At 33.6% G+C, this 72,089-nt stretch overlaps 4 protein-coding genes and 1 long non-coding RNA gene across 5 annotated transcripts; 2 read left to right on the top strand and 3 right to left on the bottom strand.

Annotated features, from left to right (window-relative positions):
• Positions 1–14,461: 14,461 nt before the first annotated feature.
• LOC105333695 (CD63 antigen) lies at positions 14,462–17,174 on the bottom strand. Its single transcript, XM_034459059.2, has 7 exons — positions 17,044–17,174; positions 16,574–16,780; positions 15,910–15,984; positions 15,624–15,737; positions 15,323–15,523; positions 15,121–15,204; positions 14,462–14,783 (listed from the first exon to the last, which is right to left on the bottom strand). The coding sequence occupies exons 1-7, from the start codon at positions 17,107–17,109 to the stop codon at positions 14,700–14,702; spliced, it is 831 nt and encodes a 276-aa protein (XP_034314950.1). The 5' UTR covers positions 17,110–17,174; the 3' UTR covers positions 14,462–14,699.
• Positions 17,175–41,366: 24,192 nt separating this feature from the next.
• Positions 41,367–43,556, bottom strand: LOC105327877 (uncharacterized). The gene has a single exon (XM_011428552.4). It carries the CDS (start codon positions 43,088–43,090, stop codon positions 41,930–41,932), a length of 1,161 nt encoding a protein of 386 aa, XP_011426854.2. The 5' UTR covers positions 43,091–43,556; the 3' UTR covers positions 41,367–41,929.
• A 574-nt stretch (positions 43,557–44,130) lies between these two features.
• Positions 44,131–46,018, top strand: LOC136270352 (uncharacterized). The gene is made up of 3 exons (XR_010708103.1): positions 44,131–44,285; positions 44,440–44,521; positions 44,680–46,018. It is a non-coding gene; the product is annotated as an uncharacterized lncRNA (long non-coding RNA).
• Positions 46,019–60,843: 14,825 nt separating this feature from the next.
• On the top strand, positions 60,844–65,174 carry LOC105327874 (kappa-type opioid receptor). The gene is made up of 2 exons (XM_066067682.1): positions 60,844–61,402; positions 64,204–65,174. Exons 1-2 carry the CDS (start codon positions 61,387–61,389, stop codon positions 65,172–65,174), a joined length of 987 nt encoding a protein of 328 aa, XP_065923754.1. The 5' UTR covers positions 60,844–61,386.
• Positions 65,175–66,301, bottom strand: LOC136270324 (alpha-1A adrenergic receptor-like). The gene has a single exon (XM_066067681.1). The coding sequence runs from the start codon at positions 66,222–66,224 to the stop codon at positions 65,175–65,177; it is 1,050 nt and encodes a 349-aa protein (XP_065923753.1). The 5' UTR covers positions 66,225–66,301.
• Positions 66,302–72,089: the final 5,788 nt, after the last annotated feature.

Genomic DNA, 72,089 nt, shown 5'->3' with positions numbered 1-72,089 from the left:
ACCACTTTTGGGTGGTCATCGAAAGACACCGATATTTCTCTCTTCGGCCTAGGTCTGCCTTCTTTGGAGAATGGTTTATCCGGTAGGTCAGAGTATGTATCCGTTCGGGTCAGCATCCAACTCGCCTCTGTTTGGGTGTCATATGGCGGGAAAATGCGTTATCGTCGTCTGATTCTCGGAAAGAAAGTCGAGAAGAACTGCTGTACTTGGAAAGGTGGCTTTTACTTGTTGCATTTTCCAGTGGATATTTATCCAAGTTGTAAGGTGGTTGAATCTGTTTCAGTTTTTGTAGCACCAGCACTAAGGAATTTCTTTCAACGATACAAGTCATAATGTTGAAGAGCATTTTGATCGACTTCAACCATTTCAGGTAACTTTGTCATGTAAGTCTTATCGTTGTAAGTTACGATCTCAGTCTGCTCTCGTCTTATACTATATGGCATCTTTGGAAATTTCGTTTTCTCCTTTTCTCTCATCTAGTTATTAAGGTCTTCCGTTTCCAAAGGAAGACCTAATTGTTTTTGCTTTGTTTCTTTTCCTCTATTATTAAGGTCTTCCGTTGAAAACGGAAGACCTTATTTCTTTTTCCCTATTATTATTAATTTTTTTTTCTGTCACGTTTTCTCAAAAATGCTTCATCCGATTTTGATGAAACTTTCAGATCTTATTCATGACAAAACTTGTAAAAAAAATTACACGAGATTTTTTTGGTCGTCACTTCCGGAACCGAGATATTAGAGATTTAATATTTTGCTTGTTCACGATTTTTCTCAAACATTTTTCAAGATAGGACTTTCAAATTTCAAAAAAGGTAGAGAGTAAACGGCTGCAGTTCACTTCGCATATCAAAACGTCCGCCGTCACTTCCGGTCGTCACCGGAAGTAAATGAAAAAGCTTAATTTTTCAATTTTTTTGGATTTGAATTTTTTTTAGTTTTTTATTCTATAGAAACGCTTTCAAAATTTCTGAATATGAAATTTGTTTTAAAATCGAGCCACGCATTCTTGAGATTTTGGGCTCCAAAATCCTGAAGCGAGAGTCCACGTAGCACAGTCGTTAGAGTGGTGGACTTGTGCCCAGGCGATCTGGGTTTAGTCCCCAAGTGCCGAATGTTTTTTCTCTCTTAATTGTGTTTTGATTAACGATTTTATCTTTAAAATGATGTATTTGAACGTTCCACTGTTTTATTTTTATCATAAATAAAAATAATAGCGGTTTTTTTCAGTACAAATATAGAACTCTTTTCTGTCAGCAGCTCGCTAAATTTAGACGCTTGTCGCATTGCTGGCATCAAAAACATGCCACCGATGACCCCTGCAGTTCGACCGCATTAGAGTTCGCTGGGTCGCTTTGCCGACATTAAAGAAATGCCGCCTTCTCAATGATTGTATGCACACAACATTGAATGACCCACGTTTCAAGTATTGTACATGACTTTAAAAGGAGGACTATTTAGTATATATTCGCATATACAAATATATGAATGCATGTATACATGCGTTTATTGACATATGTTCCTTATATATTGATTTCCTGATCACTATAAAATCTCTCTTATATTATAGATATATTATTATAGACGGTGTACCTTTCCTTTCTTTGTGTATGTCTATATACAATACAAATCTGTTGTCTGTCTGGGATTAAGAAAAACCTCCAAAGTTTACGCTCGGAACTACCGTATACCAACGATTAAGGCGTGTAAACTAACCACGTGTGTATATGCAAACACCGATCCGGGAAATACTCTGTTAAAATTTTTTTTCACTTTTGATAAATACGGCAGGGTGCATTTGGATTATAATCATTTAAAATCTTTCTTATGTTTATATATATTTACAAAGGTCTACATACATATAGTGTTCGCCCAAAAGCGAAATAAATTTTATCTATTGATAAAGCATCGAGGTCAAAAATTCAGAAATTTCCTATTTTAATAACCGATTGCTTAACACAGGTCATTTAGACATAACACTGGGATAGCGAGTGGATTTGGAAAAAGGAGGATAATGAACCATACTACAATTGTAAGATGTATGTTATTTTATTTGCCGACCTAGCAGAATTTTTTATCACACAGTGTTAGTCGGCAATGATAAACGTGAGACAAAAAGAATAATAATCGATATGCAAAAGAAGCAGATAAAACGATAATCAATTTCTTTATCAAATTGATTTCTGATTTATTCATCTCTCATGCTTTGCCTTGCGTATAATCTCTTCCGAATTGGGATCTTCTCATATTTGCTGATTATATAATTATTGATGACAGAATCGCTCGCTTTGCTGATACAAAATAAAATGTGTTTCGTTCAAGTAGCTTATTTATCAAGTTGAGAACGCTGAGGTGAATTGAAAATACACTTCCTATAACTACAAGTACAGTTTCAATCTAATGTTTTCTCAGATGTCCGCGTCAATTTGTTCCCGTCCATATCAAGTATTTTGACTATATCAAGTTAAATTGACGTACGCTGTATATTTCTAATTTTGCCAGTTAATGTTCCGCGGTCTTATGTATTTTAATCAGAAGTTTGCATCGAAATTCACTTAAATCTATATCTATTCAAATTCTTAGAGAGGTTAAATAGAATTTGAAGAAATGTCTAAAAATGATAGAAAAGGACAAGTATTCAAATAGCATTTGGTGTATTTAAACTGAAGACCTCTTGTTGCCCGCAACGAGCGTCTAGTTCCCTATTATTATTATTATTAGTTTTTTTTTCTGTCACGTTTTGTCAAAAATGCGTCAGCCGAATTTCATGAAACTTTCAGATCTTTTTCATGACAAAATTTGTAAGAAAATTACACGAGATTTTTTGGTCGTCACTTCCTGTACCGAGTTATTAAAGAGTTGATGTTTTTGCTTGTTCACAATTTTTCTGAAAAAGTATTCAAGATAGGACTTTCAAATTTTCAGAGAAGGTAAAAAATGAACGGCCGCAGTGCCTTTTGCATATCCGAACGTCCGCCGTTACTTCCGGTCGTCACCGGAAGTAAATGAAAAACCTTAATTTTTCAATTCTTTCGATTTGAATTTTTTTTATATTTTCATTCGATAGAAACGCTTTCAAAATTTTGTGAAATTTGTTTTAAAATCGATCCACGCATTCTTGAGATTTTGGACTCCAAAGTCCTGAAGCGAGGGTCCGCGTAGCTCAGTCGTTAGAGTGGTGGATTCGTGACGGTGGCTATAAATAGCCACGGTCTATTGCTACGGTCCTGACCTGAAGATTATTTCTCACGGGCACCCTAGTGGATAAGGAACGATAACTCTGTTAGGTATGCAGTGTTACACGCAAGATGTTTTATAACATCTATGTGTCGATTTACGTATGATAACTAATTTTAATCTTATCAGATATTTTAAGCATTATAGCTGCTAATCATTTTTTACATATATTTAAATAATTTATGAAATTGTGTTTTATTTTAAATGAGCCGTTACCCTGTCAGCTTACGCGGTATTAAAAAATACTACTCCCGAAAACCAAGTGTTTATAAAGTTATACAGTTATTATCTACCTCTAATACTAAAGAACCGTGTAATTTAGGTAAATATTTATATTATGCAAACAAGCAACGAACTCTTCATGTGAATTATCCAAATTGATTATGTACACTTTGTTTTTCTTACTGTTTATTTAATATGTATATGTTCATATGTATAACCTATGAGACATTTGTCTCTCGGAATAAAGAACTTGAACTTGAACTTTAATCGATAATTTATGCACTAACTGCCAGTTGTGACGTTAAATTCTGTATCAGGATTCAGGACTGCATAAACTATATCACTGGGATAATTGGCTAAGAGATCTAACAATAATTCCTTCTTGTTTTTTTTATGATGTAAACAATTGTCAGAAACACTATTTAAACAGGTTTGCCATTTCAGCAAGTATGCTTCATCGATAAATTCATTCATTTTCAACGCACTAATTTTAGTTGAGGCAGAATATTTATTTTGTTGTAGCTTATTCTAAAGAATTCACAACAGATACTGACATTGAATGACATTGAATATAAGATAAATTACATTTTGTTTAACTTCAACCGATCAATGGCACACTTTCTTCTACATGTGTGCATGTGTTTTTTAACATACAAAAAACTTGAATTTTACGATATGAATGTGTTTAATTTTGGACTATCTTGTGATTTACCTAATTTTGTAACCCACTCAGTCTGTAGGAACATTAATTTTATTACATACACCTCAATATTCATCAGACAATATTTACTACTGATGTTGACGCTTTACTTGCTGCTGACTTTCTCTCAAATACGCTAATCGATCGACCTCGGATTGTAAAATTCACGTGCAAATCAAGTCGCCATTTTACATGTACACGTATACATGTATAAACATTCAACATTTTACGATGTTTCAAAGATTTTCAGTTCAGATTTTTTGTAAGCAAATCATAGGCGTCGGAACCGGGGGGGCTAGGGGGGGGGGGGGCTTAGCCCCCCCACTTTTTTTGGAAAGTTATACCTAACCATTAGAAACATAGGATAATAGAGGGTTCAGGAAAGGTTATTGTTCCTTAATTTACCTTGAAAGATTGAGAAGTTGGATTTAGAAGGCTACCAGTCCCCCCCCCCCCCCACGGATTAGGAATTTCATGATTTTGGAAGAAAAAAAATGTTTGGGTAAGTAATTTTTTTTTTTGGAAGTATAGGTATCCCCCCCCACGGATTAGGATTTCCATGATTTTAGGAATTACTTTTTTCTCAATATTTTTGAGGATTAGTCTAGCCCCCCCACTTTCAATTTGCTTCCGACGCCAGTGCAAATAAGGGATTAAAGACATGCTGTAAAACGTCTTATGGATTTCTCGGCGTGTCAGCTCGTGTATCTCTAATTTGCAGCAAACGCTAGCCTTTTTTGTGAGAAAAAACAATCGGTTCAACTCATGCAATATTCCATATACATTTATGGTACATTGAAAACGGTAAATAATGTAAGATATATTAATTTTGTTCACTTAATAATTTCTGACGAATTTTTCACACTAAACTGAAATAACGCAATTTGATGAGCGAAGTACAATCTATGACTTTAATCCATATGCGCGTGTCTCTGCTATTAAAGAACATTTTCTTTGGTTTTTGGGGATTTGTTTCCATTTACAAATAGGCGGGCCTATATAAATGCGCCAGTTTGTTGGAATCGAAAAATATGGAGGGTAATCGTGTTCAAAAATCCAAACATGTAAACTTGTATATCCGAATTTGCAATCGTGTTGATGTGTGAGCCTGAGTATGAATGAGTGTAATTTTGATCGTATAACCTAAAAAACTCAGGGATAAACACTTTAGAGTTGACCCCACAGGCCGTCAATCTAATTTTTCCTACAGATGCTTAATTGCAGCTGTAAAATGCTGTTTGTTATTTACATTTAACATGCTACTATAATACACACTTTCCATCTGTAATCCCTGCATTTGTATTTCCGTTTTCTGAAATATCACGGCTGACATGTTACAAATTGACAAATGTAAAGCCTACAAGTTTGTCGAATTTTGACATGACCATATATGGAAACAGTGACGTCACTGTTAGAAAAAGGCTAACTGCAGGTAAAGGCATGCCGTAATCGCCGGAATAGGGACGGAGTAAATTAAAAAAAATATTAGGTAGGCATATAATCATATTATCTCTGAATAACAACATTTCTTAGAAAGTATTATTTTTCGGAAAATTAAATTATGAGATTGGTGTACATTTTATCAAGAGAATGTGTAAAAGATGCGAGTGAAGAATTTGATCGGCTTCAGATATCTTCTTAGAACTGAAAAAAAAAATACATTTAATGACTTTGTTTGAATACACATGTATAAAGATATATATACGCATTTTTATTAGAGTACATGAAACAAATTGTTAAAGTATAGGCCTCGGCTGAATTAAGAAAATATCTCCAAAAGCATCCTTATCGCAACCATAAAGTGGGGATAAGATATTTTTTCATAAATCATCAAAAATCAAAACCCTAGTAATTTGCATGCCTCTGATATATGTATAATTGATTTGCAAAAGAACAACTTCCTATCTTGAAAACTGTTCGAGGAGTTATCCGTACAATAACGGTACCCTTTTGGCAGCCACTCGCCCGCCCGCCATTTTTATTTTATCAATAATCGGAAACCCGGTTAAAAATTCTCTCTCAAAATTCTTAGAATTCAGAAGCAATGGAGTTACACGGGACCTCACGGCGCCGGCGGTCTTCGAACCCCATGCCGCTCAGAATAATATTTACCCCTTTAGAAAATTTCTTGATCCGTCTCATTTCTAGAAAAGAGTACGCATTAATTTATATTCTAATTCAAATTACATAACAATTTTTTTTGAAGAAATAAGATATTAGGCATTTCCTTTTATAATACCATGAGAATTATATTACGGAAATTAGCGCATTCGTCACATCAGCAACGGTTTTTTTTATACATGAACCTCTTCCTGTTTGGTCCAGTTTCAATCACACTTCAATTTAAAAGAAAAAAAATACCGGTATTTTCGACGGAAAAGGTGTCGTTCATTATAAGCTTATTGCAACAGTTTAGCTGAATATTATGTTTATTTTTCGTCCGTTCCGGCGATTACGGCATGCCTTTTCCCGCAGCAAGGCAGTTGCCATATAAGGTCATGTCAAAATTCGACAAACTTGTAGACTTTACATTTGTCTATTTGAATAATGTTAGATGTGCTGTTGCCGAGCCTGAAGTTACAAATGCAGAAACTACGGATTGAAAGTGTGCAAAGTTGAAGGTTTAATTAACTAATGTAAACAATAAAGTTGCAAAATGTGCATCATGCGAAGGAACTGAGTCAAATCTTACACGTGTTTTACCCGAGTTTTATAGGTTACACGATCAGAATTACACATATTCATACTCAGGCTCACACATCGACACGATTGCATATTCGAATTTACAAGTTTACATGTCTGGATTTTTGAACACGATTACCCTCCATAGTAATACACACCAGTTAGAAAGTGTCATCACTCAACGAAATGCTACATCGGCCGTAGCGTATGCATCCATGCTATATTTTGCGATAAATAATGAAACATGAAGGTAAAAAATGTACTTCATAAATGACTGTAGTATTCTGCTGAGCTACAGAACTATAGCTTTCCGGAAATATTGCCGGTGTAATGAAGAATAATGACCCCCGTAGAATAATGACCGGGGGCCATTTTTCGACGTAGAATAATAACCCCCCGGTCATTATTCTACGCAGAAAAATGACCCTTTTGCCTGAAGAATAAGTGTCTTTTTCATAAAAATGAGCACACTCTACGTGAAGAAAAATGACCCCTGTAGAATGATGACCCCCTTGTAGATTAAAGTTTTTCAGTGTATTTTTTTATTATTTGTGTATTGCATCGGGGAATGGTTGTCATCCTAAAGGTATGGTGTTCCGATAGGGCCACTTCGACCATAGGGCGCAGATGCGAAGTTGCAAAGGCGATAGTGCGAAGGCGAAGGAGCAAAAGTGCGAAGATGCGACGACGAAGCGCGAAGGTGTGATGCCTAAAGTGCGAAGGTGCGAAGGCGAAGGAGCGATACTACTATCGCTCCTTCCCATTTTCGCACTCTGGCCTTCGCATCTTCGCACTTTTGCCTTCGCCTTTTTTGATTGCATTCAGTAAGTCTCGGTCGATTACAATGTACATAGAATTTAATGCAGGCACCGTACTCGCCAAGGTTTTCCGATTAATCCAGGCTATTATTGGTACGCATGCGCTAGGCCATCGCGCTAACTATAAATGTTTATAAATATTTCAATGTGTACTTGTGACATATATGTTTACCAGTGCTGGCTATGCCTAATCCACACAAAATTTAATGTCCGCCATAATGTGTTCATATGCACTTCCAGACTCCTGTCACTTACCAGCAGTCTGTTTACCGTAGACCAAACACAGTAACATTCTAATTTCATAATGCGACACTCCTTGCTCATGCATGGATCTAGAGGGGGAGAGGGGGTCCGTCCCCCGGAAAATTCAATATTAATGATTTCACGCAGTAAAATGGGAGAGGGGGTCCGGACCCTATCCCTTGGATAATTTAATTTTATTAATTTTATAAAAATAACATTTCCAAAATATGCCTCGGAACCCTTTAAACGATAGAGAGCTCCGCAATTATAAAACATAGGTAATCACAGATTACAAAGCTCACCGAGACAAGGCATCACCTTTACGAGGCATCACCTTTATGAGACCACCTTTATCATATTATATGAAAAACATTCTTTATGATCTTGGATATTCATGGATATTGTTTTGACACAATATCGTATATCATCTGTTAAAAAATTGCATGATAATCATATGTTCATATATTAATCAATAAAATAATATAAAATTAAAATTGCATCCTCTCATACTTACAATATATATCATATAATGCCATAAAATACCGTAAAAAATTGTAAGATATGATATTGTAACGTATGATATGACATTGTATTGTGTTATACAATATCGTATTTGATCAAATAATACAATATCATAAAACATAATACAATATAGTATTTTATGAAACAATATTATATTGCAATAATACATCATAACATTGAAACATATGATATTATATTGTATAATATAGTATGATATTGTATTATATGATACAATATAATTTTATACAACATTGTATCATATCAAATGATACAATATCATGGGATAAAGTATTATATAAATAGTGCCTGTTTGGGAGGGTAACAGTTGAAATTGACACCCCGAGAAAACCATTGTCAACCGACGCGAAGCGGAGGTTGACAATGGTTTTCGAGGGGTGTCAATTTCAACTGTTATCCTCCCAAACGGGCACTATTTATTTTGTTATACTGAATGTCTTTTTAAAAAATTTTAAGAAAATTTTACTGCTTTTATATAGGAATAACGTGAATTCTACAGCGAACCGTACGCGCATAATTTTCGCGCATGTAACATTTTTTAATGTTACCCGTTGCCAAGTGCGTTGCTAACGCTGAGGGTACTAGTAAATATTATTAACTGCGTCTTAACCAATCAGATGTCAGTATTTAACATGAAAGTATAACAAAATATATTATATGATACAATTATATTATACATATTGTATCATATGATACAATAATATATATTACAACATCATACAATACAATTTCATGTGATATTATAATATATCATATAAACCAATATCATATTATACAATATCGTATGATACGATATTTTATAATATTACAATATCATATATACAATTTCATGTGATATAATTCTATATTACAGAAACCAATATCATATTTTGTTTTCCCTCAGACTGAAATGTCACATTTTCATTGGATTAAACATGGCACGTGATTGTCTCATATATCTCTATGTAGGTTCTGTGAGGATTAATATTAGGCAATATGGCCGTCATTGGCCGCCGACTCACCTACTCATCTCGATATTTCATATTATATAACACAGAAATCGTGTTCAGTAAGTCATTAAAATATTTAGAGTAGAGGCCCTTTGGAATTATTCATAAATTAGAGTAGTTGCCCTTTGAATATTGACGTCACATTGTTGTGTCTGGAGCAGAACAAAATGGCAGCGTCTAAATTTGCTCAAATCTCTGCAGAGGTTTAAAATTAAATAGCAACAAAACATTGTGAGTAATATGGGTGAAGCAAAGATTTTTTTAAGCGTATTTGAAAGGTGGTATTGATAATTTTGAAGAGTTTAAATGAGTTTAATTGGACGAGATGTAAGGCATCTTGTACATGGCTTTGCGTAGATCACCGCTATTTGTGAATGAATATGTCCCTTGATAGTCCTCGGAAAAACATAACACTTATAAGGTAAGTTACTGATTCACTGCGGAAATATATTGGGTTGATCAATCTCATAGACGGCTCGGTTTCGCCTCGCCGTCTATGAAATTGATCAACCCAATATATTTCCGTAGTGAGACAGTAACTAACCTAATAAGTAATAATAGAATACCGTATTATATTAATATTATATCATGAGATGCAATATTATATATTGCAATATCATATGTAATAGTATCATGTGATTGAATAATTAATTAATAATTCAATATAATATTACACAATATTGTATCACAATATACAATACTATACATAACAATATCATGATACAATATCATATCATAAAATATAAAAAAAATTGATACAATATTTTATTGTATCATATAACGTTTTACAATATAACAAATGGTATTATATTGTATCCTATTTAACAATAGTGTTTCATATCATACAATAATATATCAAACGAATCATGTTATATCATTTAACAACAACCACATCTAGCTATCAAGCAGGTTTGAGTGAGGTAGGAGATTTCTTTAGCATCCTTGATAATGGAGATCAGGCTCTGCATCTGAAGCAACCTCTGCGTTTCATTTATAATAAAGTTAAATCAACTATGCAAGCTATAATCTATAAAACATGTGACCTGTTCCAAAAAAATAAACCTAATTAAGCATCATAAACCTAAGGCTCAGATTCAGCATTCAAGCCTGTCAGGTGCATCAGTATCATAAGACGCACCATCCATGCAAGTATGGTGAAGTTAGGACCAGTAATAACAAAGATATCATCATCAGAGGGCACCAGCAATTAAAACCTCTACCTCCTCTAGCACCCCATACCTATGGCTCTGATTCAGCATCCATGCCTGTCAGGTGCATCTGTATCATAAGACACACCATCCATACAGGTTAGGCGAAGTTAGGACCTGCAATAACTAAGATATATTCTTTAGCATCCTTGATAATGGAGATCAAGCTCTGCATCTGAAGCTACCTCTGCGATTCATTCATATTACAGTTTAATCAACTATGCAAGTTTAAAATAGTACTATTATCTATTAAACATGTTACCTGTTCCAAAAAACTAAACATTATCCAGCATCCGAAACCTATGGCTCCGACTCAGCATTTTAAGACTGTCAGGTGCATCAGTAGCATAAGACGCACCATCCATGAAAGTCTGGTGAAGTTAGGACAAGTAATAACTAAGATATCATCATCAGAGGGCACCTGTTTCAAAAACTTTTACCAGCTCTTAAAACCTTAACCTCCTCCAGCATCCGAAACCTGTGCCTCAGATTCAGCAATCAAGCCTGTCAGGTGCATCAGTATCATAAGACGCACCATCCATACAAGTTTAATGATGTTAGGACCAGTAGTAACTAAGATATAATCATCAGAGGCCACCTGCACAAAAACAAAACCTTAACCTCCTCCAGCATCTGAAAGTTAAGAACCAGATTCAGTAGGTCCAAATGCATCATCCATGCAAGTTTGGTGAAGATAGAACAAGTAATAGCTTAGATACAGGACCTGCAACAGAAACTTTAACCAGCTCCTGACGCCGGAGGTATAGCATAAGCTCCCCTTGACTTCATCTCGGTGAGCTAAAAAGGCAAAAGCGCGAAGTTTCGAAGGCGAGAGTGCGAAGTTGCAAAGGCGAAGAAGCGATAGTAGTATCACTTCTTCGCCTTCGCAACTTAGCACTTTCGTCTTCGCATCTTCGCGCTCCGCCGTCGCATCTTCTATATTTTTCATATTGTTCATGAATTATATTTGCATTGGGGATTTCCGCAATACAAACTGCTGGGTATGCAAGTTCATCACCCAGAATTAATGATGAAATCAAAATTATGAAAAGTTTACTCCACTGTTAGGCATTATAACCAAGCTGAAGTTAGTAGGCACTGACAGCAGCCATTACGCCAGAAGAGGTCAACGGCCAATAAGGAAAATCGTCAAAGTACTGAGAGTACTCGTATAGAAAATATATTTTACTTTATCCTCGGCATACTTTAGTTTAGTTAATATCAAGATGATTAATGCTTCAATAGCTTGTATGAGCATTGGTAACTTTGGATACAATAAAGATCGTGTGATCAAAATATAGCGGGATATAAACCCCTAACATGGGCCCTAACTCTTATCAACGCTTTTAGAAACAATCTTTTCTTATATAATCGATCAGTGTTTATTATCTATTTCTCTCTCTCTCTCTCTCTCTCTCTCTCTCTCTCTCTCTCTCTCTCTCATGGACTCTCTAGTGCTAAAATTTGAGGCCCCGAGTCTAGTGTATAGCTAGACAAACAATCAAAGTGCATATCCGTATAGATTAACCCAGCGAAATTTTCATCTTGGTATAATATAATTATTAATTTATTGAATCGGAATATTATTCTCCTCTGGGAATTCACCGCGTTTCAAAATCCCCCACTTGGTTTCAGACTTTTGACGAGTCATCGGACAATATGCTTTGCCTTGCGTATAATCTCTCTCGGTTGGGCATCCGATTTTTATTGATGAAATAAAATGACTATTATTGATGAAAAAAAATGTTTTTCTATTAACTTGTATAGCAAGTTAAAAATGCTGAGGTGGATTGAAAATACGCTTCTCATAACAACAGTTTCAATCCAGTGTTTTCTCAGACGTCCGCGTCAATTTGTTCTCGCCCATTTCAAAAGTCCGTCCGTCCGTCCGTCTGTCTGTCTGTCCCTCTTCCACACTATTTTTCTTTATGCGTTTGAGGAATAATATTAAATTTGCTGAACAGCTTCAAAATGTCAAAATACAGATCAAGTTTACACTTTTGTAGCGTCTGGTTGACATATTTTCGAGAAAATTAATTTTTTATATTCCAACTTTTTAATGTTCGGGTTCGTTATCGGGCTCGGTGTGTATCAAAGAAACGAGGAAAGTATATTGTTAGTAATAATATTGTGCAATTCTTGGACCATTCCTTTCATTGTTTCTAACAAACAAATAAGTTCTGTAAAATAGTGTCAAGCATTGTGTTGGTAATTTAATCGACAGGGTTTTATGTATTATTACAATCGGGCTCGTTATCGGGTTGGTCTATTGAGATGGTAAGAAATGATATTCTGCATAAGAGTGCATTTATTTTGCCTTGTGCATAGTTAACCAATACACAATGAGCCTTTTTCTTATCCACTTTATTCGTGCGTGCGTAATTGTGTATGTATGGTAAGAAGCTACAATATTACAGAAAGGAAAAATATCAGTACATATATCATTACCCAAAAAGCATGTTCCGCAAACACAGAAAATACTATTAATGTTTAACATTAATGCAATACACAAATAATTATAACATGTGTTTACTCGTTAAATACTATGCAAGTTTATCGAGACTCTGTAAGTAAATATTACCAATTAAAAAGTTGTATAAACTTATAGATTTCATAGCGGAACGCTTTCAAACAAAGATAGTTCAAAAATTTCATGGAACATGTAAGCAAAATATATTCACCATGGAACATCGGTAATAACGCTTGCATACAAAGATACTTAAAAAATATCATTATGGAACATGTATGTAAATATTATATATTCACCATGGAACATGGTTAAAAACTTAAGTTATGGACACTTGCAATGATCATGAAATTTCACATGGTTTAAGAACAATCATTCATTGTGGAACACAATCAAAGATACACTATGGAACATAGCTACCAGTCAGCAGATGTGAAGGTTCATTATAATTTTTGGATCAAATTTAGCATGACCATTTCACTAATAGGACGCGTGTACATCACATTTTGTTTTATAATGACTCTATTGAATGTTTATTTCTTCTGATTACGTGTAATCAAAAATAATCTGCAGCTCTGACTATTATTTATAGTTGAGAATTGCCAAAATAAAAATAGGTTATTTTCCTATGTATATTAATCCAATTATCCAAATTAAGAAACTGAATTAACAAAAGATGTGAGAATAGATATGATAAACACGTCAATTAATGAAAAATATAGCTTTCTGTTTGTGTATCTTGTAAAATAATGATTTTAGAGTGAAAAATCCAAAACTGGCAATCAAGATATCTTTCTTTTTCAAACATTTTTTTTCAGAATTTAAAAGCATAATGAGATTTTGTTTAGAAAATTATAACTTCTTGATTGACAGACAGAATGTTAAATTATCTGAATCAGTTTATACTTTCACTTTCACTGCCTTGCAGTTTCGGCATATTTAACACTTTCTTAAATGTAAATATGAATTGAAAATCGTTTACATGCTAAACAATATTGCATACAGATATTATCAGACTGGTCTTAACATTATTGTTCTTAAGTAAACGGATTGCTTATATTTGATCAATGTTTTGTAACTATGCACTCGTATGCCACTCTGTTCAGGTACTTATGTATTCGAGAGCTGAACATTTAAAACTCTTCCTCTCCAAAACTATATATATATATATATATATATATATATATATATATATATATATATATATATATATATATATATATATATATAATTTTCAACGGAGGCATGTCGATCCATAATTCTATTCATTTGCGTGAACACTTAGAAGTTCTGTTGAGTGTATTTGTGATTTCCTCACTAATTAACACAGATAAAAAGATATATAAGTTTCCACCCAAGATAAAAGTTGTTCAGACATGATCAATGATGTAAATCACTGTGAATTTTTAAATATGTAAATGGTTTGTAGTTTTTACCAACCATTCATTACTCTTTTACCATCCTTGGTGTTATTGAATATTTAAATGACAACTCAAGCAAATTTTGTCAAAGAAATTAATATAAAAAATAAACAATATGAACTTCAATTTCAAAGTCTTTGCTGTTTCTCCGTGTCTCAAAATACACAGCACTGTCATTATGTTTTGGCCACATCAGAGATTTTTGCTGATTTGTCTCCAACTTGACAACATACCAGAAAGGCAAATATCACAGCGAGTACCTGTAACGACATTTACCAAGATTATTGTACTGTTAATTGCTTGACATACACAGAATTATCTTAAATTAATTTTCAAAACGCCTTTAAGATCAATTCTATGTAAGAATCAAAATTAAAATGTCAAGCATAAGAAATAATTGTTTTATTGCATCTTGTCATTTTTCCTGTAATTATTGGAACAATTTTTATTTTGGGGGATGAATTTACTTTCGTCTATGAAACAGAGACTAACTTGTGTGTAATCCTATGATATCAGATATCAGGTTAGTATGACTAATGTTATATAACTTGCATAAATATATAAATTGGCGCATAGATAATATTTAAAACGTTGTACCTCAATAACTATAGCTGTAACCATGACACCGATAATGCTCGGGGACTGTGACAGTAGTTTCTCCTTAAGTGCATCGTAGCATCCCTTAAAAAATAGAATGGTGAACAAAACATAAACACATTTGATAAATCACAATATGCAACTAAAATTGTCTATATACGAATATACGTCATCCTTATGCACTAAACATTTAAATTACTACCTTCGTATTGTATGTTCCAGGATTCATGACATAATAACAGCCAATTGGAGCTTTGGTGTATGTGTTTTCGTCAACATTGAGGCAGCAGGTCCTTGGGATATGTGAAGTAGCTCCTTTACAGCTTCCCAAAACCAAACACCAAGACGTACTATCGAAATCATTTGCTGTAGAAACTACAGGATTGACTCCACAACAGTCAAGCTGAAGAAAATAGAGTAAATGTAAAAAAAGAAAAAGGGATGACGAAATTTCATTCGCCAGTTGATTTAAACAACTCCATGTAGATGATACATGTACCTACCGCCATAAACATGTAATTCCAAGCATTTGATATGGAATTGCTGTTAGCAAGTATATCTTCTTTATAATTATCTTTCAAAGAGATGATCATCTTGTCTTTTACTTCATTCTCAACCTAGGAAAAAGAAATATTTTGAAACTGTTCGCATTAAAATTTTGCATGTATTTTTTCATTTGATTCTATTGGATATAGATAAACAACATGTATGCAATAGAGAATATTTTTACTTAATTGTTTCATTTTCTGAATTTGGATGTTCTAGTATTATTATAATTTGAATACGCACAGTGTTTTTCGTTGTAAACCACAAGATTATGACTGCAATCTTCATTACAAGTAAAATCAACACTAAGACTGCATACTGAAACAAGAAAAACCCATTGTAAATGTTTGTACAAATACAGACATTTGGTTCTATAATGCTTGCATGTTAGGTCATCTTTAGTGAGTCTATCATTGGAAGAACTATCTCAAAGGTTTTGACAGCTTTGGACTGGAAAAAAATTCAGAAGTGAAATAAATCACAACGTTTTCAGTATGAATATTATAAGTGTTTGAAGTAAAAAAATTCATTTTAAATAATATTCTTATTATACAGTATATTTATATTGCTGAAAAGGGATACCAATTTCAAGCTTTTGACAGATCCAAAAGAAGGGGAGAGTATGACTTAGAATGAAAGTAAACTAATATGCGAACTAATAATTGCCTAAAGGTTACCAACTGACATTTCCATTCTGTCACTTTTTCAATTAAAGTATAAATTAGAATGAGTTTTTGTGATAATTGTAAATTAAGTAACGAAATAAAAACAATCCCTTTTATGCCAAAAATTGAGGATTTTAAAGAAAGGTTAACATCATCTGTAACGATGCGCATGAAATATTATTTTGAATTTCACAAAAGATTATTAAAAGACATTTTAAAGTGACAATAAATTCTCAACTAACCATAACCAGCATGCGCTTATTTTGGCAACAAGTTCCAAACAGACCAAGCCCTGCAATCAGTAGTATGAACGCTCCAATAACTATAATCAGAGTGGATAGATTTTTGACAAGGCTGCCTGCTTCGAAGGAGCCCACTAGAATTGAATCCAAGAGAGGCTTGATGTGTTCAGCTAGGACCCCAGCTATGAGCAGCCCTAATCCCATGAGCTGCCGATAAAGATATGTTCAGCTTTTTTGATGGTTGAGAGAACAATAAGTAAACTTTAAATCTTTGTAAAAAATTTTGTTAACCTAATTTCTAAAAAGAAAAGATTCCAGGTCGAATATTTTTTATATAAAGAAGCTATGTCTAACATAGTTCTAATTGATTTTGATTGACATGCGTCCCTACAATGGCAAGAATAATTCCTTGCTGTTTTTGTTATATTTATTTGTTTTTGTTTTTATTCAGCTTTAGTTTTAGTACTCACAAAAAAAATTGTGTTGATGATGATCAGAAACACAGTTCCAACTTTTCCGCAAGACCCACGAGCCATGTTCACTCAATCCAAGTCTAAAATGTGAGATCTGTTTTCATTGCAAGATTTTAGATACGTGATAATGAATATAACATCCAAACTCGAAATCCTAAAAAGGCAAGCTTCAAGATACATTACCATTAGTTACCTTAGAATCTGAAAACATGTATTTTTTTGCTACCTTATATTTTATATTTAATCTATAATTCCGATCTTGCAATCAGAACCACTATGGTTTATGTCTGTTTAATTTCAATCATCGTACAGTTGTTGCATTCCGATGAACTATACGGGATTTTCGACTTGCATGCTATCAATCAGGTTATTCAGAGACAGAAACTTTATTCCTTAAATCTGAAGAAGGTATACACATACGTCAAAGAACAGTTACATACTGTAAATTTCATTTCAACATTTACAACAAGAAAAAGGTAAAACAAATCAAATAAAAGTAGAAAAAGATCATGATAATCCTATAAAATGTTTAATATTACTTTTATCTTTTTTAAGATATCAAAAGTCTAAGTTTTTTTTTATTAAATTGTTCGTGAAATCATATCTTCTTAATCGAGTGTTACCTTTAACTGTAGGCCTCCAACAATTTCCAAGTCAGCTGAATGTATGCAATTCAAAGTTTCAAATACACGGGCGGTGTAAATTTCCACAGCTAAAGACACAAGAGGTTTCTCTTCAATATTTCATTTATGAATAATCATTGGTTTAATTAATATTTCATGAATAAATCATCATAATTTATTTTTAAAAAAACACAAATCAATAAGTTTTTAAAATCAAAAGTATGTAATCAGTCAAAGTAACTAGAAACGATCTCGTTACGAGTAACGAGTGGGTCTTCCATTCAATTTTTAAGCGATACTATTAAAATATCAATGACATTTCAGAATTCCCCATAACCACTCCCTTTCAGATAATGTATACGATTGTCAATATCCTTTAAAATACTTAAAGCTGCTTGGTCCGATTTTATATCAAATTTTATGCACGCTTTTAAACGATGGTTATGCTAAGTATATGTATGATAATAGAAATTGCAGTAGTTTTCCCAGTCAATTAAGCCAAATTTCAATGAAGAAAAACACGTACAAAATTTGCTAACAAAACAAACGACAAAAAAGGGTTCCGCCTTATCTCGCCTCATGTTAAATTTCACCCCTGACATGGTTGTATTACGACTTTGTCATCGCTTTGAATAAAGGTCGAAATGATCAGACAAATTACAAATAACAAGAGGCCAATTGGCCTTAACGGTCACCTGAATAGCATTTATCCCATACACAAACTTGTCATGGAGTCTCAAATATGCATCAAATTAATTAGGTTTCATACTGGAGTAGAAAAATTATCAATTTGTAATGACGACCACATTTCAAAAAGAACTGTGAAACCTATAATTATGGTGAAAAACTAAAAAATCTGGTCTACAAAATCATGAATTCTGTTTTCCTTTCAGGTGTGTGGGAGTAAAGAAGATAATTTTTTAAAGTTATATGCATTAACATCTATACATCCATTTTGGCGCTGCCCTAGAGTCAAACCCATCCTTGAGGGGACATGAAAATTAAAATTTCAGTAGAGAACTTCCTGGTAAACATAATTATTAGTCAGTTTTTTTTATACAGATATGTGAGAATAGAGACGAAAATTTTAAAACATTATATGCATTAACACTATATTGCCATATTGCGCCCCCCCTTCATGTCCTGAACCCCTGACCCAGGGGCCATGAATTTCACAATTTAGGTAAAGGATATTGTGGATATCATAACCATGTATTCAGTTTTTTGCCCACATGTGTGGGAGTAGAGAAGAAGATTTTTTAAGATTTAAAACATTTTTACTATATGGCCATATTGGCCCCACCCTAGAGCCTGAACACCTAACAAAGGGGTCATGAATTTCACAATCTTAGTAGAGGCCCTCATGGACATCACAACCATGTATTTAGTTTTTTTCTCACATGTCTGGAGTATAGAGAAGAAGATTTTTAATATTTAAAACATCTTTACTATATGGCCATATTGGCCCCACCCTAGAGCCTTAACACCTAACAAAGGGGTCATGAATTTCACAATTTTGGTAGAGGGCCTCTTGGACATTATAATCATGCATTTAGATTTTAACAAATATATATGATAGTAGAGAAGAAGATTTTCTAAGATTAAATACATTTCTACTATTTGGCCATATTGGCCCCACCCTAGATCCTGAACCCCTGACCCAGGGGTCATGAATTTCACAATTAAGGTAGAGTGCTTCATGGACATCAAAATCATGCATTTAGTTTTTATAAATTATATATGGTAGTAGAGAAGAAGATTTTATAAGATTTAATACATTTTTACTATATGGCCATATTGGCCCCACCCTAGAGCCAGAACCCCTGACCCAGGGGCCATAAATTTCACAATTTTGGTAGAGGGATTCATGGACATCATATCCATGCAACCAGTTTTTTCCTCACATGCATGGGAGTAGAGAAGAAGATTTTTGAAAATTTGGCTTTTTTTTTTGCTTATTTGGCCCCGCCCGTGGCACCCCAGGGGTGGTAGAGCCAAGAATTTCACAATTTAGATTCTTTTTACCATAGAGATGCTTCACACCAAAAATGGTAACGATTGGCCTGGTAGTTTTCAAGAAGAAGTTAAAAATGTAAAATTGTTAACGCACGACGCACGACGACGGACGAAGACCAATTGCAATAGGTCACCTGAGTGATTCAGGTGACCTAAAAATGTGTACGTTTTGTTCGCTAATATTTCTGAAGTTTGCTTTCTTTACAATCGATGCATAGCATGCGGGTTGAATGACCTCAATCATTCGGGGGGACGAAACCAAACGGGTTTTTTTAAGCATTCCCGTGATGCATTATGGTTTCTTTTTTCGTTTGCCCAAAAAGAAATTATTTTTATTTACTTTGAATATTTCTAACTTTGAAAGGAGACTGATTCTGCTGGTGTAAATAGGAGAAAGTCCATAACTTTCTAAGATAAATGGTTTGTATGGAAAAAATTTTGATACTGTATTAACAAATAAATCGGACCAAGCAGCTTTAACGAAGTTATTTGCTTTTTCACATACAGCACATTAAAAATTTAAGATTTTATTCCCCTAAAATCCCTAAATACGTCATCAATGTGTTTTAAAATGAGTTTTACAAACTGACCTTGCTACGATCAATAACTTTGCTTCTATAAAGCATTACAAAAATCTGTATCGTTTTTGTGTTATCTGTAATAGAGTTTACGAGAGTCTTGGCTACTAAATAAAGGGACCAGCCCCTTTTTCTTGAGTTCATTCGAAAGGTCTCACGAATAATAACGTTTTTTGTTCTGAAACTTATATGGATTGTTGTTCATTTTTAGATACAATTGATTGAATATTTTAGGGAAGCCCTCTATACCTTAATGGGGACAGATTTGGTGTTTTGATTAATGAAATCGATTAGAATCATCAATACAGATATTTTCTCTTCTACAATGCTTAACAAGATATGTCTCCTTCTCTAGATATATTGCGTCAAAGTTTAAGTACTTTGGCCCCTAAAAATCCCTAATTACGTAATAAATGGGCGTGGCAATGATTTTTTTCTGTTAGATATTGTAACGATCAACAACTTTGCTTCTATAATGCAATACAAAATCTTTATCTTTTTTAAGTTATTTGTAATAGAGTTTACGAGTGTTTTGGCCCCTAAATAAAGGGGTTAGCACCTTTTTCTTGATTTTGTTGGAAAGAACATTTGATTCTCTACCACTTTTGCTATTTATATCCTAACAAAATATCAACTGATAAAAAGATACAGATCAAAACACTTGAAAAATTTGATTGAAAATTCATACACAATTTGTGTGCCTACACGAGCTACAATAAATGGCGCCACTGGTGTAAAGCAACATAATAGTGCACAACTTCAAACTATAGACTACCTATCCTGAAAGTTTCATAGTCATATCTCTGAGAGTTTCTGAGATCAACTCTGCACAAAATAGGTCGTAAAATGTATAAAATGGCCGATAAATCGGTACCGGAAGTGACGACACTAAAAAACATACAAAATTCAGATTACATCACTTCGAAAAAATGGTTGAAATCAGTCCAATAGTTTTCGAGCAATCGCGTGCACAAAATTTGGGAAAAAAAATAATAACTAGACGCTCGTTGCGAGCAACAAGAGGTCTTCCGTTTGAAAACACCTTGAAAAGGCTATCGGGACATTTTTTTTTTCATTTTCAACACTTTCTCAAATTCCAGTATGCCTCTCTAAGGATTTCAACAGACATATCTTCATACTAGAAAAAGGCGATGTTACTGCGAATTTTGATAAAATTCAAAATAAAAATTATTAAAATCCATCATTTAAAAGACAACATTTTGAATCGAAGCACAATTAAGGGAGAAAAAAGAGTCGACCCTCGGGGATTGAACCCATGCCGCCTGGAAAAAAGTCAACTACTCTAATGTGGATCAATTTTTTAAAGCAAAAATACATATTCTGCATTCATCGTAATAGGACAGATAAACTATTTTAAAAAAAATGAAAAATAAATGTGTCTGCTTTCTTCCGGTGACGACCGGAAGTGGCGGCGGACGTTTGGATTTGCAAAGTGCACTGCAGCTGAAGAATAACAATCATCACTGAAATTTTGATACAGAGATGCCAATATGGCGGCGCGCAGGGATGGAAGCATTTTTTTTTGGCCTTAGTACCCCTGATTCAACTTTCATTTTTTACTGGTTTTCGTATATATACGTGTTACCATTAATCCTCACATCGAGAATAGAAATATTTCTCAAAAATATTGAACTCTAGTCTAGTTAAACCAAACGCTCGGCTGACACTGTAAATCTCTGACAAGGATTTAAGGAGACAGCCGAGCGTTGAGTTGAACGAGACTATATTGAACTCTGGCGTAGGAATAAATACGACTACAGAAAATATATTAAATTGTTCGTTCCATTTAAAATCTGACTATTTTGAAGGTATTTATAAATAAGTTTCCTTTGAAAAACAATGATTTAGCATACATTACATCGAATTTATCAATTATTTTTATGAACTAAGTCTTGTCAGCAGCAATGATTTGTGCTGAGGTCTGTCTAGTAACTGCATAGGAGAGTTGATTAAAATCAACTCCCAATCATACTGAAGATTTTGAGTAAGATTTTAATTCTCAAATCAATGGTACAGTGGCGTACAGTGGGATACAGTGCTGCTCAGTTCCCTGTACAGTGCCATACAGCGGGGTTACAGTGCTTCAGTAGGACTGTATAGTGAGGTACAGTAGTAGTCAATGGAAGGTACAGTGAGCCCACTGAGGTACAGTTAATGTACAGTAAATGTCAGGCAATGTAAGTCAATTTTTGGGAATATTATTTGCTTTTAAATTCAGTAATCTTACTGCCTAGCTTCTCTCTCTCTGTATCAAAATTTCAGTGATGATTGTTATTCTTCAGCTGCAGTGCACTTCGCAAATCCGAACGTCCGCCGTCACTTCCGGTCGGCACCGGAAGAAAGCAGACACATTTATTTTTCATTTTTTTCTTGTTTTTAAATATTTTTTCTGCCATATTACAATGCAGACGCTTTAATAAATGCAGAATATGTATTTTTGTTCAAAAATCGATCCACATTAGAGTAGTAGATTTTTGTCCATGCGGCTTGGGTTCAATCCCCGAGTGCCAACTCTTTTTTCTTCCTTAATTGTGCTTCGATTCAAAATGTGTCTCTTAAATAATGGACTTTAATTATCTTTGTTTGAATTTTATCAAAAATCACAGTGACATCGCCATTTCCTAATATGAAGATATGTCTGTTGAAATTCTTAGAGAGGCTTACTGGAATTTGAGAAAGTGTTGAGAAATGAAAAAAAAATATCCTGATAGCCTTTTTAAGGTGTTTTCAAACGGAAGACCTCTTGTTGCTCGCAACGAGCGTCTAGTTTTTTTTAATTTTTTTCATTTGATAGAGACGCTCTCAAAAGTTCTGAATATGAAATTTGTTTTAAAATCGATCCACGCATTCTTAAGATTTTGGACTCCAAAGATCTGAAGCGATGGTCCGCGTAGCTCAGTCGTTAAAGTGTTGGACTTGTGACTTCCGGTTTGATGTCAGCCGAGAGTGCACGGATAGATTTCGTGGAGCTGATAGTTAGTTAGTTTTCGTTTAAATGTAAGTAGTGAAGCTTCTAAGTAGGAGCCCAGTTGTATCATTGTTTATAATTTACTGTACATAAGAGACTTTGTAAACTGTTTGTCCTCGTTTCGTTGACTTTGAGTCAACAAACGGCAGGATGAATGCCACGTCGAGAGGCGGTCATTGGGGCGGATCCCAAAGTAATACAAACACAGGGAAAAGAAGTTATTGTCGTAAAAATACAATCACAGTAGATGTAATAGATAATGGACAGGTTAAACCTGACAACATTATCAAATTTGTGCATGAACATTGTGGTTTGGGGGCTATGTTTGCTTGTGTTCCTAGATCCAGGAATTTATATGAAATAACACTTGATGGAAAGGCCCCTATTCAATATCTATTGGAGGGTATTAAGATAGGAGACAAGATATTTGAATGCAAAGAGATAGTACAAACATCCATAATGGTAAGCTTTCTACATCTCCCTGGATATATCGAAGACGAAGAAATTGAAAACACGTTAGAGGCAATGAAAGTTGAGATTGTATCTCCAATCAAAAGACGTTTTTATCCCGGAACAAACATTGCAGATGGAACAAGATATGTCCCAGTGAGGCTACCGTTGTCATCGTTTCCGTATACACTGTATAATTAAATTCAGGAAAGAATATTACAGAGTCATTCATAATGGACAAATGAAAGTATGTTCCCTCTGTTATTCCGGTGATCATTTATTCAGGGCGTGTCCTAAGTTTGTTTGTTTCCGATGTAAAAAGCAAGGTCAATACGCCAGAACCTGTACAGAACAATTGTGCCGCGGGTTTCTTGAATGGGGAGACGAGTGTTCGTGCCAGTCGAGTGAGCATGAAGTAGACGCAGACGATGGTCCGTTGGAAGAGGTGAATAAGGAGGACGAAGAGGCCCAAGAGAGGGACACAGAAATCGGTATGGAAGAAACGCAGAAAGACGAGGGTGTTCGAGAAGATTAAGGAGAAACAAATGAAAACGTAATGATAGAAGACTTCGAAAGAAGTTCCACAGTGGAGGAAAGTGTAGGAAAAGTGAGTGAACCCCCCGATCGAGATAGCGCAGGTGCAGCTAGGGATCACGAAAAAGAGGACGAACCGAAGGAAAATGAGGCAACAACGGGTGAAAAACCGAAAGTTCGGAATCTTCTGAGCCGGATGATGAAATAGTCATCAAAGGGAAGACGGAAAGAAAGAAAAAAGTAAAGAAAGGAAAGGCTAAAAAGAATAAATAAAATGGGAAGCATTATTTTCATTTTATTTTTTACCTGTGTTATGTTAGTTACTTCGTGGAACTGCAATGGTTTATGTGATGTTGATAAAATGAAAACTGTATTTAGTTTGTTTGTAGAAAAAAAGTATGACATTATTGGATTGCAAGAAACACACTGGAAAAATGAATTTATAGAGAGATACAAACATTTATGGAATGGTGAAATAATTTATAACAATTATGATAGATCTGCTAGAGGTGTTGCTTTTTTTTTTTATAAGGAATGATTTGAAAGGAAATGTAAACTTTGTAAAAGGTTTGGATGGAAGATTTTTACATATTAGATATAAGGAAAATGAAGATGTAATTGATATTATTAATATATATGCACCCAACAAGGTAGCAGAGAGATCGTCTTTTTTTATGTTATATCAGAAAAAATACCAAAATCAAATGATCTTATGATATTGGGAGATTTTAATAATACACTAGGTGAAATTGATCGGTGTGGGAGAACAGTTCATATGTATGATAAAAGTTATAAAGCATTGTTTGATTTAATGAACAAACACTGTGTTACTGATGTATGGAGGAATAGAAATGCGACAACAAAAATGTTTTCTAGAAAAATGATTGTTGAAAATATCCTTGTTCAAAGTAGAATAGATTTTATATTAATATCTCGGGAACTTGGCAAGTTTGTACGAAATATATATTATGTTGAAACTACCCTGAGTGATCATTCAATGGTTGTACTTTATTTTCGTAATGAAGATGTAGAAAGAGGTCATGGCTTATGGATTCTCAATAATGAACTATTATATGATGAAATATACGAGGAAAACATTATATGGTTGATAGAAAAAGAAAAAGATTGTATGTTATATAACACATGTTTTTTAGAATGGTGGGATAATTTTAAGTACAAGATTAAGAAATTTCGCAGTATTATAGTAGAAATAGAATTAAGGAACGTAACAAAGAATATTTTGCTTTACAAAACAAAATAAAAAGGTTATCAGAGAGAATTGCAAATGGTGAGAAAATAGATATTGAGAGATATGAAGCATTGAAAAGTGAACTGTCAGAGTTTGAAATTGAAAAATGTAGAGGTGCAATTCTTAGATCAAAGGCTCAATGGGCAAATGAGTCTGATAAATGTACAAAATATTTTTTGAATTTGTAAACAATTAGACAAAAATCAAATTCAATTAAAGAATTAATAGATGAAAATGAAGTGGTAAGAAATAGTACAGAAGAGTTATTAGAAATTCAGAACAATTTTTATTCAAAATTATATTCATCTGTTAGAATTGAAGAAGAAAGTAAAAAACATTTTTTTTCATTTGTAAAGAAAGGATTAGATAAGAGTGACGTTGAAATTTGTGACAGAAGTATTTGTAATGAAGAAATATGAAGAAATTGTAAAAGCAGTTATAGAAATGGCAAATAATAATAGTACAGGCTCGGATGGATTAACTGTTGAATTTTACTAAATGTTTTTACCATATTTAAGAGATATATTATCTAAATTGTTTAAAGAAATAGAGACAAAGGAAACACTGTCTCACACAAAGAAAATGGGTGTTATTACATTGATATAAAAGAAAAAGGGCGACAAAAAATTATTAAAAAATTGGAGGTCTTGATTTACTTAATGTAGACTACAGGATTATTGCAAGAGTTATAGCCAATAGATTAAACCTTGTTTTACCAAATATTGTATCAGAAAGTCAAACATGTTGCATCACTGGGAGAGATATAGCAGATACACTTGTAAGTGTTAGAGATATAATTGATTTAGTAGAAATGGATAAATTAGATGGTTATATTATTAAAATTGATCAAGAAAAAGCTTTTTATAGGGTTAGTCATGATTATTTATTTGATGTGCTAGACACCTTTGGTTTTGGACCTTTGTTTAAGAAGTGGATAACAATTTTTTATTGTGATATTTTTAGTAGTGTTAAATGTAATGGTTTTTTGACAAATTATTTTCCTATCAAAAATTCTGTTAGACAAGGCTGCCCAATTTCTGCATTGTTATATGTTTTATCGGCAGAACCTTTGTATCATGTAATGAGTAGTAATACAAATATAAGAGGGATAAAAATACCATTGTAAAAAAAAGTTGCTTTAATGTTTCAACATGCTGATGAAACAACTCTTACATTATCATATACAAATTCTATAACAGAAGTTTTGAAAGTTTTTAATTTGTATGGAAATGCATCAGGCGCAAAAATCAATGCACAGAAAACAGAAATTATGTGCATAGGTTCAGGTTGTTTATCTAATAATGTAAAAAATGACATTGAAATTTCTGAAAAAAATGTGATGAAAATTCTTGGAATATATTTTGGCAAAAACAAAAAAGAATGTGAAACTTTGAACTGGAAAGAAAAAGTACAAAAAAATTATACAAACACTGAATTTGTGGAGACAAAGACAATTAACAGTTCAAGGGAGAGTAGTTGTGATTAATACTTTACTTATGTCAAAATTGTGGTATACATTGTCTGTTATATCTATGCCTAAATGGGCAAGAGATAATATACAAAAAGAATGTACAAATTTCCCGTGGAATTATGGTGCAGACTTAGCATTTTAGAAAACTATTGTTGGTAATAAACACAACGGTGGTTTGATGTTGAATGATATATATCTTGGAATGCTGTCATTTAGACTTAAAAATTTGGCCAAATATTTTTGTAAATCTAGAGAACATGTGTGGAAATATATATGCAAATATTTTTTATCTAAAATATGTAACTTAAGAGCAAATTCTGAAATATTAATGCTTAGATTGTTTATTAAAGACTTATCATTTTTACCTCAACATTATGCAGAACTTTTTAGTGCATGGTATGCTATTGAAAACAGTATTGTATATAATGAGAAAGAGGATGATGTATATAATTTTTGTTTATTCTGTAATCCAAAAGTTCAATCTAATGGTAAAATGTTAAAGTGAAATGATTTTATTGATGCAGGAATTACTCATATCAAAGATATTTCCTTTGAAGTTAAACCTGGTTTTCTACCTAGTTCATACATTGTTGATATTATTTTAGAAAAAAATCCTGATGCAAATGTACCTAAGATCAAGGAAAATTACAATATTCTTTTACAATGTATTCCAACAGAATGAAAAAAATATGTAACTGAAAAAGAGTTTAAGAATGACAGTTTTATGGTAGATTTTTGTGAAAATTATGAAAATCAGAATATTGTTTTCAGCACGTGTACAGTCAAAATATTTTATAAATTGTTGATTGAAAAATTGTTTCAGTATCCTGTATCAAATACTTTCTGGAGTGAAAAATTAAATTTAGAGCATTCTGAAATTTTTATTAAAAGATGGAATGTATTATGGGAGTCACACAAACCACCAGAGATTCTTGAGTTAGATTTTAAATTATATCACAATGCTATATTTACTTATGAAAAAATGTTTCAAATTGGTAAAACAGAATCAAATCTATGTCCTATTTGTTTGTTAGAAATGGAAGATATAATACACATGTTTATTGGATGTTCAGAATTACAAGATATTAAAAACAATTTTGTTATATATCATTTAGAAACTTTAACGAAAGATATAGATATTGGTATATATAATACTTTAGAATTTGATAAAATGTTTTTCTCTTCACTGTCAAAGAGTATAAAAAATGTTAATACATTTTTTGTCAACTTCTTTTTATCTGTGTGTAGACTTAGTATATACAAAAGAAGGCAAATGTATATTAAAAGTCAACAAAAGATGGATGTAACAAAATTTTGCAAGTACACATTAAAGCAATTTGTTTCATATAATTATTACCAATTGTGTATCAAAGAAAACAGAAAGAATATGTTCTTTAAATTATTTTTAAACAGAAACCCTCTTGAAAAGAAACCGAAGGAGTTTTGTTATTTATTTTATGAATCATTTGTAATATTTTTGTAATGAAATTTTTTTAAATTTGTAATGCATATTGTGATGTTTATAAATAAAAGATAAAACAAAGAGTGCTGGACTTGTGCTCAGGCGACCCGGGTTCAGTCCCTGAGTGCCGAATCTTTTTTCTCTCTTATTTGTGTTTTGATTAATGATTTTATCTTTAAATGATGGATTTGAATGTTTTCCGTTTTATATTTGTCATAAATAAAAAAAAAAATAGCGGCTTTTTTCAATACGAATATAGAGCTGCTCTCTAAATTCCGACGCTCTTCGCATCGCCGACATCAAAGACATGCCGCCGAAGTGCCCCTACAGTTCGACCGCATTAGAGTTCGCTGGGTCGCTTTGCTGGCATCAAAGAAATGCCGCCAGCTCAATGACTGTATGCACACAACATTTAGCAACGCACCCACGTTATTCTACTCGGCCTCTCTCTCTCTCTCTCTCTCTCTCTAACCCTGACGACCGGGTGACTGCGATACGGTGTGAAAACTGACCACCCGTGTATGTGTGTTTGGGCCTTGGTATAAACAGATGTAAACATCGATCGTGGGTATACACTGTTAAAACAAAGAGTCTGATTATTCACTTTTGATTAAATAAAAGATCATTAAGGCAGGGTGGATCGGGATTATAATCATTTAAAATTAGTCTTATAATGTTTATAATTATTTACAAAGGTCTACAAAAATTCTTAAGTATCCAATCTTATTAACTGATTGCTTAACACTGATCGCTTAGTCATAAAACTGGGGTATCGAGTGGATTCGGGAAAAGGGGGGATAATTAACCATGCTACATTTGTAAGACGTACATGTATGTTATTTTATTTTCCGACTTAGCAGAATTTTTTATCACCCAGTGTTAGTCGGCAAAGATAAACATGACACAAAAAGAAAAATATTCGATGTATAAGAAGCAGATAAAAAAAAATCAGGATTATGATAAAGATTTTTTCATGGGTCAAGTTAAAGCCATAACATCCGCGCTTTCAGTGCCCCTATCTTCTGTGATAACTCCTTTCGAAGGAGATGCTAGTAAATTTAAGCAGTGGATAAAGGAAATTGAAAAATATGGTTTGTTGTCTGGGAAACAGGGTCATATAATCCCCATGCTCGCGTATATTACGAGTAAAGGTTCGGTAGGGGACTTTATCAAAAGGTATTCGGACGAAACAGACGCGTCGGAAGAAATGCCGTCGTGGAACAATTTAAAAGAATCCTTTAAGGATGACGTTTACTCAGAATGAAAAAAAATTCCACTGATGATAATGAAAAACCATCTATTGTGTTTTATAGACCTTTGCTTGTATTGTTATTTTTCACTTTCAGAAAAGTAGGTCAATGACCTACTTTTTGAGTTAATGGCCATTGAATATTTATTGAAAAATCAAGAAAAATCCCATAAAATTTTACACTACGATTGAGATTTTCTTAATTATAAAAATATTACTAATAATTAAACACTTTTAAAAATAAAATACAGTTTATGAATGGTAGTGGCACTAAATAAGTACACAACATTAAGATTTCAGCATCAATTTAAATAAAATAATTCAGTTCGAATTTCCTCTATCAGTTTTCAAATCCCTACCCATTTTTGATTTAATTTTACAAAAAATTGAATGATGATAATACAAAATCATTTATGATATTGAACTACTTATATTGACCTTATTCTGTTGGCATAAAATTTATATGAGGTCAATGATCAAAATTTTGAGATATGATGTCTTTTATCGTTTTTTAGCATTTTTCAATATTTTTATTATTCCTGCCATAAGATTATTTTAATGAATAAGTGAGGTAAACCCCACGAAAAATATGCAAAATTACATAGACTTAAATATAAAATCCTAACTTTTAATATTAGACTACTGCCAAAAAACTTTTAGCAGAAAACAAAATCTGCAAAATTTAGTCCGAATTTCCTCTGTTTGGCTAAAAGTCAATTTTTGTTTGAGCATAATTCCATGATAAAGTAAAACTATTGAATGTTTTGTCAATAATAATTCATTTCATAAACACTTTTTGTGTTTAGAACAAATTTTACTCATTACATTGAACTTTTTAACAATCGGAATTTGAGAACTCAAACCCTGAGTAAATAACACCCTTAAGAGCAGATTCGCAGAGATTACCGACTCACAACACGCGTTACCAGTAATGCGCAGGACGCGGCAAAATTCAAATGAAAGTGTACAGTTATACGTGGAACGGTTGTTGCAAATCGCGGAAGACGCGTATAGTAAAGATAAATTAAAAGATCCCTAAGTCCAACAACAAATTGTAGACATATTTTGTGATGGTCTGACCTTTGACTATCTCAGGATGAAAATCCTTAGAGAAAACCCCAAAGACTTGGACTAGCAATTCAGGTAGCAATGCGCGAGCAAAATTTAAGACAAAGACTAGCTATAAGAGGGTCAAGTATAACAAGTTCTACGCAGAATGAAGACAATAGACAGACTGTTTCGAGGATTGACAGTATCACGCCTTATTAAATGAAAGATTGGTTAACTTTTCCCCGACAGACAATAGACAGGAAGAACCCATGGAGATTGACCACACGAGGAACAAAGGGTGTTTAAGTGTAAGGAAATGGGTCATAGGGCCAGATTCTGTACACTAAATAAACCCCAGGTTAGGCCCCGCCCTCAATTAAATAAACGACTTCATAATACCCAGTCTGTACATTATGTTGAGCAAAGCCCCCGCCCACCGATTGAGTGTTGGAATTGTGGTAGGTTAGGACATTTGCGTGCAGATTGCTGGAGCACACGCAGGTTTCCAAGAACGCAGCAAAATAGAGGTACATGTAGGTCAGCTGATCGTCAAGAACGGTCACGTAATTTTAAAGACCAAATTGAAAGGAGATCACCAAAAATTTGGACCCGTCGCGCCACTTTTGATGAATAGAATCAGGAAAACTAGGATGTTCTTCCTTCGTTGAAGCCCGAAGGAAGAACTTTCATAAAAGACCTACATTTGAAATTAATTTTACAAACAACCCCAGTAGCTGTTTATTAAAAATTGGTAAAAATTAATTCAGAGCGTTAGTAGATACTGGCACGGCCGTATCTTTAATTAGTAAAAAAATGTATGATAATTTGTTCCCCCGCCCCAAATTGTGTAAAAATGTTATTCCTTGTCTTCAAGCTGCAAATGGTAGATCTTTAATCGCGTTAGGGTATGTAAATATTTCATTTAAGATTGCAGGGTTAACTTTAGACTATAAACTTTTTGTGACAAAGGGACTCAACCGAAACCTGATTCTCGGTCGTGATTGGCTCAGGAAAAACAATGTTCGTTTATACTTTGATCTTGGACTCATGCGCATTGACGGCAGGGTTTATACTGAATTAAAAGAGGATCTACACATTTCAACGATTGTAAGAACACCCAAGAAACTTATGGTGAAACCAAATACTATGACTGTATTTTGTGGAAAAGTGAACAATAATTTTCCCCTTGAAGAAAAAAGACTTAGTGGAAGTGAACAGTATAGACAATAATTGTATTATGGAAGACCCAGGACTATATTTAAAAGACCCAGTTTGTGTTGTCCGAAGAGACAAAAATTCCCATGATCTTCGTTAATCAAACCAACAAAAGTCTAAAGAATAACAACAGAAGGATCACATGTGTTCGTTATAATACAATTTAACGTTTTTTGTCATCAAACTTCATGTTATTTTCATATAATGTTGAATACCACTAGAAATCAGCTTATTTCTCGAGAGGGAAGCACAAGCAGCTGCATGGATGGTGTAAAAAATATTTCTTGCGATAATTACTATTGTAATACAGAAAATTATCATATTTCTAAAATAAATATTACGATGTCAGACATCTGTGCCCTGGGCCACCATCCACGCGGTGAAATCGTTCCCTGTATAAGTATTCATTAATCATCACAGGTTCAAGGGTGAGAGGGAAGTATAATATTTTTGGTTATCCTGTGCTCTTATGACAAGAAGGCCCATGGCTTGTACAGTCTGTTTCTATAACTTCAAATTTTCTCCCGCACCTATTCCCGATGTATTGTTATTTATCAAGTGAGGACTTCTTGCCAATTTAAATAATAATACAAGGGACTAGTCTACTACACATTTACCTTACGATATTATTGCTCAGACGACGGTTAGCCGTGTGTAAACATAATTATATTTGATATCATTCACACTACAGACAGTATGGACAAATCTTGCGATTTAATCACTTAGCTATAAATGTAAATTTATATACTGGACGACCCCATACCCCGGCTCATAATGTTTAGGCCAGTTGGGCTATTGATTCAACAAGTCCAATTTCTAGACGATTATATATTATAAGTTGGTATAAATAAATACGGACAGTATGTGTTTGTAAAACACCGATACCATGTTTGGCATCAGAGATATAAAAAAACATTCTGTTTATGTTATTTATGTCTCTGTTGGCATTTAATACGAAGATTAGTCTTACAAAAGTAGACTGGACTCCAGGATCAATGTGATATCAAAGATTTAAAAAAAATGTTAGCTGATGTCCAAAGCCGAAAACAAAAGCAAAAGCTCTAACCGCTCAAAGTTATAGCAAAAAAGACAATATCCATTGTCAAATCATGAATTACAAATGAAATGCAAAGAATTTTGGTTTGTGTCACTAAAGAATAAATCTGCGATTTATAAAAGCTGTACCACCTACCATTATAAAAGTGAATCAAAACTATTTGTCAAGGTAATTACTATCGGGGTCTACATTTCTTGACATGAATGTAAGCGATAATGCTTTAAAATTAAGAAAAATCGACGTCATTTGGGTGTTTTACTACGGGAAGATTTTACTTGGAATGAAAAAGATGAGATGGACGCGCGGGCGCGCCGACGCGCTGAATACAATTAGCCCGAACCGTTATATGAAATTCATCCAATTTTCTAAAAATCGTGTTCAGCATGTAAAATTTAGATTTTTTTCATCTTCTAGCTAGAGAAAATGTCTTGAAGAATATATCATTATTTTGTGATTCTAACATTAAAAACGACAAAAACTAGAAAATGATGAAATTTAACGACCTGTTGCATTCTTCTCCATGTACCTAATGTTCATGCTATACATATATTAGAATATAAGTAAATATTAGAATATAAGTAAATATTAAAGAAAAAATCATAATTAAGATTTTGAGAAAGATTTTAAATTTCAAATCAATGGTACAGTGGCGTACAGTGGGGTACAGTGCTGGTCAGTTCCCTGTACGGTGCCATACAGTGGGGGTACAGTGCTTCAGTAGAACTGTTTAGTGGGGTACAGTGGTAGTCAGTGAAAGGTACAGTTAATGTACAGTAAATGTCAGGCAATGTAAGTCAATTTTTGGGAATATTATTGGATTTTTAATTCATTAATCTTACTGCCTAGCTTCTCTCTCTCTCTCTCTCTCTCTCTCTCTCTCTCTCTCTCTCTCTCTCTGTATCAAAATTTCTGTGATGATTGTTATTCTTCATCTGCAGTTCACTTCGCAAATTCGAACGTCCGCCGTCACTTCCGGTCGGCACTAGAAGGAAGCAGAAACATTTATTTTTCATTTTTTCTCGTTTTTAATTTTTTTTTCTGCCATATTAAGATGCAGACGCTTTAATGAATGCAGAATATGTATTTTTGTTAAAAAATCGATCCACAATAGAGTAGTAGACTTTTGTCTAGGCGGCATGGTTTCAATCCCCGAGTGCTGATTCTCTTTTCTTTCTTAATTGTAATTCGATTCAAAATGTTGTCTCTGAAATGATGGATTTTAATTATTTTTGTTTGAATTTTACAAAAAATCACGGTAACATCGCATTTTCCTACTATGGAAATATGTCTGTCGAAATCCTTAGAGAGGCTTACTGGAATTTGAGAAATTGTTGAGAAATGAAAAAAACCCTGTCCGTATAGCCTTTTAAAGGTGTTCTCAAACGAAAGACCTCTTGTTGCTCGCAACGAGCGTCTAGTTTTTATTATGTTCTGTTGGTAAAAAAAATGTGTTTGTATATACTTTAAAATAAAAACCAGCTTCTAAAACAGAGTGCATATAACGAGTGGGTGGTAACTCCGCTCACAAGACATTGTAGTTAAAACAAAATAAGAGTTATTTCCCATTGTACACATAGTTTTGTAAAATTAAATCAACTATGAACTTAGAGCCATTTTTACACGACTTGGACTTTCGGTTGGACGTAGCTGTCTATTTCTTACGTCAAAACAAGTTAAAAATGACGCGGTTCAAAGCGAAATATGCGCAGTTTTAGATCAAAAGCCAGACAAATCTTGTTGATTTAAAAGAGCAATGGCTGAGTGGCCAGCAATGAAATAGACAGGCCTACATCACATTGCTGTTTGACAAAACTACCCAAAATCTAAGCTCTTGTTAAAATAGTTCTATACTAGTATGAAATATTCTAGACTTACCTTGATGAAATTTTCAAATTTTGGTCTCTTTTTGATAAACATAACCTTGATTTTTGATTCGAATTTAATATCCTTAATAAACTATTTGTCAATCATCATATAGATTAAATAGCTGGAATAAGATTCACGTCCAAATTCCTTATTTTCCAGACAAGTCATACGCCGCAATTCAAGTTCTTTAGCCTTTCTTGTTAACAACCACTGCTTTTCGTTTAACAATTTGAAGAAAAAAAAATGCCTTTCTGATTTGTTGTTTGATGGATAGGTTGAGATCTTTCATTTTTGCTTGTTTAAGGGTAAATGAGCGGTTTTTAAAGCTGTCTCAATATATAGTAAAATCGAGAATTCGTTTTCGTTAATGCGTTGGCAAAAAAAAAATGTATTTTTGGAGCTAGATTACTGTAAAGCTGATGCACTTTGCCTGTTGAGAGATGCATTTTGAAATTAAAAAAAAAAACCCAGCTTGGAGGTTTTTTTTAATCACACTCAAAAAGAAGATTTTCCGCTTCACCAACAAAATCTGGGGTTCTGGTCCTCGTCCACGCAGGCACTTTTTTTAACGTTGATAAAAAAAAAACCCGCTGCAAGTCAACGTTGTACGGACAATTTGAAAATGTTTAAAGAAGATGGGTGAATAAGGTGTGTAAAATGCCCTTATGAGGAATAATTAGATACTGCCAAATTAAAATATCATTAAATCTGATAGATTTTTTTTTAAAAATTATTAAAAACAGTGTATATTTTACGTAACATCGGTTTGTAACCCTTAAATATTTAATATGATTGTAATAGGTTGATTTAAACTGGCGTATGCGGGTCAAAACCTCCAAATAGTGTCACGCCATTTTTATAACTTCAATGCCTTTTCATTTATAGATTGGATCTGAGCTCCATATATTTGTCATAGTCAAAATGCAGTTTAATGGAATTTAAACCAATTTTAATCAACAAAAATGTGGAAAGATGACCCCCTATACTTTAAAATGTCATTTTGTAGCGCAACAATTAACGATTTAAAAAAATAATACAAGTCCGTATATTCGTGGCCAATGTCTCACACAGCATTTAAACAACGCTCTTTGTTGTGATTGAAATATTTTACTATTCTGCTAATATCAAAACATGACAATTCCGCAAATATCATTAAGTAAAAGACTTTTAAAGTGTAAAAATTGACTACTGAAAAAAAAATCACCCTGCATAATCATTTTTTGTAAAAGTATACTAAGCATTATGTCCTTCACTGTGGGTTTACCAACTCGTTTAGTTTATCAGTGTTAGAGAATCGAATTGGATTAAAATATGTTTCTTCAGCATAGAAAATATCTACTTTCTGTGATAGAATTCTTTATCAAAAAATTGCATTAGCACCTCTCTGTAATTCTTATTTCACCAACCTTTTTATACAGGAAATCGATGAAAACAGGTCCGTATCTTTGAAAATGTAACTAAATTTTGATATTTGCTGAATTATACCTTTATTAAAGAATGTGTCCTGATGATGACGTTACTTTAGAGGTGTAACAGGGGCTCTATAGAGGTGCTGACAGAAGGACTTTTATCATCGATATTTATAAAATCGGGGTCCGTATAGAGGGGACCCTATAGAGTTGTTAATTAGGGGGATTCGTACGGAGAACTTTTGTCATCGATATTTATAGTATCGGGGTCCGTATAGAGGGGGTCCTATAGAGGTGGTGACATAAGGATTCATACTACTTTTATCATCTATATTTAAAGTATCAAGGTCCATATAGAGGGAGTCCTATAGAGGTGCTGACAGAAGGATTCGTACAACTTTTATCATCGATATTTATGCTATCGGGGTCTGTATAGAGATGGCTCTATAGAGTTGCTGCCAGAAGAATTCGTACAGAGGACTTTGATCATCGATTTTTATAGTATCGGGGTCCGTATAAAGGTGTAACAGGGCCCTATAGATGTGGCGGAAATAAACAGCGAGCATGCGTAGAAAAGAAGTTATACTATATAGAGATCTCATATCTTCGTTATTTATAGAAACAGGCTCTGACTATACAAAATAGCGAGCATGCGCAGAAAAAAAGGCTATTGGTTAAATCATTAGAAAAACCTATAATTTCATTATATGGATTGTCAAAGATTACCGTACAAATGGAAAATTTAGCATGAAATGCATTAATTTTAAAGAAAATGAGAAAAGTCAACAAATATAATTGTTATATTCAGTAGTATATTCTCACTTTATATCTCTATATAGACGAATAGTCAATATTTGTAATATTAGCTCGTCCGAAAAATATTGACCGGTCAATATTTTTTTGATATTGACCGGCAAGGAATAATATCTAGTTAACGTTCCCTCTATTTCAAATAATCGCCTTTGATTTGTTGATTCGTTAACGATGACGTATATAACTCTTCGCGACTCCAAAACAAAGTGACGTCATAATAGACAGCCAGTCAAGGCAAGTAAACAACGGACGCGCAATGCGACGGTTTGCTATCATAACGGATGTAAGGATATTCGAATTACTGTGAAATAAAATCAGGTAGCACATATGTATGTTAATTCTTACGGTCGGCGGAATATCACCAGTGACCGTTTGATGCTGAGGATAATTTGGTAATGAACTTTACACAAAATTGAATTCGTGAATTCTTTGTTGAGCTGAGAAAATAACGGCGATCTGTTTTCAATTACTTTCTTAAATTTTGGTTTGTTTCTTCATATAACAAAACAAATGTTGACTGTGGCAACATTGATTACATTAGCCCCCTTGGGACAAAAATTTCGTCCCTCGGGGGCTAATATAATCAATGTTGCCCTCAACCCCAGTCAATATTTGTATAATATTGAATGAGAGTCATTGGATTGACAATAAGAAAACCTTTATAAAAGATTTTAAAGAAATAACCCCAAAAAGGCTACGATTTCGCCGACAGCCGGGGAACTGAAGAATATAGCTATGCCCCAGTGAGCGCATGATAGGAAACAAAATGAATGTAAAACAGACAAATTTATCAATGAAAAAGTCCTGTTTGACAATAATTTCACACTTTGTTAGTTCCATACGAAGATAGGAAAGTTAATGAATGAATTACATCATTGATAGAGCTCATTTAAGGAGAAGAATTCAACAGACAGAAATGATTTGGTTACCGATATTACATGAAAAAAAAGTTATTAAAGGGCAATTAAAGGACCGTGTCTTGATGATGACGTAACTTTTTGAAGAAATGGATTCGTATAGAGGACTTTTATCATCGATATTTATATACTAGTGGTGTTCGTATAAAAATGTAGCAGGGGTCCTATAGAGGTGCTGGATATAAATAGCGAGCTTGCGTAAAAAAAAAATTTAGAGGTCTCATATCATGTTTATTTATACAAATGGGAGCTGACTGTACAAAAATAACGAGCATTCACAGAAAAAGACTATTATTTGGATCATTTATAAAAACGATAATTTCATTATAAATTAACAAAGATTACAGTACAAATTGTAATTCATAGTGTTTAGTAATAGTAAATATAATTTTTTTGGCCAAGATTAAGGACAAGTCTAGTTCCCTACTTTTCAATTCGCTTCCAACGCCATATGACATATCTTTTATAATATCTCTCTTTCTAAGCGTTGCTAAAATAATTGAATAATACATAAACTAAAGTTAGCTGCAGCGAGAATAGTTACAAGGTTGACTACAAGGTAGCATTACGAGACTCTTTATATCAAGAAACTGGGCGGGAATCGCTTCTTGATAGAAAAAAAGAAATGATAAGATAAAAACAACTACATGTATGTATAAAATAAATTACAATTAGGTGCTTGACACTCTTCTCAAATTTTTCAAAGCACTCGTTCGCTTGATTATACTTAAACTAAAAGACAATCGCAAAATTATAGTATTCCAAAATGTAGACTAAATATCTATAAATCATGACATCTAATGTTTCAACAGCCATAGACTTGTGAAATGGTATACCTGTAGAAATTAGAAACTTGCCAACATTAAAATCTTTCAAAGAAAATATTTTTATAAATAAAAACTTATTATGCTTTATAAAAACTTATTATAATTTTCTTTCTCTTTTGTCAATGAATATCTACTTTAGTATAACTTCAATGTTGGTATTTTATCATGACCTTTGACAATGTCATTTTTTCGTAATAGTGTCAATATTGTGTCGAAATTTGACAGGAGAGGGCGTTTAAGTTTGCAGAACTTGTGCCCGGTTCTTTTGTATATACCATCTTAACAGAAAAATATATGTTCAAACCAAACCAAACCAAACTAAACCATACATAAATAAAGCACGAATTGAGTATATGTGCACACTTGAAAACTAAGCATTAATTCCGTAACATACTATGCCATCCTAAAGTTTTGAGGTATATTGAACTAGGCCTGAATTCAAGATTTTATACCTTTAAGAGAATATCTATCACGCTAATGAAGTTCACTGTGGTTCATTGTGGTACAAAGACGCGCCTTAATCATGTATGTTTACAATACTTTAGGTACTTTTACTTATATTTTACTTACTCTTTATAATGAATTCAATATTTTATAAACAGAAATATGTAATTATCAACAACAAATCTTTGATAAATCACGCGGGCTATGAAGGTAGCGACTATTGCAGAAAATAAAACTACAAAACCCGTATTCATGTATCACTGATCAAATGCTTTTAGAAAAATATAAGTATATTTTAACACATATATTAGTAAAATTGGAAGCATTATTCATATAATAAGAGGTTTTTTTTTTATAATATTTGCTTCTTCAAATCCTAAAATTTACAAATTATTTTTTATAATTGACTTGGTTTCGGGTAATATGTATGCTCTTTTGGCACGCCAAATTCTCAAAATAAGCCAAACATAATTTCACAGCTGATAGACTAGGTGTATCGCCTGTTGTTAACTATAGTTTACGAACTGCAAACTATAGTTAAAAGATTTGTTAACTATAATTTTCATCTCTAAAACCATATTTAACGGCTGTAAACTTTATTTTACAAATGCAAATCAACAATAGATTTCGCTGATAAATATAGTTTCACATCTGTAAACTATAATTTACATTTTTAACTATAATTAAGAGTTCACAAATCGTGAAACTATATTAATCAGATAAATTTTGATTTGCAATTGCAAATGATTGGAACTGGACTCTTGCTGGCCTCCTCATTGGTATGCTTTATTTGTAAACTATCATTCTCGATAAATTTCTGAAAAAAGGTCTGATTTTTTTGGTATTAAGATTTTTTTTCTGTTTATTTTTTTTAAACATTTACACCAGAAGATAATTTATTGATATAGAAAATAATGTATAGTTTTAAAGCTGCATGGTCCGATTTTTTCGCTATTACAGTATCAAATAATTTTCCATACAAACCAACTACCTTAGAAAGATACAGACTTTTGCCTATTTACACATTTAATCTAGCAGAGTCGGGTTTTTTTTCAGTTAGAGAATATTTAAAGTAAATAAAATAATTTCTTTTTGGGCAAACTAAAAAATAAACCAAACTGCATTATGGGAATGTTTAGAAAAGGGAACCGTTTGGTTTCGTCCCCCGCATGATTAGGTTTATTCAACCCGCATGTTATGCATCGAATGTAAACAAAGCAAACTTCAGAAATATTAGTGAACTAAATGTACACAGGTTCAATTTTGATTTGCCAAAACATTATTACCTATATAGCGATGACATCATTTAAAAGTCGTAATACTATCATAGTCGTCTCGACGCCAGGGGCGTATTTTAATATGAGACGAAATTACACGGTACCCTTTTTGTGTTGTGTGTTTTCAAAATTAGTTTTGAACATTATTTTTTCATTGAAATATGGCTTGATTGACCGGGAAAACTACTGCAATGTCTTTTATTATACACATTACTAGCAAACCCATCGTTTAAAAACGGTCGCAAAATTTGATATAAAATCGGACCAAGCAGCTTTAAGTAAACAAAGCTCCTTTTTTTGAAAAAAAAAAAAACCCTGATGTTGGATTGTTTGAATAAAGATTTTTTCTCCTGATTAATTTTTCAAACATTTACACCAGAAGCTTATTTATTGATATAGAAAATAATGTATAGTTTAAAGTAAACAAAACTCCTTTTTAGAAAAAAGCTTATGTTTGATTGTTGTTGGACGTTACGCCGTTTTCTCTGTCTGATTGGAAGTCTGAGTGTTAACGTGCCGGTGTGATGTTGAATATCTAACACTGTTATGTCTTGGATAACAAAATCATAGAAGTTAGTGCTGCTTTGCTATGTTGAATTTCTACCGCTGCTTTTTAATCATAATTTCATTGCTCTCAACAACACTTGCTGTACGATTCCTTTTTTCTTTAACCAGCACAGAACAGTTCGTTTACAATTGCATCATGATATTGTGATCGACTGTTCAATTGTTATAGACTTACTACAATGATGGTAAGAGGCAAGAGGTAAGTTTAATAATAATACAAAGGAGAAATGAGCAGTAAACATGACCTGAATCGATCCAAGTGTTCAATTTATATTTATTTTTCATATACGACATCAGTTAAGGTAATCCAACAAGCACCACATTGTTATAGGCGGTTGACATTTTCAAGGTCTTCAAACATTCTTGAATTTCAAAACTTGGAGTTCAAATGTACTTCTAAACCCAATTTTAACTGCAATGAGTAGTGTATGATTCAGGGTTGTTTTGTTGTCTCTCATTCATGTCACATCAAACAGAAAATCCCCAACAAGGTCAGTATTCAATAAGACACAGTTACATATACCACTGAATTATAAGCAGGTGTTCTAGGTTTCCGCCGGATTGTTCGGCGACCTTGCGCTGAACTGGATTGTATGTATATAAGTATTGTATAGCGTACGCAGTTAAACATCTTAAGGAGGATTTAAATGACATTACCCGATGAATTGCAAAAATTAAGAAGAACAGTTTCTTGGTCTCGAATTGCGATTTAAAGCGCCAAATTTTTTAGAGAGAGAGAGAGAGAGAGAGAGAGAGAGAGAGAGAGAGCGTTTCTATGACTCCTACATGTTAATTTTGAACCAATTCATATTGTTAACCATTACTTCTTGCTTGTAGAATAGTACACATTAACTCCCGGAACGAACACTTTCTTTTCTTCTCCCGTAACCGTTTCCTCAACAGAGGATTCTGCACCATGATCTTCAGGTTTTGTATTTTCCTTCTTATCTTTCAAAATAGATTTTGCCAGTTTTTTCACATCCATAGTTCTAAACGATTCCAGAATCTCTTCGCTTCGTTTAACCACTTTTGGGTGGTCATCGAAAGACACCGATATTTCTCTCTTCGGCCTAGGTCTGCCTTCTTTTGAGAATGGTTTATCCGGTAGGTCAGAGTATGTATCCGGTCGGGTCAGCATCCAACTCGCCCTCTGTTTGGGTGTCATATGGCGGGAAAATGCGTTATCATCGTCTGATTCTCGGGAAGAAAGTCGAGAAGAACTGCTGTACTTGGAAAGGCGGCTTTTACTTGTTGCATTTTCCAGTGGATATTTATCCAAGTCCTTCAAATGAGCAGGATTCAGTGTGTCTGTAAGGTGTTTGAATCTGTCGTCAGTTTTTGTAGCACCAGCACTAAGGAATTTCTTTCCACGATACAAGTCATAATGTTGAAGAGCATTTTGATCGACTTCAACCATTTCAGGTAACTTTGTCATGTAAGTCTTTTCGTTGTAGGTTACGATCTCAGTCTGCTCTCGTCTAATACTATATGGCATCTTTGGAAATTTCGTTTTCTCCTTTTCTCTCGATTTGCTTCGTTTTGGTTTCGATTTCGTAGAGTACTCAGGCATGTGGTACATCACATCGAGACTAGGAGCCAAATTCTCCGACCCTTGTAGGCTAGGGAGATTCATACTAGATAACCTCATCTCATCCTCACGTTTCCATTTCTTCTGCTTCCTTTCTTGCATAGCCATAAAAGTCCTCGCTGTGAGATCAAAGGAGTTTGCATGTTTCAGTTGTCTGGTTGAGAGACTTGACAGGGTCCTCTGTAGATGGCGGTCCTGGCTCCTGTTCTCCAGAAGAATCGCTTGATACAAGTTTGTCTTCGGGATGACGTCTCGGACACAGAGAAACTGCTTGATTTTGATATTCTTGGCATCTTTACCTTGCGTGAAGACCAGAGAATCGGGAGAAATATCCAATTCCTGTATTGGGACGGGTTTTTGCTGTTCTGGTTTTGACGGCATTACTGAAGCCATCACTTCGAGCCTCGAATCATGTAATCCTCTCAGGAATTGTAAAAGTCCAAATGTAATTCGAGACGATGGTCACACCTTGTCTAAGTAATGCAATTTCTGTCCGATTGCCTTAATTTGATAAAATTTCTGCCTTTTTCATGCAATAAAACTCGGAGTTCTATTTAAAACAGCTGTCATAAAGGTGCTAAACATTTCGGAGTCTTTGTTTCAACAATCATAGCTAAAGATATAATTAACATCATGTTCCACGCAGATATGCACACCAACTAATTGTACGTCAAGTAATCCATTGAGCTTTTTGTTTTACCTCAAGCAGTCTTGGCACCTGTACATAAGATCAACGATACAATAATCCATAACCGGTCGTTTCTAACAACTCCTCTACCTTGGAGCACGCCTGATATTTTCATCTGCAGGTCCTTGGTCCTTGAAGTAGGATCAAGGAAACGGGAACTGCCCCCTGTTATATATAAGAGAAACTTTATCTGCATGCCTACTGTTTTAGGATTTACGTGAAGATTTAATCGGGATTTTCAAAAACAATTGTCTTGAAAGACGCACCTATCATTTAATCTCCTGTAAATGTGGTTAAGCTCGTTTGCAGGTAATCGTTGGTAATCAGTTAATTGTCCAGACATCGATAAGCGACGCAACAATGGACGTGATGTAAGAAGCATTGACGTTTTTTGTTCTTTGGAGGACGTTTGGAGACGTGTAAAATACAGACTGCTGTATATTCAGGCAAGCCCATCAAGCTATACTGAAACATATCTTTGAATTGAGTTTTGAGTGGCAGATACACTGTATAGACAATTATATTTTTAAAGATTTATCCGTGAAAACCTTAAATACAGTGTATTGAGCAACCCTTGAAAAAATCTAACGTAATATAGGTATATTGCCATAAAAAGGCAATTTGAATGTAATTTCTCTTTTTTGTTCGATATCGAGGGGGAAATAAAATGTTACAATTGATGCTAGTATACATAGATTGAAAAAGTTACCACTGAAGATATTACAAAGCAGGCAAAACAGTTATTACATAAACAAAACATTTTAAACTATTTACTTTTTAAAATAGCAGTCCTTGCCTGACATATAAAAGTGCTTGTGGTCTCGAACATCAGTTGTACAGTGTAGGTCTTCAGATCCTCGAGGTAAACGAGTCAAGCATCAGATAATGCGAGGACAAACGGTTTGTTTGAATTTTGTTTGAAATAGCAATAAAATGTAAACTATATTTGTATGTTATAGCAAAGAAATACATAAATGGTAAAAAGTTTTAAGCAATCTACATCTTTTGAGGTTTTTTTTTTTAAATGAACATGAAATCTTAGTTTTTTTAATAGATCTTTTCGGACACAGGGGACACACATGTATAGAACCCAAACAGAGAAATGCTTTTAATTCCAACCAATAAGTGCAAACAAAGTAAGAAAAATGATTTTTATATTCCTTTTCTTACAAAATCTGCTTGTCAATATTTATCAAGAATGACTCCTTGGATGGTGTATAATTTTCTTCCTATCCATGTTCCATTAACATTTTAATTAATCGGCATTTGTTTGAAGTCATTCATCATTTCACAGACACAAGAGATGAGCATGCTACATGTATATTGTAATTAAATCTTTTGGGACATCCAAAAAAACTGTCGGGAAATGAAGATGTCTGATTGCAGCTGCAAAAATCATGTTATGAGTCCGGAACAAAGAGATGATAAATGGAGTTAGATGAATCTGAACCATCAACCATCAATAATACGTACAGTGTGACGGAAATATGTCGCATATGAATTGTATCTTTTATATTGCTGGGGCACCCTTGTAACTTTTAGGACTGAACATATCGGATAATTCTTATTAGATCTAATCATTAAATTGTTTTAAAGAAATTTTGCTTTGAATTTATGAGCACAAATCGGCGTATATCTTGTATAACAAATGTTCAAAATGATCTAAGGGACTTCAATATTGCTTTTTTCAATCCCTTTTCTTTGTTATTCTGAGACAGAATACAAAGATATTTTGTATAAGTGATTCGTAAGCTGATATTGAGGATACATAATAATAGTTTTAGAAAATTGTTTTTGCTAATAGCATTAATATTATTCATCCAATCGAAATCCCTAAATGGTCTCCGGGCAAAACTTTAAAACCAGAGTTTTTAATTTCTCATGTTCTTGTTTAAAATTGTTATTTGGCAAAACGTACAGCTTTTCAAGGTGTTAAAGAGTAGAATATTGAATATTTTCTGAAAAAATCTCTTTAAAAAACTCCCAGCGGTCTCAACAGATAGGGCCCAGAACAGAGATCCCATCTTATTAAACATTTTTTACATGCATATGTATTGACTAAGATGATATTAAAACGTATCCTACTTAAATTCACATTGTTTTCTCCTCAAAACAAATAGCTTAATACATCTGAATTAGCTTACTATTTTAAATAGGTGGGTTTAAATGGCCAATTGAAATCATAATGATCGAGAGATTAGTGTTTATCTATATTAATTTCTTTGTTAATATATATAATTATCGGCATTGACCTGTTTGAACTCGGACAAAATTCTCTTTTATATCCGGGTCCCATCGGTGGGTGGTTCGAATCCCGACCGTTAACGGGTAACAACTTTTTCTCGCTTTATTCTTTAAAGGACATGGTCACGAATTAAGTTAAACTTCTGTAAAACATCAATTTGTTCATGCTTAAATTCATCATTAATGTATACAGTACACGTATATTCAAACAAAATTAATATGTGAGATATCATATTTTACGAAAACAAATTTCATTTCGTGCATTAATATGAAAATACCGTAAAGTTATACGTTGCATTGCGTGAATATACATGTACTTGAACAAAGTTCGATAACTCTCATATTTTATGAATTATAAACCAATGATTACTATATTGATGAGAGAGAGAGAGAGAGAGAGAGAGAGAGAGAGAGAGAGAGAGAGAGAGAGAGAATTCTATATTTTGTTGAAAGATGACTTGTATTATACACCATTTACTTTTTTAACATCTAGAGGTTAAAATCAGTCACTCATGATCATGATTAAATAAAGGACTGTCAAAGCTTACACAATTTTACTTACTTTGGCAATTTGAATAATCGAAAGATAAATATAAGCGTGAATAATAAAACGTTTTCTTTGTTTTATGTGGGATAAAATGGTTGTTATCATGGCAACCTCTACATATTAGTTTTTTAATAAGATTTTTTATTATCATGATCATATATCAGTTGCCAAAACCGAATCACAATTTTACCAGTTTTAATCAATTTAAGTTCTTTTTCACTCGGAAGAAACTACAATATATTTTAATTGTAATTTTACAGTAGAACAAAAGTGTATGACATAGGCGTCAGAACCGGGGGGGGGGGGGGGCTTTTTTTGCAAAGTTAGACAAAACCATCAGGCTCGTAGTATCAGGGAGGGGACAGCCCCCCTTTTTTCTCGTGGCAAAGATAATTTTTTTAGATTTACATATAAAAATTTGAAGTATCACGGAGTCCCCCTCCCACTGTTATGGGAGTATGTAAGGAAAGTAAGAGTGAAAATGAAGATGGAAGTTACAGGTATACTATTTTTATAGCTTTCTACACTGTAAACTGTAAAATTTGCATTGCCCTTTAAAGTGAAGAAAAGGTCAACGCTGATCGCCTTTTTTTAAACAAGCCAATTCACTCGTCTTTTTAAATCAGATTGAAATTTGAACAGAAACTAAAAAAAAATGATAAATTTGAGAAGATTGGCGTTTGAATGTACTGTCCTTTCTGATATATTTCATTTTTTTCAAATAAAATATACAACATTACTATGTTGTATATTTTATTTGAAAAAAATGAAATATATCAGAAAGGACAGTGCTGTAAACTGTAATCACTCTGTCTAGAAAATATTTGTTCCAACACGTCCATTTTCCTTTTTTTTTTTTAACTTCTTTTTAAAGGAAATTTCTCATAAACGCTTTTATGTTTAAATATGAGACTTTCAGAGATATAAAATGTAAGTAAAGGAGGGCGTAAATTATGGTGACCAGTAAAAACTATTTTTCATTAGGTGGAGCCAGATAATTATCTTGCAGCCGACACATAATATCTGGCGGCCACTACTTATTTATCAGGCAGGTGCCACAACTTCTGTAAAATACCCACTTCTGTACTTTACTATGTTCTTTAGTATATATTTGAATAATTTGATGACCTGCAAAAGCTTAAAGAAATAAAGAATGAATGAATAAATGAATGATTATTATATGGCGTCCGCCATATAATAAGATGGCGACTGTCGCTTATTTATCTGGAGATCGCTATATAATTATGTGGCAGCCGCCAGAAAATAAGTGGCGGTCGTCGTACAATTATTTGGCGGTCGCCACTTATTTATCTGACGGCTGCCAAATAATTAGGTGGCGACCGCCGCTTATTTGGAGACCGCTGTGGCGGCTTCCAGATATAAAAGTGGTGGCGGCTGCATTATATCTGGCGGCGACCACAAGTTTAATATCTGACGGCCGTCAAAAATACACTTATCTGGCGACAGCTATGAAATTATGTGGTGGCTGTCTGATAAATAAGTGGTGTTCGTCATAGTTGGCGCAACTTATTTATCTAGCGGCCACCACATAATTATATTACGGCTTCCACATAAAATGTAGAATTATCTGTAACCATTTTTGTGGATTTTGACTATTATTTACTAAAATTTATGCAAATACACAGTCTTCAAGCCTGCTAGATGTATATCAGTCGTCAACTTTTACTTGTTCAAAGCATCAAATTTTTTTCATTTGTATGTAGTACAATATTATTTAATTATGTATTTGTAGTACGCAAACAAAAATGACAGTACTGAAAGTACTTATATTGAATCAAGATTAAGACAAAATGATATACTAGTATAATGTTTATTCTTTGAATAAACAGTAAATCAAAACTGTTTGATAGTTTAATCGTGAAATCATCAAAGAACATGGGGGAGTAAACCGAGGCATAAAACTACTTAAGTCCATTTGAAAACCCACATTTTTAGTCCCCTACCAGTTTTCACCGGAGAGGCTATAGCTTTCCTCTGCGTCTGTCCGTCCGTCCGTCCGTCCGTCCGTCCGTCCGTCCGTCTGTCTGTCCGTCCGTCCGTCTGTCTGTCCCACTTCAGTTTTCCACACTTTTTTTCTTTATGCGTTTGAGCAATAATATGAAATTTGCTGAACAGCTTCAAAATGTCAAACTACAGATCAAGTTAACACTTTTGTAGCGTGTGGTTGACATATTTTCGAGAAAATTAAGTTTTTATATTCCATTTTTTTAATGTTCGGGTTCGATATTCTGCACAACAGTGCATTGTTTTCACGATTTCCACAAACCGGTAGGGGACGTGTATTGCTTATGCAATACTCTCAGAATACTTGTGGGTTTTTTTTTTACAAATATCACTATGATGTCACAATATATAATTTAACCTAGTTTGAAATAGTCACTAAATAAATAATTTCGGTCCAAAATGATTTGAATCAATCATCTCAAATTATTAAAACTCTCCAAAGTATGTTAATAAATGAGCCAATTTTTTCAGGATAAAGTATGAATATTGCACTTTAAAGTGTAAAATTTACAGATTAAAGTGTAAATTTTACAAATTAATGTGTAACTTTACAGATTAAAGTGTGGATTTTTCAGATTAAAGTGCAAACAATTTACGTATAAAGTGTGAATTTTACAGATTAAGTGTAAATTTTACAACTTAAAGTGTAAAATTTACTGATTAAAGTGTAAATTTAACAGATTAAAGTGTAAAGTTTACAGATTAAATAGACAGTACAGCTATTTTTAACTTCAAATTTACCCACTGTTTTTCTAAGAAACAGGTAATAATGTTGATTATGACAGTTGAAGTACATAAAAATTCCTTTCACTTACCTTATTAATGTAATTATGAGCTTCCAGATTTTTAAGAGTCGTGCAATCCGGATTAATCTTATATAAGATATATCGTTTATTTGTACCCCGTGGATTTTGATTGACAGTAATTGACAAGTGCTCAAAGCTACAAGATCTTCGGCCGACTACGGTCATCAAGGAATACGAGGTAATAGGAACCTCTAAACTGAACACTTTCTCGAAAATTTAGAAATGTTTACCAATTTTAAGTTCATTTTAAAATGAACAAACATAAATACTGTATGTCAAATAACCCCTAAAGGAGCCTAACTTACAAAATGATTTTAGGTTGTAGCAACTCCTGCGATAAAAACGCAAAATGCGTGCTTACACAAAAATAATTCTAGTTATTTTAAAAAATTTGAGCAATCATTAACTGGGAGAAGCAGAAAAGACATTTTTCTATCGAAAAACCTGTCAAGGAGAATCTTCGCGAGCCCTGCATGTGTTTTGTATATAGTAAATACACATGCGTAATAGTATAGAAAGCGGAAACCCATAACACGTTGCGATGTATATATGTATAGGTTATATAGAGGTTATCTATATTGTTGATTTTATATTTGCTTTATCCAGCGAGTTGAAATGGTGTATATATTCGCGAGGCTTGCCGAGCGAATATAACCATTTCAACGAGTTGGATAAAGCAAATATAAAGTCACACAGTTATAGATGTTCTGTTTATCTCATACAGTTTGATTTATATTATGAAGCTTTTGAGACAATCCCTTATATGACTCGAATTGGGGTTTTTTTTTTCAAAGATTAAAAATGCTGATGCAACGTTGTGCTATGCGGTTATTGTGACCTTGCGCAATACAATTCAGGCACGTAGCATCGTTTTTGAAAGTGGGGGGGGGGGCAGACTGATCCAAAATATTTTGACAAGCAAAAAAAAAAGAAGAAGAAAAAAAAAGGGAATTTTAAGTTTCCCAAAATCTTCAAATTCCTAATCCGGGGGGGGGGGGGGGGGGGGGGGCTGGCAAACTATATAACTTTCACTCCTCATTTCCTTATTTTCATACCAATTTTTTACGTACTCCCAAAAAAGTGGGGGGGGGGGGGCCAACTCCATGATCATTCCATTTTTAACATGTAAATTTTAACAAAATTGGTTGCTGCGAGAAAAAGTGGGGGGGGCCAGGCCCCCCCTGGCCCCCCCTGATGCTACGTGCCTGCAATTTAGTACGTCATTTCTGAGATAAATCTAACTGTTTTAATGTAAAGTTTCACTGAAATAGACCTTAAAATAATTTTTTAGCTTTAAATAATTTTTTTAGAGCTTATTCACTCGATTAAATGGAAATACTGATCAGAAAACTTGAATAATCAAGTTTGTTGACATACACAAACAATCTCTCACCAGAGGGCGTATTACGCTGCGCTACAATATAAGTAGTCTGGTACAAGCAGGCTCCATCGTCACCAATTTTCTTCAAGTCAATACTCAGCCTCAAATCTGAGGTTTGACCTCAAGTTTATGCACTTTTCTTTACAGGATTTGAGTTGAGGAATGAGTTGAGGGATTTGAAAATTTTGGTGACGGTGGAGCCAGGAACGATAACTCTGGGTAGAGATTGATACACAAAGTTGCGAATGCTCGTTAGTTTGAATTGACTCGAACGAGGAACAGTTGTCGATGTTTTATAAAACAAACACTGGCCTTATGATTCGAAATTGATAATAGTGAATAAGGATGCTAACTGGTGGTGGAATAAAAGTCTTATGAAACATTATTTTGGTAAGCACAACCAGACTGAGACTGAGAGTATGATACTCTGTTTTCATTGCGTCGTCAGGATGAACTCCATGATAGTTAACGTAATTTGCAGTTTTATAAACTTCACAAAGCAAATTGAAAGTTGAAAGGGGGCTAAACTTATCAAAAATCTTGACAGACAAGAAAAAAAGGTCTTGAGGTTACGGTTCTGTATAATGCTACGCAGTTATGTGTTTTCCTCCATATTTGTAATTCAAATCTTTGACAAAATCCATTTTGTATCAATTTTTGTAAAAGATATAGTTATGTTAAAAGTACTAGCAAATCTTCGAAAATATGTCACTGAAGCGTTGAAGCGAGGGGCTGTGTCAAAAATAGTTCGGACCGGAAGTATTTGATAAAGCATCACCCGTTTGATATAGCCAAGGTTTACACACGGGTTATATACACCACATGTATGAGATAAACATAGTTATTAACTTTTAGGAATAATAAAAATGATTTCCCGGAGAAACATATAATTTTCTGAAAGTCTATAAATTTATGAGTAGTACAAAATTACCGAACCCGATCGGAATTTTTGTTCAAGTCGGTTTTTAAATAAGATGCGTCGTACTGTCTCTTTTAAGTGTGAATTTCACAAATTCAAGTGTAATTTATATATTTTTAATTGCAAGTTTTGCTGATTAAAGAGTGGAAAAAATGTGAAGTGCAAATGTGGCACTAATACGCTTTGTATTTACCACTATATGAACTACCAACGAAAGCCTCTTTGAAACGATTTATTGTTTGAATAAACGATGGAAGGAAGTCATGCAACCGCATTCCTAATTAAATGTATTCATAAAACACAATATCTAAATCTGAAGAATAGTTAATAAAATGAAGATTGATAAATCAGCGATGCTTGAACATTTTGTCAAACTCGAGAGTTAATGGATTTCAAAGGAATTATATATATGTTTCCTGGACAACAATTTTCATCTATCATATAGATAATGTAATCTTCACACTTTTCCCCCTATAATTCAGTAAAAAGAATGAAGTTCTTTGTCATTGTTATATATGCTGAATACTTTGAGAGTGCTTATGCAATCTGGCTCTACTTGTAATATGAGAATTTCTGAAGGGTTTAGATATTTTTTTATATGATTTAATTAAAACAAAATTTTATTTCAAAATGAAATAGGATCGGGGTGCAGGCATGGCCTCCTTTTCTTCTCTCCTTAATATATGATTTTTAAAAAAAAAATTATGACTTTCTAGTATTTTACGCCGAATACACTCTGATTTTAACCAGCTTGTTTAGACAAACAATCGACGTGCAATACATAATTTTCTTGTCAGACTGGTGTTTGAAAAATTACGGTCAATACTGATCTGTATACGTTTCAAATTTTTCAGTTGCTTTAAGCATTATTCATAAATTCCTGGAAGACCTACACATATCTCAGGAAGTATTCTCACGTCCTTCTCAATATCATGCAATGCATTCAATTCTGACTGACTGCGGTCTGCTAAATATTTTTAAAAATATTCATTGATTTCTAACACTCTATCAAAATTCGAACACAATTTCATATTGCAGCTCTTCCTACACAGAGGAGACTTGTATCAAATAGTACATTTGAAAAACTGGGTTGGTGTACATTTTACAAATTGACATTTGACATTGGGCTCGTGGTGGTCGTGGTCGTTTCTAGCCTGTATTAATTTCCTCGAGATGAAGAGCTCTGTTTATGAAGATGTAGGAAAATATTCAAATTTCAACGCAAAATTTGGGGATTTTTTCTTCTCGATTATGTTTTGGCGAACAAAATACTACGTTTATAATTTTAAGTTCGATCTTATGGGTAATTTATTGACCATTCATCCTTCCTAAAATTGGCTACATCCCTGGTCCCTACACCACTGAACCAATGACCTGTTCCTATGTACAATCTTATTGTTAAGATGTTACCAAAATAAATGCTTTTTAACTGTCATGTAACAATGCGCTAGGATCCTTAAATGCTATTTGTTCATTGTCTTTTAAAACAAACGTGCCTGGCAATCACCAAGGTTGTCAAATATTTTGTAAAGGAGACTGCTAAAATATATGCCTTGAAAAATTGGCGGAGCAATAGGTAAAGAGGAATCTATTGAACGATATCGTGACACGTAGTATAGAGGATAAAAAAAAGTGGTAATGGTGGCAAATGCACGATGATGCAAATTTTGCTCATTGCTTTAGAATGATACAATAATCTAAGGTCGAAAATGTGAATTTATAATTCAGTATAGGTGTTATGTTATCATGAAATATTTGAAAACTTTGTTCTGTTTATTATCACGATACATCTGTGAATTTTTATCAGCCATTTAATGGGGAAAAAAATCTTTGCTTTTGTTGATTTTATTTGTTAACAACCGCGCTTTATTATTAGAATGTGGATATACTAAAAATGAAGCGAGAATAAAACTGAATACGACCATCAATATTGTTTTGACTTTGTACAGATTATCGATAAAGCAGTTTTAAAATACCTGTAGATTATGGGTTAAATTTGTCTGATGCATGGAATAATCGATACAGCAGGTTTAAAATACCAATAGATTATGGGTTAAATTTGTCTAATGCATGGAATATTGATCATAAACCTTATTGAGTTATGTACGTATGAATCTGGAATATCAACAATGTTTACAAATATATAATTAATCTGAATTCTTTAAAAATCTATGCAATTTGATTAAAAAAGCAGATAAAAGTCTGAGCAGCAGAATACCTGGTATTTTTGCTCGTCATAGATACTAACACTTGCAAACAGCCAGGCATTGATTTAAACCGTTTATGAAAGGATCTGAAATGTCATTTTTGATTTATTCATAAACAGCATCGTAATCTCACAGACTACACTGTATTTACTTATCCTATCGCCGTACACTATTTAATGTTGAGTCGATGAAACTAAAATGCCGGGCAGAGGTAAAATGCATTTCAACATATGACCAACATGCGATTACTCTATCGAATCAGCTGATTGGGAAAAGTAAACATCTCAATGGAATAATTTTAAAATAGATTGTGATTTTTATCTGATAACATGTTCCGCACATGCATCAAGGCTGATATCCCAGTAGTTTAGAAGGCCCTTGTCACCCAGAGTCTACATTGAGCTGTACGTTGTACTTGACTACATAATACGCCACTGTAATCTCTGAACAATGTCTATTATCATGCCAACTTAATATCATTTCAATTTCAAAACTAATTTACATTATTGATAAGTAGAACGAGGGTTTTTTCTTTTCAATTTAAAAGCATTTTTTTCAATGCGTCTTTGTGCACTACTGGAAATATAAAGTATTGGTCTTTGGGCAATACCCAGGGAAAACGTGAAATAATCGTTTGAAGTGATAACTTAAAGCCTTTAGTTTCATCTATACAAGTCAAGTTATTGAAAAACAGTATTAAACTTTTGATGTATTGAAGATATTATTGTTCTTTATATAGAACAAGGCAAAATCATGACAATTAGATTTTCACCCGAATATTGCTATATAACAATATAAACGATTCTTTGAAAGCCAAAGAGGTTTAAATTCGTCCTGCAATGGTGTTATTGGAAGCGACATTTTTACGCTCATAAAGGTTTTATAACAGAAAAATGCGATTCATGTGATAATCGGAACTGTGTGGTTTAAACCGGTATTAAAACAGATAAAAAACGTCAAGTAAAATTAACACTTATAATTCAAAGGGACTTAGACACGATTTGAGTTCAAAATTCTCAAAATTTGCTTTTTCAATTTTTATGTCTAGAATTGTTAATTTAGATGTTTTCAATCCTTTGACAAAATTTGAAAGTCAAATATCGAGTTACAAAGGTTAAGGTTAGAATTCTTTGTTTTGTAAACAAAGCTCGAGTCATGTTAATGTTTACATATTTGTCATATTGGTATAAGTTTCAATCTAATGTTTCTGTTTGTTGTGATGAAATTATTTATGAATCAATTTAATCAGTTAATCATGTTTCCAAAATTTATTTTGTTAAAGAAATGGCAATTCCTTTACTTTACAGTATTTGTAAACAAATATAAGACTCGAGCTTTGTTTACATAACAACGACTTCTTTCCTCTGTATCTCGCTTGTAACATGACTTCTAACAATCAAATTTTAATTAATCATTCAATATACAAAAGTAAACTATTTTATTCATAAAAATCACAAATTAAATTTTCATTTGAAACCGTGTCCAGGTCCCTTTGAACATAATATCTGTACCACACCTAACACGCACGATAAATGATGAGATTTCAAATAGAGTACTAGTTGTCTATGTCATCGTTTGCTGTCGGTAGAGACTATTAACCATCACATTCGTTCTGCTCGTACGATAAAGCTCCACAGACTTTGCCCTACTAGTTACAGGTAATCTCTCCCGTTCTAATAAAGCCGTAGATTGTCGCCAAATATTGCTCGGTTTTGATGATGGTCGAAGAGGTTGTCGACCGTATCCGAATTTTTGATACGTTTTGTCGATTACGTCATCAGGAAACCACATGGTTTTCTCCGTATTCAAAGTTAACATCGTGTTTTGTTTCGAAAAACTGGGTGTCGACGAGCTAAGTCTCGGCAATCGAAACATATCGTTCTTAGAAGGTAACGTAGTGTGAAATGTCAGCCCGCGCCTGATCTTTGGTCGTCTGGGTGTCAGATCTTGAATGGGTGACTTCTGAAGAAGGGTGCTGGTTTTCTCCGCCAGGGTTTTGGATTCTTTGTTACTGTGGTCATTGGTTTCGATCTTCTCACTAACCGCTTTCTTTCTGACGTAGGCACTTAACCGTTCATTAAAACGCTTGTCCCGTAGTCTAGGAATCGCTTTGGTCGAAGCATCAACAGAAAGCTTGACAACGCTAACAGGCGTATTGCTTTCCTTTTCGATCTCGTTTTGCATTTTATCTCCCTTTTTAGACACACTCTCTTTCATTTGTTCCAAGTTTTCTCCGTACAAACCCTGAAAATAAGGCTTCCTATCCAAAAATAAATGTCGGTCGTTCTTCACTTCCTCGCTGAATTTGTAGATGTGTTCAAGAGTGAAGACAGGGGAGGGTGGGTGGAATTTCCTCGGATCTACGATCGTCCCATCAGCTCGAGGAATAAACACATTTATAAATCCGTTACCGTAGTCAAACTCCGTCGTTGTTTTTCCCTCATACATATCGATTCGATTTACAAGTCAACCTGTTCATGCCCAAGATCGGTTCATTTTGTTTTGTAAAATCGGAAAAGGTTACAACAGAAAACCCAGTCTTTCACTCCATTCTGTAAATATTTTCTTAAAGAAGTACACTGCATCGAAAATATTCCTTTCCACTTGAATTCTAATGACGATTTGCGAAGATAAATATTTTTAAAACCTCTCGTGCTTAAATCCCGAGAGAGAAAAAAAAATCACGTTTTGTATGAACTGAAATAGTCCCTCTTTTTCTTTTAAAGTTGATACATTAATACAAACTTTAAAGATCAGATAAGCAGCACACGCAAAATTCTAAAATGCAGAAAATTACCATATCCGCTAAGTGTTGCCAATCAGGTTCTCGTGCCTTTAATTCGTATATACCACTGCGGCACTTAGCGAAGTTATTTAAATTTTGTACAAAGAGCCAGTAATCTTTCAGCCGAAAAGACTCTGGGTGGACAATAAAAGATCAGCGCTGATAAATTGAATACATTAATTATCGTCATCGATCTTCAGAATGACTATGGAATTTTAATACACAATTTCAATGCACAAATAAAGGGATAAAGGGCTCCTTGCACCTGACATTCAGTTCTTTTGTGTTGACCTTTTGGAGTTACCCCAGCCAAAAAGGTCTTTGGTATCACCAGTATGCATGATCTTATCTTGATCGGTCCCCCTGTCTTGTCAAAACTAAAGATATAAAAAGATTATCCCCACAGTCCCGAGATGTCGCGGGGAATGCAGGGGTTGAGACATGGAAGCATCGACGTTTGTTCTATTATTGAGTGTCACGTTTAGGATTAATTTAGAAGAACGGATGTTTTATAAACGGAATTTCTTGTTTGTTTAATTATTTCAAATCTAAAGTTTACTTATCTTAAACCTTAAGTTTATAAAAAAATGATAATTATGATAATTTCTTATGAAGATTTTGTTGGCCTTTTTAAAGATATTTTCATCATTCATATAAATTATCAAATACGTATATGGAATAAAAAATTTAATTCAATTTTATTTTCAGTGAATGAACTTGAATTTTTATCACGTGCATTTGATAATTTATTTGTACATTGAATTTTTAGTTTTAAGTATCGTCGGCTCTATAACAGCACAGGCTTTGCAGACAAATTAAACAAAACGAAACTATTTTAGTTTAAACAATTTAAAAGTTTTAAAGATTAAAATTCCATAAAATAAAACAATATTAATTTATTCAATACATGTGGTGGCGTTTACTTGTGCTTATACACAGTGATTAGACTTTATGTGTGTTACTGAACAATGAAACTCACATTTCTCATACAAACATAGGGAGATATATTCACTGAATGTAAATAATTTGATGTGAATTACGATAACGCTAAATTTCTCTATGACACACCGTTTAATCGACGAAATTATATGGTATGAATAAAACCGATAATCGTTTTCTAATTTTATGTGTATTTTAAAATCCTCGTTGTACATGTAATATGAGAAAATGTTATTCATAATATCCTTAAGGATTTGCAACCGCACTGTTTCTTCCTTTAGAGAAAACTAAAAGATGTAATATGAATCTTTGTGTGAATGTATATTATATAAATAATGCCTGTTTAGGAGGGTAAGAGTTGAAATTGACACCCAGAGAAAACCATTGTCAACCGACGCGAAGCGGAGGATGACAATGGTTTTTGAGGGGTGTCAATTTCAACTCTTACCCTCTTAAAAGGGCACTATTTGTTTTATTATACTGAATGTCTTAATTTTAAAAAAAAACTTAACTGCTTTTTTATCTGAATGATATGAATTCTATAACGAACCGTACGCGCATAGTTTACGCGCATGTAACAATTTGTTGTGTTACCCGTGTAACAATGTAACAATTTGTTGTGTTACCCGTTGCCAAGTGTGTTGCTAACGCTGAGGGTAATAGAACGGATTATCAACTGCGTCTTAACCAATCAGATTTCAATATTTAACATGAAAGTATAATAAAAGATGATATTCCAGACGCAAAGCTTTGAAGATGCATAGGTCAAAAATGCGACTGATGCAATGTTCCTCAATAAGCCCAGAAAGGTTTCAACACCAAGTAATTCTGCATTTTTTAAGCATGAACTTGAATCAAGGTCTAGTCGGTTAAGTCAAGGTCAGATTTTCCTTTTGTAAAGAAGTTTTAAAACATTTCCAGACTAGCTTCGAGTCAGTTAAAAATCTCCAAAAAATAGAACATTTAACCGCATATGCTTTTTGCAGCCACAACTAATACCATAAATTATCGTAATCTGTCTGATGAGTCTAGCCCCCCCCCCCCCCCAAACCCACACTTTCAATTTGCTTTCGACGCCACTGTTGTTATTGGAAAAATGATGAATAAGTAGGAAAACCACGACATCAGTATCATACACGACATATGACATCAAATGCAAAAGTGAAACGTATAACTGTTCTGCTTCTTTGTGTTAGTTCTACGATTCCAGACACATTCATTTCAACTCTTTTGTTTTATGACGGAAGATGAAACATTTGAATTAAATTTACATCAGGTTCTAGACTAGTCTGACTTTTTTTTATCAATAAACTATCGCTACCATTGAAAACTAGATTGTTGGCAGACGAACTGACACGGAATAAAATGTTTAACTCTTTACTATGCTATGAACAAAATTGATCGGAGAAAATTCTACAGCCGTTCTAAAATGTGGAAAAAGACACTTGGTGAAAATTTTAAAAATAATGCTATTGACTGCGTATGAGCCAGAAAAATAAAAAAAATACACATGTTAAAATTATTTTATGCCATCTCACCTAAAAAGTAACAAAGCAATCTAATATACCTAAACATCATTTATATAATTTTGCCTTGTTTCTGTCGTTGATTGAAATTTGTATGTAATTATGCTTTCAAAATATATTGAGATATTTAGCGACAAGTTAATCATATATAATGACAGACTATGAAATCACAAATTCATGGAGAAAACAGATCTTATTATTCGCCCCCGAATGCCATCGTCGGAACCCATGGGGTTTCTATCCGTTCCACTGCTTTCAACCAGTGTAACGGATAGAAAACCCATGGGTTCTGAATGCTTAGTATAATTTTTACGAAAAAATATCTCTTGAAAAATGAACGATTTATGATATAGTGATTTTTATTGGTGTGGTTTTAAAGAGATGAGTAAAAAAAATTAACGTTCACAGTTGTTTTGTGCCACTTAAATCAATTGGAATTTGGCATATACATTTATGTGTATGTTAAACAGTGTGGCATACCTTAACCATGCATAGTGGTTACAATTATCGAAGCCCACGGGCTTTCTATTTATCACAACGGCTGCTTTCAAAAAAATGAAACCCTTAAGTTTCGACGATGCCATAGTACCCACCTATATTGAAACCGGATCTCAGTGTTAACCTAATGTAGAACTTTCATTTCCTCACTTATACCTTTCAATCCTCAGAAGTTGACTGAACATTTTTAGCCTGGCTTTGCTGAAAGCAGAGCTCTGGCTGTAGACAGGCAAATCGCCAATGATACTATAAATAGCACAACTTCAAAAGTAAACAAAAAACCGAGCAGCGTCAAAGTAAAAACTTCCGCTATACCAAATAGTTACACAAAAAGCCATGGTTTGTCAAGTCTATTGTTTTTTTAATTGTTTGCGAATAAATTTAGCGTTGAATTTGTTTCCTTTCTTATTAATTACGTGTTTTTTAAACAAGACTATGCGTTTTGGGCACAATGCGCATGAATTTCTTTGAACTTATTTTCAAGGCATTGGTGTTTGGCTGCACATAGATATAACGCTTGTTTCAAATTTCAATGCAACTGTTGATTTTTTTGTATTAGACAGGCATATTTTTATTTATAGCCGCTAACAAAACAATTCAGTCGCTCTCTGGCGCATTTCCGACATTAAAAGCATGAGAGAGAGAGAGAGAGAGAGAGAGAGAGAGAGAGAGATGTTGCCAGTTTTTACTACAAAATATGCTTAATGACACATCAGAAGAGCTCCGCTTTCAATTCTACTTCAGTACTTTGATTAATACCTAACAATCTAACCTCACCAACGCTTCATGAATTTTAAAACATATTAAATCAATGTCATGTTTGCTGTTTAACACTTCGAAGTAATCATCATTTTCATAATTTTGTTTTCCGCTTTTCTTTATTTTGATTTCATCGGGTCATGCTTACTTTGAAAGAAAATCACTTTGGGTATATTTGATCTAGAGGCACAGGCCTTTTACTTGACGAAAAAATAATTATCGATCTGTGTTCAAATTAATTTCATTCTCGTTATATTCTCTTTTAAAATTGTAAAGGCATAAGATAATGATGGCGAATTATGTTCTTTTAATATTTTTCTAATATGTACAAGTTCATTGATATTCATTTGCTAGTCTAAAAAAATATTTTAATACCTTTCTTTTAAATCTGCAAGTAAGAGGCAAGTATCGCCCCAATCCTTTTAGATAACAAATTCCAATATTTAATAAAGAAAGATTCTAACTTTTCTTCCTAATCCAATCCTTTATCTAAAACAATTTAGCGCCAATATTCTACATTTGTTTGATTGGAATGCTTTGAAATACTAATGGCGACTTTGTCACGGATGAGGCGTCGTCAACCTTTACATAATCACAACAAAATCAATTATGAATTCATATCGTCATTGTAATTAATCGAAATTATCGATTCAGTTTGCTCGTTTGTATAACTTTGCGCTTACATGTCCATTTATATAGATACTTGAATATCCACAGGGATTTAGCATTTTGAATTAAATTAATTTTTATATTGATGCCGATCTCTATGACTTCCATTTCCTATCAATTTCTGGATTATTTACTACACTAAATCACCGATGATCTATTTTTATATGTTATCGAAAGATTGATACTTTATTCTGTAGAAATCTTGAGCGATTTACAAACATGGAACAACGTAACTCCGTCAGGAATAATGCATGCACATGGGTTTAAAGTGCATTTTTGAGTTTATGTTAAGTTTCAGTTTCAGAGAAGACAACACAAGCGCCTTGCATGGGTGGGAGTCAGATTCCAGCAAGTTGTCCTACTATGGGTCTCTGTTGATACAGCGTTTGACAAACCCCCTCAAGTCCGTATACACACTCTATAACACGTGTATTTAAATATTGTCTCTCCTTTTCGTTAGGAGAACCCGATATTATTAAATCAATCAGTGAATTGGCCGGTTTATGGTACTCCTTACAACATGGGTAGTAAGGTGACATTTACACAACTGCTACTGTCCCATAAACACCGGACTGGTCACATACAGAAACCGACATCCGGCAAATCACTGTCAGAGAACCATAAACTCCAGACAAGGTACTAACAGCTTGGGGGCCTGAATTATAGAGACATTGCTGGTACCATTCGTCAAAAACAATGCCTGATGCAAGAGGTAAGAGTTCTGCTAAAAAGTCAAATCAAACAGAACATTTCACTTCTTATAATTTTGCCATAATGGAATGAGTTTCGAGTGTATGTGAATATTCAGGTAATACTATCTGGTTAATTAAAAAATAACCATACGGTAATTTTATGTTATTGCAAAAATCTGTTTTTTTATGATGAGTTACTAGTAATCGCTTTTTTATATTTCTTGTCTAATATTCCTTTAAATTATTATTAACCCCTTCACGGTAACTGCGGTACTGCTCTTTCAGGGCAAAATGACATAGTTTGGTGAAATATGACGTAACGTCAATTGTTTCATTTACGTCATTTAATTATCTACCTACTGAAATTTCGGCAAATTATATCATTTTGCCCTGCAAGATAGCAGTGCCGCAGTTATCGTGAGGGGTATATTCCGTTGTGACATATCTTACACTGACAAACATGTCTTACTTTGAGGTAGTGGACGTCTATAATATATGATATGAATAGCAAAATTTTTGCTGCTGTTTAAAAATTTATTCTGTCTAAACAAAATGTTTCATTTAAAGTTTTAATCACGATTTGCAAAAAATAAATCATAAAAATGATAAAACTATGTGTCATACAGCTCATTCCACCTAAAAAAGGTTTTCAATCAGCTTTGTCCTTGGCGTTACAATTAGTTTTGGTGTCACGTTGTCCTGTGACGTCATAGATGTGAATTCCTTCAAAACGTGTTCAATAAACTGATCATCATTAGAATTGTTTTTTGGTACTATTCACATTTCTTTCGGTTTTTTTTTGCAATAAAGTTAAGACTTGTATCACAACTTTAATATAAAACAGATTAACATGCTAAAATATCGAATTTAAACAACCCACGGAAAATGTTAATATTTATATTTAAATATTTAATCGTACGATGGCTTAAAATTATATAAATATAAGTAAGGAATCATGCTTTGAATATTATGAGGTGATAATTTCGGTCGGGGCGTGATAAAATCTATCATAAAGCCTTATTGGATTTGATCACGCCCCGACCAAAATTATCACCTCATAATACTCAAAGAATGATTCCTTATTCCTTATCAATTTTCATTTTAGTCAGTCCATATTAATTATCTTATTTCATATACGTATCAGTCAGTGGAAACAATTAAAATCAATATATGGCAGAAACAAAATTACATTTCTTATTAACACGGGGATTTTATAAAGGAACAATCTGCCACCTTTTATGCAATTTGAAATTCTCGAGACTCCTCGCACAATATTACCCGGGTATTTTTCATGTCGTTTGAAATACAAAATCCCCGTAGTATCTGAAAAGACACACATGTAGAGGGAGAGTTTCAAAACAGAAAAACTGAAAAAATTTTATTCTAGTTAATGAATGTGGGTACAAATGTATAAATTATTAATATCGAAATACATAATGTAGTATAATAGCAAAAAATGGTGGAAGCAAAAAATTGTGATAGAGTCTACAGTGAAGTTATTATTGCCCTACCGGTGAAACCGGAGGAGACTATGTAATCTATCAGTCATTCTGTCACACTCCTCATCTTCAATAGCGATATAACCTTCTTTAAACAATAAAGAAAAGAAGGAGGTCGTGTTAATTTTCATCAAAATTTTAAAATTGAATTGATTTTTTGTTTGATAAATACAGCTTACAACTTTTTCAAAAGATATTTACTTTGCGTTTTAATATTCATAAATGTATATTCTTTCTTCAATGATCTATGTCACACTGATTTTCATTTACTTTCAAAAAATTAAATTTTTAATGTAAATAATCTTTTAAGCCGGTGGATTATTTTTCAGTCAATATCACTTAACAAGCAAAAAAAAAAACCAAAAAAAAATTCTTACCCGGGGAGGGGGGGGGGGGCTACCTTGATTAATTATCTTTTTATTTATCTGTAAAATGATGTTTATAAAAGTTTTTAAAATGTAAAAACAATTTTCTGTCAAAGTACTCATTCCCAGCTCTTTGGTGATTTTCGCTTTTGGCTGCTATACAATCTACGTACTGATCAGTGACTGCTATTGCTGCTGGTGACTGACAACTTTAGTTTCGTCACAGAGGATATACATATAGACCCGTTCGTCCTAATGTGATAATGATCAGTACACAGGAAGATTGCCCTGGTTATTTTATTTATAGACAATATAACGATCTATAAATACAGATTAATTAAAAACATAACACTTTGGAGTATTTTTCTTTTCAGCCTTTTTATGTATACGTGTTGAGCATTTGCAGGAAGAGAATGAGAGGCTTTGCCATAAATATTGAATAACGTCAAAGTGGCTTTTACGGGATTAAAAGTTAACAGCTCGGTGATGTGTTTTTATTTAATGAAATTGCCTAGAGTGTCTTGTCACGTATACGTTACAAATACATTCACTAATTTCTGCAATATATACAAACCTGGCATTTTCAAATTTAGAATAACATTTGCAATATAGTTACTTAGATAATGACTAACAATGTACATACATGTATATCAGATCTTGACAATTAAAATTGTAAAAAAAAACCCACAACAAAACAATTGCTACTCAAAGATCATTCATAAAATACAAATTTTGATAAAAATACTAAACCTTCTTGATAAAAGACAATTAGTGAATAACAAATAATATTACAAAAATGTGTACTAAATATTTTACTCATTGTTCGAACAATCGTACTCCGAACCCCCCCCCCCACAAAACTCACATACGTGTAGTAACGACAGTTAAGTGTTCCTTGTTGTAAGATTTTTGTCATTATACATTTGTAGATTGAACCTTCTCCGTTTTCTTTTTTAGGCATGCCATCAGTTAATGCCACTGAGATAGAACCAGTCTTCTCCACAGTTCTAATCGCCTTCATCTGTCTACAGCAGCTGGTGTTTATTCTGGCGTCTCTCGGAAACATTTTTGTGATCATCATTTTCGTAAAGTACTTAAAACTGAAGACGGCCACGAACAAATTTGTGGTCAGTATGTCCATCGCTGATTTGTGCACTGGAGTTTCTGCCGGCGTGCAGGTCTTGTATTTTTTTATATTCAGTCTAAACACTGATATGGTGGCCTGTTTTCTCAGGTACCAGGTATTAACTTGGATGACCATAACATCCCAGGCACTAGTCACGTTTACGACTTTCGATCGCTTTGTGGCAATTTGTTTCCCTCATTACCATAAACATTTGGTAACCAAAAGAGTCTCAAATATGCTTATCATCACTGCGTGGATATTTGGGGCCATTTCGGCTATGATCCCCTTTGCAGGTGCCAACAACTGGGGTTCAGGCGTTTCTTGCATGTTTTATGATTTGCTTTTTCATCGATTTGTGTACCTCATTTACGGAATTTCTATTTTCTTGTTCATGGGCATTGCTGTTGTGCTTTATTGTTTTATTCTACACACAGCTTGGAAATACCAGTCCAGAATTAGGCCTCGAAATTCTTTAAACGTTGAAAGACAGAAAAAGATAGAGAAAGACATCCGCAGTGCCCGCGTTATGGCATTCGTTACAGTGATATTTACAGTTTGTTGGACTCCTTATACCGTTTTCCAAATACGATATGGGTTGGGAATAAGCAGTGATGAGCTCTACAGTCTTTCTAATTGGTTGGTGTTTTTAGGAATCTCTAATAGTATTATGAACCCATTTATATATGCTTGGCAAAGAAATGACTTTAGACGAAAGTGGTTCGAACTAATGCCTTGCTTTGGCAAAAACTCGACAGGGAGGGAAACATCCATGACCCAGAACTTATCGTCAATTGGGAGTTAGTTATGAATGGGTTGTATGTGAAGTAGACGCACGGTGCATTTTTCTTGTGGTTGTGGTGTTAGAAACTTTAAGAGTGGCCACGTTAACCCCAACTACAGGGTCCACCCGTTGTTCTTTAACCCTGAAGAGCTTTTTCAAGGACTTGTTGAAATCTTGGCGATGCCAGGCAAAAATAAATGGATTCATTATGCTGTTGAACATGCCAAGAAAAGCAAGCCAGTTCATAACAATCAATTCGGACGTAGTGTACGAAACTCCGATCCCGATCCCTATGTTGAAAGCTGTAAAAGGAGTCCAGCAGACAGAGTTAAACAACGTCACCAAACCCCAGACTTTGGCGGAACTGACATCACTCTTCATCTTAATCCTCTTCTGACGGATCCGAGAAGTTTCGAATGCCGGCCTTACTCGATTTAAAAACGCCCATGCTGTCTTTAAAATCAATAAATTCATACAAAATGAAGCGATCATAAAAGATATAATTGAACAGGAATCGAAAAGATATAGATACTTATCAAACATAATATGGTAAAAACAAAAAGGCAGGTCGTCCCAATTATCCTCAGTAAGGAATGGCAATATCCCCGTTATTATAGCAAAGGACCATGCCAAGATGATGAAAAAGATTCCGAGCGACTTTGTCATGATATCGCCGTACTTATGGGGATAGTAAACAGCTACCAGGCGATCCAGAGTAGAAAAGACCAAAGATAGCTGAGAGGCAAGAGTCATGGTCACAACAATGCGGTACCTCAAGAAACAAGATACTTTATTTTGGTCCATGACCGGAAATAGAACGTAGAGAAGTTGACTTCCGCTGGAAAACCCCGTACACAGGTCTGTAACCGCTAGGCTTACGACCATCTGGTTACTGAATGTGTTCAGTTTCAAGTACTTGAGTACGACGATGATGACGACGAGATTCCCGGAAAAAGACAAGATGAACACACATTGCTGCAGACTCAAGAAGACAATGAGCGCGGTAGTATCAGCTTCCGGCGGAAACGGAACAGATGACTGGTTCCCTGTCGAGTTGTCACTGACATTCATGTTTCTTGCGCTGAAAAATGAACTTTTGTATATAATTTATTGATTTCAGTACAAATAAATAACCCCTGGAGTTCAGAGAGGGGCCACTTTCTGGATATATATATATATATATATATATATATATATATATATATATATATATATATATATAAATATATATATATATATATATATATATATATATATATATATATATATATATATATATATATATATAACACATGAATTTTATCTGATAATATTCAAAGACCATTTGATTAGAAAGATGGCTACTACCCACATTTAAAAAATAAAAGTTAAAGGCCTAAATTTGCTTCGATTGTTTTCAAATTGCTTGCATTTCTATTATAATTTAGATTCAAATTGGAGAATCATTATTTTCAGAGTGAACGTTTATGTAAATGTAGAGATGGCTAATGAACCTTACACTCTTCCCAGATCGAGATCGATTGATGAAACCTAAAATACTAAAGTACAATTACTCATTCAGTATAAATCTATATAAAGTCATTAAACAAAGATCAATTAGTTATCAATATTATAAACTCTCTACCCTGTAGCTAGATATGTAATAGAACAAAAATACATTGAAGGAAGTGTCACCCTAAAACAAAACGCAGGAAAATATACTGAAAACCAATTAATGCAAACACGTTTGTATAGAAAATAATAATTAAGGAGATATTACGACTATTTTTTAAAACAAAAACAAGATTCAGTCCTTACCAGTAAACATGTTCATTTTTCTAAAATTTATAATACTTAATTGTAAAATTTGAAAGAGGCCATCTTTCTAATGTTATCGTGCCTATCATGATTATCGAAATTTTCCCAAAAACTTCGTTTTTGATAAGACAGATAATTATTCTGTGATAAACCGTAGAGAAGACATATATGTACCAAGGACATTATTACAGTTTACGACAATTACAACCTTCTACTCTATATAACCTCCCTGTTGTCTATGTGCTTTAATGGTTTATCTATCAAACACTGCATTCTCTTTTATTAAATGTAACAGGTCTTGAGCTACACAGGGCTTTAAACGTTTGTTAGGTAAATTTTAATATTTTGTTCTGATTCCATCTCTGATCTTCTTTCTGATATTCTTAAGTAAAAAATCCATTTTACTGGAACTCTATTTTTGGTCTATGTTTCCAATTTTCGACAAATTTGAATATACACAACACCCCATTGATCTACAGTAATATCATATGTTGCATTATTTTCTGGAGAAGAGCACTTTCTCTATAATTTGCAATGTTGATATTGTTGAACTACTGTCCTTTCTGACATATATTATTTTTCAAATAATATCTGCAATATTACTACTTTAAAGTAGTTATATTGCAGATATTATTTGAAAAAAATACACTGTATATGTCATAAAAAACACCACTATTCTTTCTTCGCTTTGTCAGAATACTTGTAAAGTAATATCACATCTGTACCTCTATCACAACGTGAAGAAAATTGAAAATGGATGGTTTCAATTTTGTTCAAGTCTGATGGTGGTACAAATATATATCCGGTTGCTAGTATCAATATCGCAATTCGTAGCATCGTAATTCTTGGGGATATTTTTTCATATATATTTTATATGAACTTCGATCTATTACCGCTCATGCGGTCCAATTATTGGTCTAGAAGACGCTTTTTGAGTAAACTTGAATCTATTCTATATAAAGAACCCTTCCTGCATATATTTGCATCCTGGTGTTATGAATCTGAACGAAATTTTCACTCACTCTCCAAACCAGTTTTTAGAAAGTGTGGTCTTCTAATTGTATAAACCCAAATCGCGCGATTATTGTTTAACTGGCATCTTTATAATGTCTTCCCTTAATGAAAAAGATTGGAGTCTATGCTAAAAAGCTTTGTCTATATTTAAAATGGGAGTACATGTAAATAAAAATATCATATCTGACATCCATTATTTCACATGCAAGAAACAACTCATTTTTGAATAGGTTTCCACTTCAGATCTCGTCATTGCTTTGCAAAACGTTCGGTGCAATATGTAGGTTAGCAATAGCATAGGCTTGTTGTAAACAGCGAATACCAATCTAATTTGCAAAATCTCCCGTCGTCTACAAACGATAGCCGTTTCTATGTGAGTTCACAATGAAAAGAAAAGTTTCATTTTTAGTTTGGAAAGAGGGTTTCTCCGAATTTGAATTTTTTAATGTGTACGTATACATGCTATTCCTCATGTTAGAACGGAGTCTACCCGCCGTCTTCGGTGACTCTAGCATAAAAACTTTAACTATACTTCACAAAAAGGACCATATATATGATTACAAAAATCATTTTTAAAACAATTATTTCCAGTACATGCATGTAGGTTTGTAAGTTTTTGGTTGACGTGTTTTTTATCCATTCGTATAATTCCTTGTACTTTGGGCCGACGTAGATGTTAGAGACTATACTAAATTTGCAATCTAGTTTAAATGAGATGAAAAAGTTCTTTTTCTTTGATAAGATTTTGTCGTGGGTAGAAAACATGTTTGTTGAGCATACACACTTGTTGTTTGAATGTTATTAAAATTGTATGAAAATTGACATTTTTTACACTGTTCTTAGGTATTTCTTTATGACGTCAATTGTTTGGATCTAATTGAAAATCATGATTAAATTTCACACTGATAACTGTACAGTGCAATCTGATTAAAATCAGATCCCCCATGCTGCCGTTTATATAATGTGTCAAAAAACGGGAACAAACAGGATCTGATTTTAATAAGATTGGGTACAGAATACTTTTACATAAAATGTAAAACTGTGACGTTCTTGATGACAAGGATGTCAAGAGAAGCGATCTTTCGCCGCACTCTATTCGATCGCAACTGGAAAATGGTCTTAGAGCCCCTGTCACAATTTGCGCACGAGCACTATACAACACTTTAAGATCGAAATTCTTAAGCTTCTCACGAGTTATCACATACGATGCACGAGCTCTCGCATTCGTTGCATGCGTTTTAGTGCTAGCATCAAGTCTCCTAAAAATAGTGGACATGCACACTATTCAGACGCGACCGATTGCGATCCAAATCATCGCACGAACATTAGTACATTAGTGATGCACGATTTTTATAGATCGTAAGATGAATCGCTGCTGTATATGCGTGTGTTTTGCGACCATGAGACTGTTGCTTAACATGTCTTGCATGTACGGTTTACCTATACGGTTTACAGTGTACATGCATATCTGTTTAAGGCCACAACTGGTCTTGTTTTTGGCTGTTGCTTTTGTCATCTTCTTGGGCAGTATCTTCTCTTTCAATCAACCATGTCTACAGAGGAGCGTTGGAAACGGGTGGTATATACATGTATACCCTCTCTTACTCGTACGAACATTCGTAAAATGAAACGCCCCGCTCGTCCTATTGCATTGGCGCACGTGTAATCGTCCGATCATCTGGTCTTTCGTGCGATCATATTGCATTATCTTATAACACTCGCTTTTCAATGTACAACAGTCGCATATAGACGCAAGATCCAATGCATTTACATCGCACAACGGTCGCTCTGAATCATCCTATAGATTCGTACGAGTACTTTTTCATATGCGATTATTTTGGCAACAGTTTACGAACCTTATCTAACCTTTTAAGTCGCACGAATATTTTGTTGCTTCTGCTCGTGCGCCAATTGTGAAAGGGTCTTAACATCTACTGTAACGGGATTGATAATAGGTAAAGTTATTTTTCTCTCTAAAGCCCCTTTCACAATTGGCGAACAAGCAGAAGCGACAAATATTCGTGCGACCGAAAAAATTAGATATGAATCGTAAACTGTTGCCGAAATAATTGCATTTGAACAAATTATTCGTACAAAATTTGCACGATCTAAGCGATCGTTGTGCGATATAAACGCATTAAATCTTGCGATTTATTTTGCGTCTATGTGCGACTGTTGTACAATGAAAGCGACTGTTGAAAACAATTTTTTAGAAAATCAACGTATTTTTTATAATTGTATGTTGTTCGGTATCATCAATAAAACGTTTATCAATGTTCAGGGAATATGAAGATTTATTTCCCCAGAAAACCAAATTCCCCTTGTTCGAACCCCTCGGGAAATATGATTTCTCTTGGAGAAACAAATCTTCATTTTTCCCTCACCATCATGCAATAAATGTATATTGTTAATTGTGGTCTGAAATAGAGATGCTTATACCGGGTATATATACAAGTGGAAAAGCATGGCGTAAGGAGGCTGATAAGTCGTGCAATGATAGTAAAACGTTGCAAGAATACATGAGATACAACAGTCTCATGGTCGCAAAACACACGCATATGCAGCAGCGATTTATCTTACGACCTTTAAAAATCGTGCATCACTCTTGCGAATATACAAAACGTTGTAAAACGTTCGTACTAATGTTCGTGCGTTGTACTGCGATGATTTAGATCGCATTTGGTCGCGTCTGAAGAGTGTGCATGTCCACTATTTTTAGGAGACTTGATACGAGCACTAAAACGCATGCAACGAATGCAAGAGCTCGTGCAACGTATCATATTACGTATGAGAGAGCTCGTGCGAATCTAAAAAATTCCGATCGCAAAGTGTTGTAAAGTGCTCGTACGCCAATTGTGAAAGGGGTTTTAGCATACAACCGAAATAAAAGATGAAATATTTTTTCAAAAAGCTGTTGAAGAGCTGCAAATTTGAATTGGAACCTACCCTGAACATTCGATCTTCTGACCGTTGATTAAGAATAATGACTGAACAGCTGAAAACTTTTGCAAACGTATACGAGACCTCTCATACAAAGACTGGTTTTTCAGGAGACTGGGGAAATCATTCATTCATCAGACTTACCTTGAATTTTCAGATATTACATGCATTTTCTAAGCCTCAAACTATTAATTAGCGAATAATGTTCTATAAATTTTAACTTTTGAGTATGTTCCTATATTTTTGATACAGATTGAGATAAATAGTATAAAAATGGAGTAAAAATTTTATTTTCGAAAATGGGTTTAATTGACAAAGTCATGACACCTCTCATTATTATCCCACAGACACCTGACATTATAAAGTTTTGTTTCAAAACGAAAAATATATACCTTCTACTTAATACTACCATATAACGGGTTAATTTTACTGCTGAGAATTATTTTCGAATTTATAGGCAAACAAGCTGTTTCAAATTTTTATACGTTATTTCTTTACGGATTAAAAACGCGCTAGAATTAGAAAATCAATCAATAGTTTGTATTACAATTTCATTAGTAACATTTATCGATACAATGTTCAATCAGAAGAGCTGGTAGTACATCAGACTTAAATGGACGCGACATCATGGAGATGAATTGAACAACACGTAAAAAATACCCGTTATAAATGCAACAGGATTTTCCTGTACAATACAGGAAAATTCTGTTGCTTATCTAACGGGTATTTTGTAAAAAGTGGGAAAAGATTGGATTCTTGTAGATAATTTAGCTGCAACAATGTCAACATACTATAAAGCTTGAATTCTTTGGCCCTTTTCATTTTCATGCGATCAATTATAGTTCGTGAATGCGTGTTTTCTGTATTTCCTTAAAGCAAGAATATATCCTTACTCTAACACAACACCTGATCAAGAAGAAGAAAATTAAATGATTTAATGGTACACCTGGGTTTCTGTCAAAGAGTTTTTCAAAGTATGATTTAGAGCAAAACATCATTTCATAGACTGTGCAATGAAATCGTTGTAAAATGTGTGCAAGATATTGCCTAACAACACAATTGTTAGTTGTCAAGAATGTTGTTATTGTAATAAGTTTAAAGAAACTCAACATGTGTTTATGGTTTGTTTAAATATGCTACTATTACTGAATATTTCTAGCAAGCATAATTTCCGAAAATTTCAAA

This window comes from Magallana gigas, chromosome 7, assembly GCF_963853765.1.
Source record: "Magallana gigas chromosome 7, xbMagGiga1.1, whole genome shotgun sequence".
NCBI lineage: Eukaryota > Metazoa > Mollusca > Bivalvia > Ostreida > Ostreidae > Magallana > Magallana gigas.
Note: the sequence above shows the minus strand (reverse complement) of the source record. Positions and strands in the feature narration are given on the sequence as shown.

What these genes read in the sequence shown, in the direction of transcription:
- LOC105333695 (XM_034459059.2), bottom strand. Translation starts at nt 17,109, where the DNA reads ATGGCTCGTGGGTCTTGCGGAAAAGTTGGAACTGTGTTTCTGATCATC. An exon ending in ATAAGCGCATGCTGGTTATG is followed by an intron (nt 15,985 to 16,573) that starts GTTAGTTGAGAA and finishes TTCTTGTTTCAG; the next exon opens with TATGCAGTCTTAGTGTTGAT. An exon ending in GGTTTACAACGAAAAACACT is followed by an intron (nt 15,738 to 15,909) that starts GTGCGTATTCAA and finishes TCTTTTTCCTAG; the next exon opens with GTTGAGAATGAAGTAAAAGA.
- LOC105327877 (XM_011428552.4), bottom strand. Translation starts at nt 43,090, where the DNA reads ATGGCTTCAGTAATGCCGTCAAAACCAGAACAGCAAAAACCCGTCCCA.
- LOC136270324 (XM_066067681.1), bottom strand. Translation starts at nt 66,224, where the DNA reads ATGAATGTCAGTGACAACTCGACAGGGAACCAGTCATCTGTTCCGTTT.